The 72,089-nt window shown below is 47.0% G+C and overlaps 1 protein-coding gene across 1 annotated transcript; it reads right to left on the bottom strand.

Annotated features, from left to right (window-relative positions):
- Window positions 1-13,695: 13,695 nt before the first annotated feature.
- On the bottom strand, window positions 13,696-19,383 carry LOC138262208 (glutamine amidotransferase-like class 1 domain-containing protein 3, mitochondrial). Its single transcript, XM_069212052.1, has 4 exons — window positions 18,742-19,383; window positions 16,388-16,559; window positions 15,270-15,471; window positions 13,696-14,369 (listed from the first exon to the last, which is right to left on the bottom strand). Exons 1-4 carry the CDS (start codon window positions 18,847-18,849, stop codon window positions 14,177-14,179), a joined length of 675 nt encoding a protein of 224 aa, XP_069068153.1. The 5' UTR covers window positions 18,850-19,383; the 3' UTR covers window positions 13,696-14,176.
- Window positions 19,384-72,089: the final 52,706 nt, after the last annotated feature.

Genomic DNA, 72,089 nt, shown 5'->3' with positions numbered 1-72,089 from the left:
TGAGTGACCGGTCACCATGATCACTCGGTTCCAGGGTTTCTAAAGAGATCAGGGACTGGGAGACCCCTTGATAACTGTCTCAGGCCCACCCTGGAGAGCTCAGTCACTGGGTCTTCTTATTCCAGGCTTCCCTTGAAAAGGTCAGTCATTGGGTAGCCCGTGGTCAACTTATTCCATTTTCCCAATGAAAAGGTCAGTGACTGAGAGACGTCACGGTGACGCTGTTCCTGGCCACTTCTGGTTAGGTCAGTCACTGGTGTGCCTCCATCATGCGTCCATTCCAGGCCCTACATAGGAGTGAAATAGTGACGCAGCCATCCTGAGGACTAGAACAGAATCTCTTAAAGAGGTCAGTGAAAGGCCTCCATAGCGACCCTCTACAAGGTCTCTCCTAACATACAAGCAATCGGAAGGCCTCACCAATCTCTGCCAAACTGCCTCTTTAAGGAAAACATGGACCCCAAGGAGTCCACAATGACTGTGAGCCAGCCTGTCTAGTATGATCAGGTATTGTAAGGCATCACTTATGACTCTATACCAGCTGCCGCTCCGTTAAGGATGTCACTGATTCGGAGGCCTCCGTGATGACTCTGGACAAGGACATTCCACAAAATCCATTTATTTGGAATTTGCCAACCACGACCGTACACCAGCTCCTTCGCACCATTGTATTAGGCGGCTCAGAGGTACAGAGGCCTCTAGACTAACCCACTCCTAGGGATGCTGGTTACTGGTGGCCTGTGATAGTCTTACAAAGCAGGATTATAGATATGGACTTCAACCACCAAAAATGTATCTGTCCCTTTAATGCAAATGAAGAGGGGCCTGCAGAAACAAAGCGCCTCAGTCATGGAATCCTATTTAGGGCAGCCAGGGCTAGAAATTGCCATGCCTGGATTGTCCTTTGGAACCTTGGCACTGACCTTGCTGCCCAGGGTCTGAAGGGCATTAAGGTTAGTGGCACAAGCAACAAAATGCACACAGGGCTCCAAGAAGCTCACTGCCTGCATTTTCAACGGAATGCCTTGGTCCTGCTCCCTTGGCAGCAAATTTCCTGCTGCTGAGGGCCTTCGTGCTTCATGTGTTGTGCCTGAGCGATCAGTCTCTCTAGACAGTTCCCAGAGTCAGAGTGCCGGATGGGTGGTTGTTCCTTTTCCTATTTGGGCCCCAAGCTGTGGAACTCCCTTCCTGAGCGTCTGAGGAGTTGCTCCTCCCTGATCATCTTTCGCAAGAACCTGAAAACCTGGCTGTGCTACTCTGCTATTGGACTGCACCGCCCTACCTGCTGGGTACCTATTTGGGTAGCTAAGCACTTTACAAGATTTTTTAATACCAATAATGTAATAAAGGTGGGGAAGAAATGAATCTTGTGATGTCATCTGGTCTCAACTGATGCACAGTGTTATTTCTGCTGGGGCTGGAATTTTTGTGACTCAACGTCAATGTGCTCTGTCCATGTCCTGACCTTCACCCCCAGGTAGAAAACATACTGGTAGGTAATTCAGAGTGCCCACCATCTGACAAAATGTAACCAGGTATTTCCTTGTTACCTTCTCACCAGCATTGATTAACTGTGAATTATGGGAAATTCCTTGCTGTGGTCAGTGCCAGGACAACAGTCGATGGAGGAGGACCACAGGGCCAAGGATGGCTCAAGTGCTTTGGCTCCTGTGCTTCTTGGGAGCTTGAGTTAACATCCCTGTGTGGCATCCTCTCTGGCCCCCTAAATGTTTGGTCTCAGCTGGCCCATCCCCATTCAAGTGACCATAGTCAACTCTTTCTTTTTTATATTTCTTCTTCCTTCTTCCTTTGATTACATTCCTTTGTAGGAAGAGTCCTGTCAGCGCCAATTGTTATCTATACTGCTTCTCTTGACGCAGAAAGGCTTTTTGATTTTTTTTTATAACTGTTGACTCCTGACCTCACTGATGGGTCTGCTCCAAATTTGGCATTCACTTGAAGTAGTCAGCTAAGGTCTGGCATGCCAGTTTTCTTGGAGATGCTGCAGAAGAAAGAGTTTAAAAGGTGGGGATTAAAAAACATATGGTTTCACATTTTATCTCTCATGGCGAATTTAGCTGTCACCTGCTGTCAAAACTGCTGAACAGATTCACAGCAACCTTGGCATTGTAGTATAACTTTACTCAGAAACCCTGCTTTCCTTTATTTGCTGCAATTCCATGCAGTATTTTTATTTTAGATATAAGCATTTTAAATAGATGATAGATGCGTTTCAAAGGGTCAAACCTTTTTTTTTAAATATCTGCCATTTAAAAATGATAATTCAGTGGTTCTCAACCTTTCAATCACATTTGCATTTTATCCAAATTGCGATTGGCTGAACAATTTGTTTCTGCCATCCTGAAAATCATGAATCAGTTCTGATGTTTGTGCTGTGGAAATGAGGGGGGTCCTGGGGGAGACCCCGAGGCATGGAAATCACAAGGACCACATCAGTCCAAACAAGCATTGCCAAAGTCGATAAGTTTCACCTGTGAGAGGGCTATTGACTTTGTCAGTTTCTTTTGTCCATGTTGTACAGTAGTGTGGGTGCTGTGCAGCATGGTTAAAAGTTAGAAAAAAGCGCTATGATGCAGCCATCTCTTATCACGAGGCACAGTGATCCGTTGTTTTAGGATGGGAGTACTCTCTGCCTTCACACAAAAACTGCTTAGTTACCGTATGTCCGAGCAGATGTTCGCCGTGATGTCCCGCAGGAAGACACCCCAAAAGCTTAAAGGGAGGTGAAAGTGACTTGAGGTTTTGGGGTGGGCAGAGGTACAGGGTGGCAAGGGTGATGAGAGCTCAGGGGTGGGTGCAGGTAAAGGGAGGTGAGAGTGACTTTATGGGTCGGGTGGGTAGAGGTAAGGGGATGTGAGGGTGACTTGAGGCCTCAGCGATAGGTAGAGGTAAAGGGAGGTGAGGGTGACTTTTGGGCCCGGGGGTGGGTAGAGGGAAAGGGAGGTGAGAGTAGCTTGAGGGTTATGGGTTGGGTAGAGGTAAGGGGGTGAGGGTGACTTTTGGGCCCGAGGATGGGTAGAGATAAAGGGAGGTGATGGTGACGAGGGGTCAGGGATGATTAGAGGTAAGGGGGTGAGGGTGACTTTTGGGCCCGAGGATGGGTAGAGGTAAAGGGAGGTGATGGTGAGGAGGGCTCAGGGATGAGTAGAGGTAAGGGAGGTGAGGGTGACTTGAGGGTTATGTATTGGGGATAGGGAAAGGGAGGTGAGGGTGACTTTAGGGCTCAGGAGTGGGTGGAGGTAAAGGGAGGTGAGGGTGACTTGAGGACTCAGAAGTTGGTAGAGGGAAAGAGAGGTGAGGGTGACTTTATGGGTCGGTGGGTAGAGGTAAGGGGATGTGAGGGTGACTTGAGGCCTCAGCAATAGGTAGAGGTAAAGGGAGGTGAGGGTGACTTTTGGGCCCGAGGGTGGGTAGAGGGAAAGGGAGGTGAGAGTGACTTGAGGGCTGTGGGTTGGGTAGAGGTAAGGGGGTGAGGGTGACTTTTGGGCCCGAGGATGGCTAGAGGTAAAGGGAGGTGATGGTGACGAGGGGTCAGGGATGAGTAGAGGTAAGGGGAGGTGAGGGTGACTTGAGGGTTATGTGTTGGGGATAGGGAAAGGGAGGTGAGGGTGACTTTAGGGCTCAGGAGTGGGTAGAGGTAAGGGGAGGTGAGGGTGACTTGAGGACTCAGAAGTTGGTAGAGGGAAAGAGAGGTGAGGGTGACGAGAATAATGTTGTGGGTAGAGGTAAAGGAGGGTGAGGATACTTGAGGGCTCTGGTGGATAGAGGTGGAAGGAGGTGAGGGTGACTTTAGGGTTACGGTTGGGTAGAGGTAAAGAGAAGTGAAGGTGACTTGCCCCAAGACTAGCCCACACACAGCCACAAAACCAGCCCACACTGATCTGTCCGACTGACCTACCCGGCAGTCCCGGAGTGCCCTATAGGCCAGTCCGACCCTGCACAAATGCTTGATATAAAGAGATGGATTTACCTATGGCCACAGGTGCCATCCCAGGTGAAGATCACACATTGTAAGGATGCAGGAGATACTGAATAAAAGATGTGAGAGCGAATTAAGGGCCCCTCGCTACAATGTGCATTCTATATATTTCAATCTGCCTGTCTCGGCTCTCTTCTAACCTCCCTGTGTCTCTTCAGTGCTCCTGGCATCCTGCATGTCTCTTGCACCCTTCTGGTAGCCTCAGTCTGTCCCTTGCACCCTGCTTACCCAGTGTTTATCTTCATCCGGTGGGTTCCGATGCGGCCCATTGGCACTGAATTTTGGGAACCAGCACTTATTTTTTCAGATCAGACATTCACAGAGAGCATGGCAGGATAAAGCACACAAAGCAGAAAGAAGGAGGAAGAGGAAGATGGAAAAACCATCACAAAGGTAGAAAGCAGGAAGCTGCCAGGGACAAAGGGGCAGGGAGTGTCTGGTAGTGGACTACAGGGGCACAAAGGGAATTCAAGACTATGAAGCTTTGGTATTCAGTGTGCCAACATTTAATAGCGCCGGCCATGGGCTTCTAAGCAGAGCTTTGGCTTCCTGCACTTATTCTTTTACAAATTAAGCACTGACATCCATTCTGCTGGCCTCTGTCACTCGGTTCACCTTCTGGCTCTCTCTTCCATTCTACTGTCTCAGGTGGTCTCTTGCATTTTGCTTGTTTCCTGTATGTCTGTTTCACTGAAGACAAACTCAAAGGGACTATGGTATTGGCCCACTGGGGGTATGCAAATGTGACCTGAAATGTCTTGTGGTTCAATAGGGTCATATTTTGGGGATCCGGGTGAGCTCACGGGATGTGGAGGAGGCACCTCACATTCTAGAAACCTCAGTGGTTGGAGAAGGTGCTGTGAGTGGGTCATCTTCACGCATGGAGGATTGTTAGACATCAGTAGCACACTCCACAGAGCGAGAAGACACCCGAGTCTGGTCCACTCCAGACCGAGAGCCAAGTGAGACCAGAGCGCAACGCCCACCCATGCTCCTGAGTGAACCATACAAAATGAGGCCCAACCCGGCCCGCAGCCAGAAACTGGCAGAGTATGTGCTCCATGTGCTGAATGGAGCCAGAGGTCGTGCAGGATGCATGTGGTAACTAAAGTGGGGAGTGATGTGGGGAATCACCCGGCCTCTACGTGTAAAGTCGAATGCTACACGCACCCCAAAGGCTGGGAGCGGTTAGAGGTTGAATAAGGGGTGTAGCTGCTCGAGGCATACTCCCATGCTGCACCTATAGTATGATGCATCTTTGTGTGTGGATGTGCTGTTTGTTAATGATAGCTTGTGCAGCCCAAGAGCAAGGTACATGCTCAAGGTCTAATAGGGCTCAGAGGGCAATGCCACCTTTTAACGTCATTGATGATTCTAAGCGAAACACATATAATTGCAAGAATTAAAGGCACAGTACCTCATTTTGTGACTTTGCCAGCCTAAAGCAGTCATCTAACAAATATGCCTAAGTCTCACGGATGTAGCAACTTTGCACTGCAGGAAAGATGTTCTTAAACACCCTGCAAGCCTATGGTCGCGGCTGAGAGGAGGGGCAGTAGCTGAAGAAAAGGTGCAGTCATTGAAGTTTATGGCCCTGAAATAGGGTGCGGACAGGAATAATCCAGAGCCAGGCAGGTGCAAGGGGAGCCATGCCTTGTGATGGCATAATCTGCTGACCTCCAGTGCAGTCTGGTGGTTGTGCCCTTGTGGCTGGGATTGGTCGTGTTGTGGTAGACATGGAAACCAGCGCCATCTTCTCAGGGTAGACTGGGGAGGCGGGCCCAGCATCAAGGGGGACCATGAATGTATTTAGGTGAGATCAAGAGGCAGGAGTCTGGGCTGGCCATATAAGCTTCTCCGAGATGCGGACAGGCTCACAAAATGCACCAGGTTACACTTTCTCGACTCCAGCCTTGTGATCAACTGTTCCTACTCATAGGTGATCATTTTGACATTGGCGGTAAAAACTGCTTACCGCCGCGTTGATGGCTGCCAAAATACCGTCACCCCGGCTACCATTGGTCCACCATATTATGATCACTGCTGAACTTCCACCACAAGAAGGGCAGAAATCCGGCAGTGATCATGCTGGCGGACGGAGGTAATCTGGCGCTGCTACCACCAGCACCGCCACGCCAGTAGAACACAGCAAGCTGTATTTTGACCAGAGATACAGCCTGGCAGTGTTCTGCTGGCGATAGCAGCCCCCCTTCCCGTTCCCTGTCTGGCGACCTCCTTGTGTGTGTGTGTGTCTGAGTGTGTGAGTGCAAGTGTGAATGCGTTTGTGTGTGTTGTGAAGTTTGCGTGGTTGTATGCATGCGAGTAAGAATGGTGAAGTGAGTGTGTGTCTGCAAGTCAGTGTGATTGTGTAAGAATGTGTGTCAGTATGTCTGTAAGTATACCTGGATCCAGTGTGTATATGAATGTGTGTATACAGTCTGTGTATGAATGCGTGTATGGCAGTGTGTGTATTAATGCTTGTATGGCAGTGTTAGTGAATGGGTGTATGTGGTGCTTGTGAGTGTCTGTGTGCGTGTATGCTTGTGTGTGCATGTACGGGGTTGAGGGGGTGTGTTTGTGGATCGGAGGGGGTGGGGGTGAGTTTGGATGGAGGAGGGTTTGGGGGCATCAAGTGAGTGTTGGGGGGTGGGGCGGCCCCCTGCCAGTGACAGGGAAGGATTTCCCTGGCACCGGTAAGGCCTACCGCCATGGTTTTCGTGGCGTTCCTAACACCACAGAAACCATGGCAGTTGGCCGGCTCATAATGCCATGGTCGGTACTCTGTGGGCCGCCGGGATGGAGATAGACATCTCCGGCCCAGTGGCTCATACCGCCATGGCGGTATGAGTGAAGAAAATCTCATTATATGGCGGTATGTATCGCCAGCCTGTTGGCGGTACTACCGCCATATTAACCCCGACAGCCAGGGTCATAATGACCCCCATCATCTTTTCTATATGAAACCTGCCTCCAAAGCATATTTCTTTGCCTATTATTTTCTGACAAAAAGTTTTTTTAGCATCTAGATGGACTTGGGGCCTTATTTCGAGTTTGGTGGACGGGTTACCCCATCACAAACGGGACGGAGATCCCATCCTCCGTATTACAATTTCCGCAGGCTGTAATGGAATTGTAATACTGCGGGCGGGATACCCGCCATGTTTGTGACAGAGTAACCCCCTCCGCTGAAATCTAAATCAGGACTTTTATCATCACATAAGGGAAGCAAATACTTTCCCTTCCTTAATAAGCTCCACCCTCCCAAGGACCAGCGACAGCTTCTCCATCCAGCTGGCCCGAGCGCTATCAATGATTTGTCTCCAGGGAGGGGCAGGTAAGTCCTCGGCAAGTGCTTCTGCGTTGACTGCTTCCATTTATTTTCTAATTCCCCTGTGGCTGAAGGATCAATCTTTTTTTTCTTTTTAAGTCCTTATATCCCCATCAGTTTCAGTAAAGCATAGTAATTTTTCTTGCTTACTTAAATAGGTGTCATATTTCTCTTCCTGATATAACTTAAAGAACTCTAGACAAACAGCAAATTGATGGTGCAATCACTGGACTGTTATTGCATCTTGCCAATCTAACAAACATTGCCAGACTTTACTCAACCTGCCTGGTTTACATTCTACATCTAAGTGGCTAATATATTTTATTGGATTTATCCACTCAGTTCTCAGAGAGGGTCTGGTTGCACCCATTTTGTGTAGATTTCCCTTCTGGCTAGTGTTATTGGATAGAATATTACCTTCTTTTCTGGGGTCTCAAAAACATATTCCATCTGAGGGTACGAACCAAAGATGGTTAAGGATTGGCTTACCTTGAGCTCACCCCTAAGAATTACCGACATGAGTTTGCTTTCTTCACTCCAAAAATGCATCAAAACCGGACACCCTGAAACATATGCTCATCATTCGCTTTCACTTTGAGGCATCTCTTGCAAATGGGTTTTTCTTGAGAGACATGTTTCAGCTTCTCTGGCATCCAGTACATCCTATGAAGGGTGCAAATGTGATTTTTCTTTGAGACACCTGATTTAACCGTGGAGTAAAGTATGCTGAGAGATACTTGCCATGATTCTTCAAGCTCTGGCATCAGCAAGACTCTCTCCCAAAACGTCCATCGCTCCTTCATCTTCTCCTCCGTTTATCAAACCCCCAATGCCAAACAGAGGCTTCTTCTTGATTGTTAATCCATCCCGAATCTTCTTTTCAAAGTCCCAATTATATTCTTCCTTCAATTTTTGGGAGTACCACCATGTAAGCATCTGAATATACTTGAACTTGATAGAGCCCTGATGGTAAATCTAGCATTATTTCCCAGGTAACAAGTTCTAACCCATCTCTGTATCTCTCCTCAGCAGTTAATACTTGATGTCTTTGATGGAAGGCTAAGTTTGTCATCTAAAAAAGATAGATGTCCTCGGCGAGTCCCTAATTGGTGCTAGCTGGGTGTTGCAAAGTATCCCTAGTAATTTCCTAATATGAAGTCATACTTTTAAAGAGGTTTTTAAAACTATAAGACAAACTTTCTTAAAATGTTCTGTGTCCTGACCTTATATATGCATTTTTCCTGGCCATAAATGTTCATCATTGCTGCAAACCTATGACCGCTAAGATTATCAACCGGCTGGGCCATTAACATTCGAAAAATGTTAAACTAAAAAGAGTAGCAATGAAGATAAAAATAAAGGAGGGCCCAAAAACGCTTATTAGTCTTATTTTCAGCTTCTTCCATGAAGTTCTCGCACTTTTAAACGACCAAATAGAACTAGTAATTTTTCCTTGTATTTTTGCTATAATATCTTGAAAATGAGAGAAGAATGGCATTGAACAGAAAGGATAATTTTAGGAGAATTGTCAATATCATTAAGTAAACACTTTTGTATATTTGTGATGGAAAGCTTTCCTATCTTTTTAGCAGACTCTGTATCTCTTTAAAAGATCTCCTTAGATTTACTGCAGTTAGCTCCTCCCAATTATGTGTAATTAAGATATCCGGATATCTAAGTTGAATGTTGATGCTCTGCCTGTGCTTTTATCATAATCTGAGATTTCTCTATAATATTTTGGTAGCCAGAGATTGCCCCAAATTTTCCTGCCAAGTTTTCCAGTTCTGGTATTGATTGAGCTTCCTCAGCTGTTTTGAGTATTAATTATATTGTCATCCTATAGTGTGAATTTCATAGTCAACTTCAAATTCTCAAACTGAATGATATGATTTGTTCAAATCCACTGTGCAGGCGCTATGTAGAAATTAGACAAAATGGGGAGAGCGGACACTCTTGCCTTGTTCCTCTCATCATGTTAAATGTATTTGTTCAAGCCCCATTTAGAAGTATTTTCACTGAAGGGGTATAATACACTGCTATAGTAGTAATAATTATATTCTTTTCTGAGTTTGAAAGTTTAAGAGCTCCCACAAATACACCCAGTTCACGCTATCAGATGCTTTTGCTGCATATAAGGTGCCATTGCTAGTGGCCGCCAAAGGTTTCAGCAATCAGTCAGTGGGTCAAGCCAGTTAGTTGAGTCTCTGGCAAAAAGCTTTTTGGTTGGGGTGTATTATTGAGGGGATGGTATCTACCAGTCTTTTAGCTATGATACCCGGAAAGAGTTCATACTCACAATTTAAAAGTGATATTGGCCTATGAGAATCTGGTTTCCCAGAATCTTCATCAGGCTTCAGTATCAGCGTAATAGTAGCTTCATTCCAGGAGGGAGGCCCCTTTGTAATTCTTAAACAATATCAAATTAAACATTATTTTCTATATTGGTATCAGCTGTTCAGCCAGCTCTCTCTATAGCTCACTAGGGGTCCCATCTGGACCTGGTGCCCTACGGTTCTTTACCTTTCTTAGTTGACTCGCTATCTCTTCCTCCGTGATTTCCTTGTCTAATACTGGATTTTGGGTGGGCGTAAGTCTAGCCATTTCCCTGTTGGACAGCCAGTCTTTAACCTTACTTATATCTGGAGACCTATCTTCCATATATACTTTGCTGAAACTCTTAAGCATCTCCTTTTCTATGTCCTCCATGGCAAAGATGTCCCTTCTTGTGTGATGCTCAATTAAGGGACTTATAAAGTTCTTAGTCGGATCAGATCTAGTTTTCTTTGCTAACAGTGCTTTACATTTCTCCCCATATTCAAAGAGGTGCAGTTTGTTGGCCCTCCATTGGTGGTGCATTTTCTTTTCTGGGCCTGTTTTGGAATCATACTGCAACTTTTCTTGTTAATTGCAATTCTGCCTTTTTACTTGGTGCAGCAGCACTCTCGTTGTATTTCTTGTTTTCAGCTGATATTTGTCCCTCTAGCTTTCTATTCTCCTCTCGAGCTCTCGCGCCATGATTGTATGCTATTTTACTGATAACTCCTCTAACAAATGGCTCGTGTGCGTCTCCTACACCATCACACAGAAGGCACTGTCCAATATATAACTAGGTTTAGTAAAGGTTTTCTCTTTTAACTCCTAGGTGATATTGTATCCAGCAATAATGTTTGATTCAAAGTCCATCTAAGTTGTGTATTAGTTTCCTGAAATTCTAAGCCGGGTATAACTCCACTGTGATCAGACAGATGAGTTGGGACGTGTGTCACATTGTGGCACCTTTCATCAGGGAACAATTGAAGAGAAAGTAATCCAGTCTGGAATGATATTTGTAATTTTTGCCATAGAAGGTGCATCCTATCTTACTCTCAGACTTTTATTCCAGATATCACACAAGCATGTATCTTCCAGATGAGATTTCTGATTGGAGACATACTTATTTTTAGAATATGTGTCTAACTCTTTATCCAAGAATGCACTGAAGTCCCCTACTATGTATGTTGATGGAGCGTCGACTCGTAAACGCCCACACATGTGAAAATAATTCTTCCAAACCTAATTGTCACCAAAAAACATCTCCCCGAGTTATCAGATTTATAGTCAATTGTGCTCATTCCCGTTAATTTTCCTAGTTACTTTTGCTACCCACCTTGTACTGCCCACAAGGTCAGAGCAAATAATGCCTTGAACCCAATTACAACTTCTAAATAGTCTTCTGTGTTCAAATCTTGCTAGGTGGGGTTCTTGTAATGTAATGATTTGTGCTTCAAATCTTTTAAATATTGTGTTACTTAGCATCTCTTATTACTAGAACACAGCCCTTTATATCCCAAGTTATAATCTCAATAACATTCTTCCCATTCTATAACTTTCTCTGAGCTCTCCTTATATGTCAACGTTCTGCTGAGTTCTTTATCACAAACCCTGAGAATTTTTTTTTTACCTTTTCCCTCTATGCTCCCCATCTCATGATTCCCTATGCGCCCCACCCAGTGCAAACAGCACCCCCCAACCGAGGTACCCCCTCTTCATCATCTGCCAACATTATGTTGCCCTTTTGGATTTCTCTGCTGGGGGGCTTAGCTCTAATGTGTCTTTAAAGTACATATTTTATTCAAACCCCCTCCCCCTTCTATATAGCGCAATCTTTAATTCATTACATTCATTTTCACTCTCAAATCGTCAACCCCTCTGATTCCTTGAGATTAAACATTTAATTTTCCACTTGATTTTCAGAGTAGCCGAGAATTTTAATTGAACCTTAGCTCCCAATTTTTCTAATTCATCTGTTCTAGTGCCGAGCAATCCTTTTACCAATATCCAGTCTGATCTGATAAGTGAAATTATCACGTGTTAATGATTTGGATTTTAACGCATTACCTATTATTTTTTCCATACAACGGTAGATATGAAAATTAACCAATATTTTCCTGAGGGTTCTCCACCCAGGGTTATACTTGAAGGGATCTCTGGGAATCCTCGGGACTTCGGCCTCTGGATTATATTCTGAATTATCTCTCATAGCTCCTTCTTGTAATTTCTTATCAGGAATCCCTTCTAGTCATTATTTTCTGCTCACTCTGGTATATTCAAAACCCTCAAACTATTGTGCAGGGAGTGGTTCATACGCAACACATTGTACATGTATTGTTATACATGGATTATTTTGTTTGATTAATAAAATATTGTTTTTTTCACAGTGATATAATGTGGCCTGAATATAAGTGTTAGATCAATGTGATTGTTTTGTTGACCTATTTGGGCGCTTTTTTTATCAGAACTACATAACATTCAACGTGATATAATCTGATTCTATTGTTTTAATTTTCATTTTACGATTTAATGTTGTTTCTCTCCCGTTATGTTATTTAAACGCAGCGTAAACCTGCACTGACACACTTTACAGATAATGAATAATGCAATACATAGAATTAGCTTTAATGGCCAGATACTGACGACCTGGCCCAAAGGCTGCTTCTGAGAGAGACCCAAGGGACAGACTCGGGAACCAAAAGCAGCCTCGATAACAAAGGTCCAAACCAGACCTGCTCCCTTTCTAACCTCGCTTTCACTTTTCATCTATCTTTCCTCCCTTTTGTACATCCCTCACTTCTCCCTCACAGATCTCCTCCTCTCTCTCCCCATCCCTCTCTCCCTCTCCCCCTCTTCTCTCTCCCCATCCCTCTCTCCCTCTCCTCCTCTCTCCCTCTCCTCCTCTCTCTCCCCACCCCTCTCTCCCTCTCCCCCTCTCTCTCCCCATCCCTCTCTCCCTCTCCTCCTCTCTCTCCCCACCCCTCTCTCCCTCCCTCGAAGCCCCCCTATGCCAGCTGCAGTTTAACTCTGGGAACTGGAGAAGGAGGCAGGTTCGTCAGCAGTGGCCTCCACCTTCAGAACAACTCCAGCCACCTGGGAAATGCCCTGTTGACGAATATGTCAGCCTGGCCTTTATTGGCGTTAATGGCCCTGCAGGCTTGCCGCCCCTTGCTTATCCGGAAGAGATGAATGAACAGAAAAAGAAGGAATGAACGGGGGCGGATGGGGGATGAAGATCTCTGAGAACGTGGAAAGGGAACAAGAGTACAAATTAAATTCATTATAAGTGTCCCTGGGCAGAGGACACAGATTACATAGATGCTAGTGGGTAGGTTTATTGGTTACAGTGCTGGAGGGGCTACACTACCTCGTAGTGGTTTTAATTATAACAAGCATTGGCAAGTTCAATAGGTTCAGCTTCTGAAAGCACTGTCAAGCCAGACCTAAAAATCCATGTAGGTTAATGGCTGCCCTCCTTCCATCTGTGCTGCTGCCGGAGAAAAACTCCATAAATGATCTAGTCATATATGACACTAGCATCGCATCTAAGACACTAGCATTACATCTGTGACACTAGCATTACATCTGTGACTCTAGCATTACATCAACTTACTCTAGCATTACATCTGTGACACTAGCATTACATCTGTGACACTAGCATTACATCTGTGACTCTAGCATTACATCTGTGACTCTAGCATTACATCTGTGACACTAGCATTATATCTGTGACACTAGCATTACATCTCTGACACTAGCATTACATCTAAGACACTAGCATTACATCTGTGACACTAGCATTACATCTAAGACACTAGCATTACAATGCCATAAGTGCGCCCCTGAAAGATGAAGCTTAGGCGGCTGGATAAGTAACACAATCACAGGTGTGTGGGGGGCAAGCACACAGCTTCTGCCCCTTCAGAGCATGTACTCCTGGCTCCCACCTGTGAACAGAACCAGAGCCCCTCTCCTGGTGATTCTCACACATTTGTCTGGCGACAGCTGCACTGTTATGGCACAGCATAATAACAAAATAGAAATCCATTCTTATGTGTATAATTTAAATACAGTAATTTTATTCAATATAAAAATACATTTCAGTGCGGGATTCAGCAGTGTTTTGGTCTACACCAATGAAATTAGTATTTTATAGTTCTAGTCGTGAGTACTGGGTGTGGCGGAAGAAGGAACTCTGTTGTCCATGTTCTATGTTGCTGTGGAGGCGGCCCTGGTCTTCATGTTGCATGTGTGGTGGTAGAAGGCCTCCATATTGGGTGTGGCACTGTGATATCAGTCTCGTTCTAGTGTTTGACAGTTCACGATTCATTGGGACTTGGGGCTCCATGTTGGGTGCAGCTGCAGAGACTCCTGGGGTGCTGCTGTCTGTATGCAGGTTTGGTGGCACATGCACGTTTTTCCTCTGTTGAATTTGGGAACAGATGTAAGTCTGGTTTGTGCAATGGGTCTGGTGGTCTGGGGGTCTCTCCATTGGATGTGGCAGCCATCAAGAGCCTTTGAAATGTTGCACGTCATCCTCAGGCCAGCTTCAGAAGCTCATGCACCATTGCACCAACGCCGTCGAAGACCTTATGGAAGGGGGCGTTGCACATGAAGGCGCTGGTCGTCACCAGCTTGTTCTTGGCGTCCACGTGCGCCTCGTGCACATGCTTGTTCACGTGCTTGCAGCCCATGCTCTTAATGCCTTGCGCCGTCTGGGCAAATGGCCACCTGAGGATGAGAAGAGACACCAGTCAGTGACCACTGCCAAGTGTGGAAAGGTGCAGGCTCGGGCTAACAGGTCACTGGCTCTAATCAGATCTTTCTGTAGAAGTTAGACACACCCAGAAATAAAGGTTACAACACAGGAGGAGGCGGGAAATATTTAATATCTGTGTCTTATGGAGGGAGTTACCAGCTGGGGCCATATCATGAATGTGTGCTGCGGAAAGTCACAGCCGGGCCTCGGTTTTATGCGATTCCACTGCCTAAAGCGCATACATTTAACTTGCAATTTTTCAGAATTATTGCATGAGCTGCAGGCAACAGAGGCTGGAATCAGGGAGAGGCAGCCACTGCTTGCAGTTACCAAGCTACGCTGGCTGCAGCTCACGCACTAACGCGGAGACTCTCCGAGTTTAATGTAGGCGCTATAGGCGGCGCGGGTGCCGAAAACAGAGGCTTTCCTCTGCTCCGAGCCAGTCATTAACAGGCCATTGGTCCTACCTGGAGGATACTGCCTGCAAAAAGTGTGCAGTAGGGAGAATAACAACCTCAAAATAAGTGGCAACCCCCTCATTCACATTATTCCCCATGTTTTCAATCATGTGGAGCGCCCAGCCAACAGCGGCAACGCCATCCTTGGAGGCTGTTTGCACCTGTTATCACCGCCCACTTCAGAGTGATGTGTTATTATTTAAAAGACGGTAGAGCAGGGTGGGTGTATGACCGTGTATTATAAGGAATAACACACCCCGTACTGTACATCATTAGGATACCGGAAGTAGCTCTGTGATCTCTTAAAGGACCTTGGTCCTTCCCATGGAACTTCCAACAGCCATATAATGTATGGTTCCGGTACATAGTGCCTTACAACATCCGTGTGAGTCTAGGGCCACGCCCATCACTTACTCCGCACACTCGGTGTCCTGGCCCACGGTGACCTCGCAGCCCGGCAGGATCTTGGCTGCCAGCACCGGGGAGATGCAGCACAGGCCGATGGGCTTCTTGGCCGCGTGGAAGGCCCTGACGGTGTCCTCCACCGCCTGGTTGACAGTGCAGTCCTTTCCCTTCACGGCCCACGAGCACAGGTTCTTCGCCACCCCGAAGCCACCTGCAAGCACAAGCTCTGTTAGAATGACCTGGTGGCTGGGACAGGATGGAGTGGGAAACAGGAAATACATCAACTCTCATCAGCATCAGCGCCCAGCATCCCATAACTGAGTCTGAGACCTCCAGTGTGAGAAGGATACTGACTGGGAGATGAAAAGACCCTCCTTCCTCTGGATTCCCCCCTTGCAGAACCAACTCTCAGATCACCTTAAAAATGCCCCCACACTCAAAGGTGACCTTTCACCCGCCCTCCTCGCAGACTGCTAAAACCACAGATGACACACACCAGACAGTTTCCACACTGGCCATCTGCCCTGAACTCTTTACGCATTCCTGAGCTGGCTGAATCAAGCAACCCTTTCCACAGCCCTTAAGGTAGACCACATATCCCAGAATTCCTTTCTACTGTCAGGATCAAGGCATCCCTTTACACATACCACCATCTCCTGGGTGATTCCTTAACCATCAGGATCAACGCATCCCTTTACACATACCACTATCTCCTGTGTGATCCTTCCCCTATCATGGTCAAGGCATCCCTTTACACATACCACCATCTCCTGTGTGATCCTTCCCCTATGAGGGTCAAGGCATCCCTTTACACATACCACCATTTCCTGTGTGATCCCTCACCCATCAGGATCAACGCATCCCTTTACACATACCACCATCTCCTGGGTGATCCCTCACCCATCAGGATCAACGCATCCCTTTACACATACCACCATCTCCTGTGTGATCCTTCCCCTATCAGGATCAAGGCATCCCTTTACTCATACCACCATCCCCGGGTGATCCCTCACCCATCAGGATCAACGCATCCCTTTACACATACCACCACCCCCTAGGACACCCCTCACTCATCAGGATCAAGGCATCCCTTCACAGACACCACCGTCCCCTGGGCGACCCCTCACCTGGCACAATCAGCGCATCCAGGTCGCTGACCCTCAGCAGGGCGAGGTCTTTGACGTTGCCTCTGGCGATGCGTCCGCTCTCCACCAGCACATTACGCGTCTCTGACGTGGGCTGCCCCGTCACGTGGTCCACCACATGCATCTGTTCAATGTTGGGGGCGTATAGTTCTGCCTGGGGAGCAGGGGTCACAGAGAAGCGGGAAGATTAGCGGCCACGCACGCTTTTGTCTATATATATATATATATATATATATATATATATATATATATATATATATTAATTCATTAAATGTATTTATTTACATACGTATGTACATGATATATATATATATATATATATATATATATATATATATATATATATATATATATATCTTTTAGAATGCGATCATGACCACGAGGATGGTAAGGGGCTTTGCGCTGCATGTTTACGGATTTACACCTGCCCAAGGAAGGTGACAAGTACATACCACGACATTTCGGGTCACGCGACAATCAACAATGGCGCAGACAGCGCAGTGCACGAACGTGAAAGTGCTCATAAGTGTACAACATGATACACGGTCATTGGTGCCCCCCCCCCCCCCCCACACACAGCAGGTCAAGCCCGATATACGTCTTGGATATTCCAATAATTCGAGTAGGGCCGCCCCTGCGATACTGCTGACGTTTCGGCACAAACATTGCATGACAAGGACCGCCTCAGGACACCTAACACATAACCTCCTTCATGTATGTAATCCTGGCCCATTAACGGGGGCGGACTTGTGATTCTAGGTTGCACCCCCCTTAGTGAATAATTGCTAAATATCCTTATCTGAACAGTGGGCACCAAGGATGTGGACCGCGGTGCAAGCCAGGAAAATGCCACCTTTGAGTGCTGGTGTGGTTGTGAAATGCACCAATTGTCAGGGCTCAGTGGGCCCTCGCGGATATGTGTCCCGGTGTACTGCACCTGCTGCACCGACAGTAGGTATGCGCCTGGATCCAAACTAGACTGACAGATTCAGCAGTGGTCTCGCCGAGGAACACGTAACGAGTCGTGTTCTCAAGAAGTTCGTGCTAACACGTGCAACAGACCTGCTTTAGACCTGAAAGGGCGCTGACTATTGTGTATACGTAGTGTGTGCACACAACATGGCAGTGAACTCGCCTCCAGGGCGCCTCGAGACCCTCACGCGCTCTATAAATGTTTGATTGAGTGATTGATTGATCTGACTGTTGACGGGCGCGTCCCCGTCCCTGGCATCGATGCCACTCTCGAGTCTGGTCTCAGTGCCACAGAGAGCCGTGCCACAATATGCCGCCTGAGCGTGTCACTTCTCAGTGCGAGACACGCACCGTCGATGGTGGGGATGAAACAGTTCTTGATGGGCGCTACATACCCCGACAATGATGTTAGTGTCTCTGGCACCGATGCCACAGACAGGGCAGCGACCTTGCAGAGCCTGGCACTAATATCACGGCCCCTGGCACTGGTGATACCCTGGGAGTGACCTTGGAGACCATTACAGTGACCTCACAGGCCTTTGCAAAGCCGTGACAGTATTAAGAATGACATCACAGGCTCTGGTACTCATACTCGTCTAAGGGAGTAATGGCAGAATACCTGGTGCTGACGTCACTGTCCCTACCAGTGATGCCACAGCTCCTGGGAGTGACCTCACAGTCTTATGTGATGACAGCACGGTACCTAGTTGTGATTTCAAAGCGTCAGCAGCAGTCTCAGAGACCCGGCAGTGATGTCACAGAACGCGGAAGTGACGTCACGGTACTTAACAGTGGCAATACAGCACCTGTTGGGGATGTCACTGCCCCAGGCGGTTACGTTCTTACCAGACAGTCATATGACATCCCGGGTTCTGATATGTTAGTCAGAGCCTCCTTAAATAAAAGTTGTCCTAACTGTATATTAGCAACTCAAAGAATCCACAGCTACCATTAGCCAGTGAGAAGAACTAGCAAGGGTGGACGACAGATTCAGGATGACTCCGAAGATAAACCCAGCGGCACAGAGTGGGGACCAGCACGGCTTAATTTGTAAATAAAGAAGTGCCGGTGCCCAAAGCTCTCCTGCAATTAAATGTGCGAGCACCGAATACTGGGGCAGCGGTTAACCCTGAAGCTATCCTCGGCCTCTTTAATCTTTTTACAGCCACTCCCTGCCCCTTCGGCTCACTCCTGTAGCTTTCTGCTTTTCCCCTTTGTGGCGCTTTTTCGCTTTTCTCTTCCTCCGTCTTTCCCATATGTGTCTTTTGCTCGCAGTAAATGCTTGAGGCAGAAAAATAAGTGTCAGTGCCCCCCAACGGAAACCACCGGCTCAAATGAAGCACTGGGGACCGGACACGCCTTACCTGAGCCCCGGCTCTGCTGAGATGGACCAGCACCGCCGATGCCTCGTGGACCTCACTGCCGTCGTACACGCCGCAGCCGGCCAGGATGACGGCCACCTTCTTCCCCATGGTCCGAGTGCAGGCAGAGAGGGGGGGTGCAGAGCAGGCACAGAGAGGGGTGCAGGCAGACACGCAGCTGGCACAGAGAGGGGGGAAGGCAGACTCACAGCTGGCACAGAGAGGGGTGCAGAGCAGGCACAGAGAGGGGTGCAGGCAGACACACAGCTGGCACAGAGAGGGAGACAGGCAGACACAGAGAGGGGTGCAGGCAGGCACAGAGAGGGGTGCAGGCAGACACACAGCTGGCAGAGAGGGGTGCAGGCAGACACACAGCAGGCACAGAGAGGGGTGCAGGCAGCCACACAGCAGGCACAGAGAGGTGCAGGCAGACACACAGCAGGCACAGAGAGGGGTGCAGGCAGACACACAGCTGGCACAGAGAGGGGTTCAGAGCAGGCACAGAGAGGGGTGCAGGCAGACACACAGCAGGCACAGAGAGGTGTGCAGGCAGTGACAGGCACAGGGCGCACAAGGGCTCCAGGCAGGGACAGGCAGGCTCCGGTGAGGCGAGCTCCGGCTGATGTCTGCTGATGTTTCAGGCGCCTTCGCTCCTCTTATAGGCTCAGAAGTGACTGGGAGGGGGTGGAGGAGGAATTGATGGGCTGGGCAGACTGGAACTGCTCATAAACCACCACAGCGTGTGCACACAAGCTGGCACTTGTGCCAACAGGGAGTTCCCCTAGCGTTGAGCTCACCCCAGCTGCTGAGTCACCCAGGCTTTGCGGAAATGCGAAGAAGCAGGTATCTCGAGTCTGCCTGTAACAGGGGCAGGTGTATGCAACACAGCAACACACTTCCGCCTGCACACAGCCCTGCCCGAGGCAGCCCCCTGACTGTACACAGACCGTCCTGTCCAAGGCAACCTTCTGTGTGCACCCCCTCTCTGCCCAAACCAACCCTCTGTGTGCGCGCTCCTCCCTGCCCGAGGCAGCCCCCTGTCTGTACACAGACTGTCCTGTCCAAGGCAACCTTCTGTGTGCACCACATCTCTGCCCAAACCAACCCTCTGTGTGCGCGCTCCTCCCTGCCCGAGGCAGCCCCCTGTCTGTACACAGACCGTCCTCTCCAAGGCATCCTTCTGTGTGCACCCCCTCTCTCTGCCCAAAACAACCCTCTGTGTGCGCACTCCTCCCTGCCCGAGGCAACCCCCTGTCTGTACACAGACCGTCCTGTCCAAGGGGGTTCTTTATGTGCACACACAACCTTCTCTGTGCACGCCACTCAGTCCCCGTTGGCCTTCTTTGTCTGCACGTACCTCCTGTTCGAAGCAGCTGTAGCATTCCTCGTGCACACCGAAGGGTCGCCTGCTGCGCCCTCTATGTGCGTGCACACATTCCTAACCAAAGAAACCTCCAGGGTGAGCACACAGCACGGTCTAAGGCATCAGTACTCGCAAACATTTTCCCAGGGGCCAAAAAGTTTGGGCTGTGACATGCCTGGGGGACCTTTGATACCAGGGCGGTGGCGGTCGGGTGGGCTGGCTGGGGGTATTGGTGGCAAAGTAGGTGTAGGAGAAGCAAATTCATACATCTAGTGGCTGAAATAAACAATGGGAAACCAGAAAACCTGGAACTAATCCCGGCTTACCCACTTTTCCAAATTGTGTGATCCTAGGCAATTGTTTAGTCTCACTTTCCCTCCTTTTTCTGCATTATCACATTTAAGATGACCTCGAAATACATGATTCGTGGTGTGTGCTGCTCAAAACCTGCTTCTATGTTTGATTTATTAAAGTGTAATGTTGTTCATGTATGATAGGAACCAAGGCCACCCATAAAGCGCACATACCAAGTGACTTGTCTCTTTAATTTACTATTGGTAGTGTTCTCAGGGTAAGGGAAATAATTAATGTTTCCAAATTTATGTTTGAAAACTATCACTTTTAAATGGATACATCTCAATGCACTGATAAAATAAATTGTACTAAGGCGAAAAGGTTTTGCATGTTAACTAAATACACTTTTTTAATTTTGAAGAGGCTGTCTTAGTTCTACACTTGTGTTGCAAGATGTCTTTAAAAATGAAGGCGTTTCTAAAGTTAAGTGCAGGAGTCCTTAATTACTTCCTTTCATTAACACCAATTGAGCTTGAAATGATTGTGCGTGTATTCCATATTTTTATTGTTAGCGCAGAGTCAGCAAACAGCTGCCCAATGCTCCTGTTGCTCGAAGGACCGCATGTAAAGGTACAGAGGGGCCGCATGAGGCCCGCGGGCCGTACTTTGAGTACCCATGGTCTAAGGCAACCCTAAGTGTGTGTGTGGACACACATTGCAACACCATACAGAGGCAGACCTAAGTGTGTGTGTATTTGGGGGGGAGGAGGGACACACTGCGACACCACCCAGAGGCAGCTCTATATGTGTGTGTGTGTGAATGCTGTATGGGGGCAGCGTTCGGCATGCCCACACCTCATCCTGCCCAAAGTGTCCCCCTGGGCACATACCAATGCATCTTTCTAAAGCATCCCTGTGCCCTTGGCCAAAGGAGCCGAGATGCGTGCGCACATCATGCAGCCCAAAGCACAACATTGTGCTGAACTCGTGCTAACTAAAGCATCGCTCTCTGTGTGCACCACAGGTGGCCTGTATCTTTACAGACAGGTGCTGCACTGGGCCCGAGATAGCACACTGCCTGGAGAGAGCATGCATTCAAAGTATTTTCTAAGAGGTTGATAGCTGTCTAGAACATAGGCCCTCATTATGACATTGGCGGTCTTTTTCCAAGACCACCAATGCCGCGGGCACCGGAAGACCATCAGTGCTGGCGGTCTTCCGTACGCCATATTATGGGTACTGTGGGACTTCCGGCACCACCTGCACCACCCCGCCAGTAGGACACAGCCCGCCATATTCTGGGCCATGAAATGGCCTGGCGGTATCCTGCCTGAGGGACGCTGCTGGCGGTAGCAGCGCCCCTTCCCTGCCAGATGACCTCCCCTGAGCAGGTAAGGTGATCGTCCGACAGGGGAGAAGGGGTGTTGTGCATGTGTGTGGGGTGTCTGTGTGTGAGTGCGTTTGTAAATGTATCTTTGTGTGTTGTGTTGTTTGCGTGGTTGTATGCGTGTGAGTGAATGCGTGTAAGAATGGGGAAGTGAGTGCGTGTCTGCATGTCAGTGTGAACGTGTGAACGAATTAGTGTGTATGTCTGGAAGTATGCATGTATGAATGCATGTATGCCAGTGTGTGTGTGAATGTGTGTAAGGATGAGTGTTAGTGAATGGGTGTATGCATGGTGCATGTGGGTGTCTGTGTGCGTGTAGGGGGCTGTGTGAATGAATCGGAGGGGGTGAGGGCTGTGTGATTGTATCGGAGGGGGTGGGGGGTTGTGTGAATGAACCGAAGGGGGTGTGGGGCTGTGTGATTGTATCGGAGGGGGTGGGGCTGTGTGAAAGAATCGGAGTGGGTTGGGGGAATTTATTTGAATGTCGGAGGGGTGGGGGGTGTGTGTATGGGGGGCAGGTGGGGGTTGTATCTGAATGTCAGGGGTGTGGAGGGTGTGTGTTTGGATCAGGGGTGGGTGTGGGGATGTGTTGAATGTCAGGGGTGGGGGTGTGCATGTATGGGGTGGGTGGGAGGTGTATCTGAATGTCAGGGGGGTGGGAGTGTATGTGTTTAGATCGGGGCTGGGTGGGGGGTGTATTTGAATGTCGGGTGGGGGGTTGTGCGTGTATGGGGGGCTGGGTGGGGGACTGAGTTTGGATGGAGGGAGGGTGGGGGGGTGTCAGGTGAGTGTTGGGGGAGCCGTGTACCGGTGTCAGGGAAGGAATTCCCTGTCACTGATATGGCCTACTGCCATGATTGTCATGGAATTGCTAACGCCACGGAAACCATGGTGGTAGGCTGGCTCATAATGCCAGGGGCGGTACTATGTTGGCCGCCGGGCTGGGGATTCACTTCCCAGCCAACCCGCCAATCTCAGAATTTGGCTGTCTTCACCACTAGCCCATCTGCGGTGAGGCTGCCACAAAGACGGTAAAAATACCGCCAGGGTCGTAATGAGGGCCATAGTTACTTAGGCTGTGGCTGCTTCAAATAACATTGACCTATGCTTTAATAGCTGCTTCTCAATACATGGAACACCAAAGAATCTACACAAACAAGCAGGTCTTTAACTGACAGCGCAGCACTTTCAGGGCGCTGCTCCGGAATAGCACCTGCAAAGGAATGGCATCAGAGCTTACATATTCAGTAATTCATCCACCAATTCATTCATCTCAGTGACCTAAGCACCCACTCCACAGCTGTCTGTGACCTATGTGACACTCATGCCTTATCTGTATATGTTTTGTGAGAGAGGGAAGCTTGCATTGTTACTGCCATACTGTCCCTGCTCTGTGAGGCGGTAAAGCTTGTACTGCCGCTGCCTGAATTGTAACCATTCTGTGAGGGGGACGGTTTGTGCCGATGCTACCCCGGCTGTACTTGCCCCCTGAAGTTAGGAAGCTTGCACTGTTTCTCCCCAGGGTGCACCTGTTCTATGAAGAAGGATGTTCCCAATGCTGCTGCTCTGTCCTTTAAAAATAGAAAGGATATTTTGAATTTTGAATGCACTTGCATAGCGTGCCCAGGGCGGCCTGAAGCTTCGTTTGGATCCAGTGAAACACTAGGTGCTGAGCCCTGATCCACTCTGGTTCCAATCACAGTGTAGTAATCTTCACACAAGTAATTGCTAATTACAATCGTCTTTATTTCTACTGGAGCAGCAACCCCCAGATAGCCCACAGCTTTGCTAACTTCCAGCCACCAGGATGCTCCACACTCCTACATTCCACATTACGTCATGAAGAGGAAACAAAACTTTCCTACTTATCTTCCCCTCATTCAAACATTAAAAGGACATCAATAAAAATGTCTAAGATATAATACATTCTACAGCTAAGGAAGCACATTAAATTTTTCTAAGATATTATACATCATATGGTTAATAATTGTCAACAATAAAATATGCTACATCTCTTCCTAATTTTAACTGGAGTTATATGTGCTTCATGACATAACATCTCCAGTGCTTAATTTGCGCTTGTTGTTTTCAGCGCGGAGCGCGGAGCACCAGCACCAGCACTTATTTTTCTGTCTCAAGCATTTACTGCGAGCAAAAGACATGCATGGGAAAGACGGAGGAAGAGAAAAACAAAAAAGCATCACAAAGGGAGAAAGCAGAAAGCTGCAAGAGTGAGCTGAAGGGGCAGGGAGTGGCTGTAAATGAATTGAAGAGGCCCGAGATGGCTTCAGGATTACGCTGCCTCAGTATTCAATGTTTGCACATTTAGTTGCAGCAGCCACATGTTTAGGAGGAGGGCTTTGGGTACCGACACATTTTTATTTACAAATTAAGCACTGACCATCTATTATACATTTCTCATTACTCATCTGGCCCGACCACCCTACTTAAGCTCCCAAAATTTCTATCCTTTCCATCATCCAGCACAAACACCTTTTTTTTACTCTGATTATTCTCAGAGGGAGAGAATATTTGCTCTCTCCCTTTCTTAGCAGGTAAGCTTTTTTGTCTCCACCTAGTCTCCACAATGCCATTCTATTCGTTTTACACCTTTCTTGTTATTATAAGCCTGTTCATTCACTTTCTGTCTTTCACCCACTCTTTTTTCATGGCTTCCCACTCCACCCATACTTGTCTTCTACCTTGTAACCACATCAGAGATTCTTTAGTGACCGGTTCTCTCCCCCTAAGACCAAGGCAATACTCCTGTCATTGAATTTGGTGTAATTCTGTAGGGTCATTCCATCTTATTCAACTCTTCTCTCCAACGTAATCCATTTGCTATCGAGAGCTGGATGTTCTCCACTATAATTCGCTTTACCCTTTCCACCAGACCATTCGCCTGCAGTCTGAACAATGGTACTCCTTCATGCTTAATACCCAGTTGTCTTAAAAAATCCAACATCATAGATGAGATAAACTGTACTCCATGGTCCATAGTAATCACTTTAGAAATTCCTTCCTTCATGAACACCTCTTTTAAGAATTTCACCACACATTCTGTGCTTATTTGTTCCATACCTTTTACAACAAACCACTTACTGTGATAATCCACAATGACAACCAAAAACCTATCTCGCCTGCAAAGTCTTTTAACTGGACCAATAAAAACCATTGTCAGTCGTTCCCAGGGTTTTTCTGGCAATTCTCTTCAACTTAAACATGGTTCTCTCCTACCTTTGCTCTTATTACTATTTACACATGCACTACAGTTCCTCACGTTCTCCTCCACCTCTCGGTCCAATCCTGGCCACTAGAACAACAGCTTCTGCCTAAATGTCCTTCATGTCCCATCTTAATCAACGCCACTCTCAAATTACTTGGTGGAATCACTTAATCACATCTCAGAACCTTAAATACATGAATCCTCAACTCCTCCTTCTCCTCCTCATCCTTTCACTTTCTCCACTGTCCTGACTCCAACCACCAGTTGTAAGACACTTTATTCCTTATATGTCTCATCCTGCTCCATCGCATCTTTCCACTCTTCCTCTGTTAACTCAACTTCACTCACATCACAAATGTTGACATTCCTCCTTTCTGCTTTTTCCTCAGCATATGTGTTGTCATCCAGTGGCAGTCATGACAAGCAATCAGCCACAACATTTCTTCTACCTTTCATGCATTCCATTACAAAATTGAAGTCCGTCACTGTTAATAACCATTGTGTTATTCTTGGAGTTGCACTCCCTTCAAATCCCTTGCCACAGTTACATATATGCAGCAACGGCTTGTGGTCAGTTCGGACAGTAAGGGGTAAACCCCACAAGTAAAATCTGAAATGGTTTATCCCCCAACAACATGCCAACGCTTCCTCCTCTACAGTGGAATAGGATCTTTCTGCTCCTTGCAATCTTCGGAATACAAAATCTATAATTCTCTCTTACCCATCCACCCTTTGAGATAACATAGCTCCTAAACCAATTTTGCTAGCATCAGCTGTAACCGTAGTCTTGTTATTCACTTTGAAATGACACAGTGATGGAGATTTAATGATAGACTTTAATTTCAAAGCATGTATTTTCACATTCCACTCCCCCAATCAAGCAAGCAGTTATTCTTCATTAAAACTCTCATGGGGTTCAACATTTTCTGTAAAATTGCATATATATTTGGTACAGTATTCTGCTAGTCCAAGAAAATATTTCAACTGTTCCCTATTCTGATGTCTAGGCACATCAGCCAATGGTTTGATAATATCCTTCTTTGTCTTCTTTCCTGTTGCTGAAATTTCATGGCCTAGATAACCCACTTAATTTTTTCTCAGCTGACACTTTTCTTTTGTTTTATAGTCAGTCCACGTTTCTCAGTTCTTGATAAAACGTCCATCAACACCTTATCATACTCCTTGCCAGATTCACCCACCACCAAAACATCATCTTTAAAACATAGGACCTTCTTCATACCATTAAAAATACTCAGCATTTTTCTTTGAAAAACAGCTGAGGTGGATGCAAGACCAAATGGCATCCTCTGATATAGAAAGGTACCCAAAGATGTAACAAATGAGGTCCATGACCTTAAGCCTTCATGTAGATTTACCTGGTGATATGCTGCCAACATATCAGGTACACAGAACCACTTTCCTCCACACATCATATTTGGCATTCAGAGATATTAGGTAATGTCCACCCATATATTTATATTCAGCTCCCACAAATCATTGTATAAGCAAATCTTGCCACCATCCTTTGGAGCCACCGTCGAGGGAGAGAGCCACTCAGATGACTCAATTGGTTCTATAATTCCCTCTGCAAGTAACTTATATGCCTCTTTTTGTAGTGGTTTTCTCATTAAGTGTGGCTCAGGTCTTAATTTATGCACAACCATACAGCGTTTTCGTTCATGATTATTTTATGGGTGAAACCTTTCAGCAGCCCTAGTTTCTCAGAAAAAAACTTGAGAAAACCTTTTCACTACTTCCTCATGTACATTATAATCTTCAGTTCCAACACCCTCCTGTCTATTGACTGCATTTATTATCATTACATGCTCATTAGCGTTTGGGTCCAGGGCAATGTTCATATCCTTCTGATGACACCATCCTAAAACATCTGAACCCTCCTTAGTAATATGCACTCTTCCTTGTACTTCACTCTGTTTGAATACAATATTAATCAACTTCTTTTCTATGATCTATATCCTCTTACCACCGTAGCCTACTGCTCTCATGTCAGACATTTACAACTCTTCTAGTTTTCTTCTGAACTGTTTTTCATAAGTGTTCTTCCCAATGAGGGTGAATAAACTTCCTGAATAACTAAGACTCATATCATCACTCCATCCATAGTCACTTCACAATGCAGCCTCTCCAACTTGCCTGTACTTTCCATTTCACCCCATCATCTTTTATCTTCTCAGTAACACTCCTTCCATGCACTACCTCCCCTGTATGTTCCACTGTCAACACCACTTCCTTGATATCTTCACACACATCATCCAGCAGCTTAATTCATTGTGACTTACTCTTACCCTTCATTCTACACACTTTGGCTACATGACCTCTCTTGCCACAAATTCTATAAATCATATTTTTAGCCCAGCACATTGTGCTTGAACTAATATGTCCTGGACTTCCACACCTATAACAAATATTGGCTCTTTGTTCATTCCCCAGACTTTGCTTGCTCCTGCATTTACTCCGCCTTTTGTTTCAACCTTAGTCTGATTCTCTTGTCCCATTCCCTTCACCTCAATCACATCTTCCTCTCTGACTTCCTTTACTCTATGACTACTTGCATCCATCCCTTTTAGCCACATTGCGGCATCCTCCCTACTACTTGCAATTTGGATTGCCTCTTCCAAATTCGAATCTCTTGCTAGTAACTTGTCTTTGACCTGTTTATTGTTTGTACAGCCTACGATTTGGTCTGTAATCTGACTATCTGTTAAATCCTGAAATTGACAAGAAGGGGCCAATGCTCTTAATGCAGCTACATAAGTCAACAAATCCTCATCCTCTCTTTCAACTCAAGAAAATAACTTGTGCCTTTCAAAAACAATGTTCACAATGGGAATAACACATTTACCAAGCACTAGTAGTGACATGTCATACACATTTGCAGATTGGCCATCTCTGAAACCCAATGGCACTTCAGGAAGATCATCATACATTCTTTTTCCTACTGCCCCCAAGCGATGAAGAAGAATCTCCTGCTTTCTTATTGGTCCGCACGTGTCACCTCCAGTTGCCAACATATAAGTAATGAACATATTTTTCCACCTTTTCCATGTAATTGCAGGTTCACCAGGTTTTGGAAAAAAGGTGGGTGGTGCCATCATACTTTGCTCAGCCATCTCGTTAAATAATATTAATACAAAAACTAAAATAATTAGCTAAAATAAGTATTTAACACAATAAGTCAAAATAATTAACTAACATAATATTCTAAAATAGGAAGGCTCTCGAAGAGGACTAAATCTTTGTTTCTTTTGTCTTTGAATTGAGTTTGTAGTGTTGCGCCTGTGACGTAACCGCGTCACAACCACTACCATGTAAGTTCAGGACATGAGGGGTGTTTTCACAGTCTACCCACGCTGTTTGTCTCAATGTGGTAATTCGTTAATAAGCTGGGCGCGGCCGACGGGCGTGGTCAGGAATGGCTCTGCACGGCGATACAGGAGCATGCCCGATCAGCTGGGACCCGTAGTTTGCCATGCCCGGTGTCTGAGCCTTTTATCATGCACCCGCGTGCGCAGTGAATGTGAACAAGGCCCCCCATGTGTCCGAAGACACCACACTGGTGATGAGAGTGGCTCAACGTGTGCTTCCACGATGCGGCGGCCGTTTGCCTCACCTCGTGGCTCACGGTGCTCGTTCCCGTCCCTGAAGCCGACCAGCTGACTGCAGGCCGCCCTGTATAGCTCACTGCCAGTACTGGCGTCCCCATTGCTTCCGCTGCACAGGGGAATCAACCTGGCCTCCAGAGAGCAACGTGTTCAACAGAAAGGGCCGGTGAGTGGGAGCAGGCCATGCCCTCTGTCCCTAAAGCTTCTTAAAGCTACAGCATCCAGAAAAACAGGTGCTGCCTTCGTACTCCACTATGGTCCCCTGCAGCGAAGCAAGGTGTCACCAGTCCACCCAGGATCTAAAAAAAAAATCAAAAAGAGAGAGGGAAATGTAAATAAAGAGACATTTACATAGAGTGTGAGGACATTAGACATGTACCTCAGAACGCAATAGATAGAGTGGGGTCATCCACAAGACATCTTGCACCTGCAAAATAAACACCATACCCCCGATGGAGCTGTTTATAGTGGAGGACGCCCCGTCTGCACAAGCCTCCAGGTGGAAGGACTGGACAGAGAGAGTGATGTTATTCTTTGAAGCCATGAAAATCGAAGATGCACAGAAGAGGGCCATGTTACTGCACCTAGGAGGGAAAGACATACATCGTATATCTAAAACGATAATCGAGGCAGGTCCAAGGACACTCTTAACTCTCATTGCAGCCCTCAAAACCCATTTTGAACCCATGGTCAACGTTGACTATGAGCGGTTGTAGGAGGCTGGACTGGCTTGTAGTGAGTACCAAGGGGTACTTGCACCTTGCACCAGGCCCAGTTATCCCTTATTAGTGTATAGGGTGTCTAGCAGCTTAGGCTGATAGATAATGGTAGCTTAGCAGAGCAGCTCAGGCTGAACTAGGAGACGTGTGAAGCTACTACAGTACCACTTAGTGTCATATGCACAATATCATAAGAAAACACAATACACAGTTATACTAAAAATAAAGGTACTTTATTTTTATGACAATATGCCAAAGTATCTTAGAGTGTACCCTCAGTGAGAGGATAGGAAATATACACAAGATATATATACACAATAGCAAAAATATGCAGTATAGTCTTAGAAAACAGTGCAAACAATGTATAGTTACAATAGGATGCAATGGGGAAACATAGGGATAGGGGCAACACAAACCATATACTCCAGAAGTGGAATGCGAACCACGAATGGACCCCAAACCTATGTGACCTTGTAGAGGGTCGCTGGGACTATTAGAAAATAGTGAGAGTTAGAAAAATAACCCTCCCCAAGACCCTGAAAAGTGAGTGCAAAGTGCACTAAAGTTCCCCTAAGGACAAAATAGTCGTGTTAGAGGGAAAATGCAAGGAAAACACAAATCAGCAATGCAACAACGATGGATTCCTGACTGAGGGTACCTGTGGAACAAGGGGACCAAGTCCAAAAGTCACAAGCAGCTCGGAGGTGGGCAGATGCCCAAGAAATGCCAGCGGTTGGTGCAAAGAAGCTCTTACTAGGCTGAAGAACTGTGAATACTGCAGGAACGACAAGGGCTAGAGACTTCCCCTTTGGAGGATGGATCCCCCACGCCTTGGAGAGTTGTGCAGAAGTGTTTTCCCGCCGGATGGACGCCAACAAGCCTTGCTACACGCAAATCGTGCGTTTGGCGTTTTTGGACGCTGCTGGGGCCCAGGAGGGACCAGGAGGTCGCAAATTGGACCTGCAGAGAGAGGGGATGTCGAGCAAGACAAAGAGCCCTCACTGAAGCAGGTAGCACCCGGAGAAGTGCCAGAAACAGGCACTACGAGGATGCGTGAAACGGTGCTCGCCGAAGTTGCACAAAGGAGTCCCACGTCGCCGGAGACCAACTTAGAAAGTCGTGCAATGCAGGTTAGAGTGCTGTGGACCCAGGCTTGGCTGTGCACGAAGGATTTCCGCCGGAACTGCACAGGGGCCGGATTAGCTTGCAAAGTCGTGGTTCCCAGCAATGCAGCCCAGCGAGGTGAGGCAAGGACTTACCTCCACCAAACTTGGGCTGAAGAGTCACTGGACTGTGGGGGTCACTTGGACGGTGTCGCTGGATTCGAGGGACCTCGCTCGTCGTGCTGAGAGGAGACCCAAGGGACCGGTAATGCAGCTTTTTGGTGCCTGCGGTTGCAGGGGGAAGATTCCGTCGACCCACGGGAGATTTCTTCGGAGCTTCTGGTGCAGAGAGGAGGCAGACTACCCCCACAGCATGCACAAGCAGGAAAACAGTCGAGAAGGCGGCAGGATCAGCGTTACAGAGTTGCAGTAGTCGTCTTTGCTACTATGTTGCAGGTTTGCAGGCTTCCAGCGCGGTCAGCGGTCGATTCCTTATCAGAAGGTGAAGAGGGAGATGCAGAGGAACTCGGCTGAGCTCATGCATTCGTTATCTAAAGTTTCCCCAGAGACAGAGACCCTAAATAGCCAGAAAAGAGGGTTTGGCTACCTAGGAGAGAGGAAAGGCTACTAACACCTGAAGGAGCCTATCACAAGGAGTCTCTGACGTCACCTGGTGGCACTGGCCACTCAGAGCAGTCCAGTGTGCCAGCAGCACCTCTGTTTCCAAGATGGCAGAGGTCTGGAGCACACTGGAGGAGCTCTGGACACCTCCCAGGGGAGGTGCAGGTCAGGGGAGTGGTCACTCCCCTTTCCTTTGTCCAGTTTCGCGCCAGAGCAGGGGCTAAGGGGTCCCTGAACCGGTGTAGACTGGCTTATGCAGAATTGGGCACATCTGTGCCCAACAAAGCATTTCCAGAGGCTGGGGGAGGCTACTCCTCCCCTGCCTTCACACCATTTTCCAAAGGGAGAGGGTGTCACACCCTCTCTCAGAGGAAGTTCTTTGTTCTGCCATCCTGGGCCAGGCCTGGCTGGACCCCAGGAGGGCAGCTGCCTGTCTGAGGGGTTGGCAGCAGCAGCAGCTGCAGAGAAACCCCAGGAAGGGCAGTCTGGCAGTACCAGGGTCTGTGCTACAGACCACTGGGATCATGGAATTGTACCAACAATGCCAGGATGGCATAGAGGGGGCAATTCCATGATCATAGACATGTTACATGGCCATATTCGGAGTTACCATGGTGAAGCTACATATAGGTAGTGACCTATATGTAGTGCACGCGTGTAATGGTGTCCCCGCACTCACAAAGTTCAGTGAATTGGCTCTGAACAATGTGGGGGCACCTTGGCTAGTGCCAGGGTGCCCTCACACTAAGTAACTTTGCACCTAACCTTTACCAGGTAAAGGTTAGACATATAGGTGACTTATAAGTTACTTAAGTGCAGTGTAAAATGGCTGTGAAATAACGTGGACGTTATTTCACTCAGGCTGCAGTGGCAGGCCTGTGTAAGAATTGTCAGAGCTCCCTATGGGTGGCAAAAGAAATGCTGCAGCCCATAGGGATCTCCTGGAACCCCAATACCCTGGGTACCTCAGTACCATATACTAGGGAATTATAAGGGTGTTCCAGTAAGCCAATGTAAATTGGTAAAAATGGTCACTAGCCTGTCAGTGACAATTTGGAAAGAAATGAGAGAGCATAACCACTGAGGTTCTGATTAGCAGAGCCTCAGTGAGACAGTTAGGCCCATATTTATACTTTTTGACGCTAAACTGCGCTAACGCAGTTTAGCGTCAAAAGATTTTGCGCCGTCTAACGCCATTCTGAAGCGCCATGCGGGCGCCGTATTTATGGAATGGCGTTAGCCGGCGCAAGCGGACCGGCGCTGCCTGGTGTGCGTGGAAAAAAAACACGTACACCAGACAGCGCCGGCGTAGGGGGAAAATGGCGTATGGGCGTCTTAAAATGGGGCAAGTCAGGTTACGTCGAAAAAATCGTCGTAACCCGACTTGCGCCATGTTTTTTCGACGCCCATCCCCCATCAACATGACTCCTATCATTGTAAAGATAGGAGTCATGCCCCCTTGCCCAATGGCCATGCCCAGGGGACTTCTGTCCCCTGGGCATGGTCATTGGGCATAGTGGCATGTAGGGGGGCACAAATCAGGCCCCCCTATGCCACAAAAATAAAAATAAAAATACTTACCTGAACTTACCTTAATGTCCATGGGATGGGTCCCTCCATCCTTGGGTGTCCTCCTGGGGTGGGCAAGGGTGGCAGGGGGGGTCCCTGGGGGCAGGGGAGGGCACTCTGGGCTCATTTTGAGCCCACTTGTCCCTTAACGCCATGCCTGACCCAGGCGTTAAAAAGCGGCGCAAAAGCGCCGTTTTTGGCCACGCCCACTCCCGGGCGTCATTTTTGCCCGGGAGTATAAATACCACGTAAAGGCCTGGGAGTCATTTTTTAAGACGGGAACGCCTCCCTTGCATATCATTAACGCAAGGAAGGGGTTCACGCTAAAAAATGACGCACTCTCCGGGCACTTTGGCGCCCGAAGCGTCTAACGCCATAGTATAAATATGGCGTTAGTTGGCGTTAGTTTAGCGTCGAATTTGCGTCGAAAAAAACGACGCAAATTCGGCGCAAACGGAGTATAAATACGGGCCTTAGTCACTACACAGGTAACACATTCAGGCACACTTATGAGCACTGGGGCCCTGGGTTACCAGGGTCCCAGTGACACATACAACTAAAACAACATATATACAGTGAAAAATGGGGGTAACATGCCAGGCAAGATGGTACTTTCCTACACAACCCCCCCCCAAACGAAGGACAATAAGACTAGCCATTACCTGATGAGTCTTCATTGTCTAAGTGGAAATATCTGGAGAGTCCATCTGCATTGGAGTGGCTACTCCCAGGTCTATGTTCCACTGTATAGTCCATTCCCTGTAGGGATATGGACCACCTCAACAATTTAGGATTTTCACCTTTCATTTGTTTTAGCCAAAGTAGAGGTTTGTGGTCTGTCTGAACAATGAAGTGAGTGCCAAACAGGTATGGCCTCAACTTCTTCAGAGCCCAGACCACAGCAAAGGCCTCCCTCTCAATGGCAGACCAACGCTTTTCTCTAGGGGTCAACCTTCTACTAATAAAAGCAACAGGTTGATCCTGGCCCTCAGAATTAAGTTGTGATAGGACTGCCCCTACTCCTAATTCAGATGCATCAGTTTGGACATAGAATTTTTTAGAGTAACAAGGGCTTTTCAGGACAGGTGCAGAGCACATGGCCTGCTTCAGCTCCTCAAAAGCTTTCTGACAGCTTGCTGTCCATAATACCTTTTTAGGCATTTTCTTGGATGTGAGGTCATTAAGAGGGGCTGCAATGGAGCCATAGTTCTTAATGAACCTCCTGTAATACCCAGTGAGGCCTAGGAAGGCTCTCACCTGAGTCTGAGTGGTAGGGGGAACCCAATCAATAATAGTTTGGATTTTCCCCTGAAGTGGTGCAATCTGTTCCCCACCAACAAGGTGTCCCAGATAAACCACCTTACCCTGCCCTATCTGGCACTTTGAAGCCTTGATAGTGAGGCCTGCCTTTTGCAGGGCCTCCAGAACTTTCCAAAGGTGGACCAGGTGATCATCCCAGCTGGAGCTAAAGACAGCTATATCATCCAAATATGCTGCACTGAAAGCTTCCAGCCCTTGCAGGACTGTGTTCACCAACCTCTGAAAAGTGGCAGGTGCATTTTTCAAACCAAAAGGCATTACAGTAAACTGGTAATGTCCTCCAATGGTCGAAAATGCAGTCTTAGGTTTAGCATCTTCTGACAATTTGATCTGCCAATACCCTGCAGTCAAATCAAAAGTGCTTAGATACTTGGCAGATGCCAGTGTATCTATAAGCTCATCTGCCCTGGGTATAGGGTGAGCATCAGTTTTGGTTACCAAGTTGAGACCTCTATAGTCTACACAAAACCTCATTTCCTTCTTCCCATCTTTAGAATTGGGTTTTGGTACCAGTACCACAGGAGAAGCCCATGGACTGTCAGAGTGCTCAACCACTCCTAGTTCCAACATCTTCTGAACTTCTTGCTTTATGCAGTCCCTGACATGGTCAGGCTGCCTATAGATCTTACTTTTGACAGGTAAACTGTCTCCAGTATCTATAGTGTGCTCACACCAAGAAGTGGTGCCTGGCACAATGGAGAAGAGTTCTGAAAATTGTCCTAGGAGATTTATGCAATTATCTTTCTGCTCAGCAGTAAGACAATCAGCCAAAACTACACCTTCCACAAGAGCATCTTGTTCTGTGGAAGAGAAGAGATCAGGTAGAGGATCACTGTCTTCTTCCTGTCCCTCATCTGTTGCCATGAGCAGGGTGAGATCAGCCCTGTCATAGTAGGGTTTCAGGCGGTTGACATGGAGCACCCTAAGGGGACTCCTGGCAGTGCCTAAGTCAACCAAGTAGGTGACTTCACCCTTCTTTTCAACAATTGTGTGTGGACCACTCCATTTATCTTGGAGTGCTCTTGGGGCCACAGGCTCCAAGACCCACACTTTCTGCCCTGGTTGGTACTGAACCAAAACAGCCTTCTGATCATGCCATTGCTTCTGGAGCTCTTGGCTGGCCTGAAGGTTTTTACTGGCCTTTTTCATGTACTCAGCCATCCTTGATCTGAGGCCAAGTACATAGTCCACAATATCCTGCTTAGGAGCTTTTAAAGGTTGTTCCCAACCCTCCTTTACAAGTGTGAGTGGACCCCTAACAGGGTGTCCAAAAAGAAGTTCAAAGGGGCTGAAGCCCACTCCTTTCTGGGGTACCTCCCTGTAGGCAAAAAGGAGGCATGGTAGAAGGATATCCCATCTCCTGCGGAGTTTTTCAGGGAGTCCCATAATCATGCCTTTGAGAGTTTTATTAAATCTCTCCACCAGTCCATTTGTTTGTGGATGATAGGGTGTTGTGAACTTGTAAGTTACACCACACTCCTTCCACATGGCCTTTAAGTATGCAGACATGAAATTGCTTCCTCTGTCTGATACTACTTCCTTTGGGAAGCCCACCCTGGAAAATATTCCCAGGAGGGCCTTTGCCACTGCAGGAGCTGTAGTGGTCCTTAAAGGAATTGCTTCAGGATATCTTGTGGCATGGTCCACTACCACTAAGATAAACCTATTGCCTGAAGCAGTAGGAGGGTCAAGGGGGCCAACTATGTCAACCCCTACCCTTTCAAAGGGAACCCCAACCACAGGCAGTGGGATAAGGGGTGCCTTTGGAGTGCCACCTGTCTTGCCACTGGCTTGACAGGTTTCACAGGACTTACAAAATTCTTTTGTGTCCTCAGACATCCTAGGCCAATGAAACAATGGTACCAATCTGTCCCAAGTTTTCATTTGACCCAGGTGCCCAGCTAAGGGAATGTCATGTGCCAGTGTTAGGAGGAACTTTCTGTACTCCTGAGGAATCACTAATCTCCTGGCAGCTCCAGGTTTAGGATCCCTATGCTCAGTGTACAAGAGGTTGTCCTCCCAGTAAACTCTGTGAGAGTCACTGACATCCCCATTAGCCTGTTTGACAGCTTGCTGTCTGAGACCCTCTAATGTGGGACAGGTTTGCTGTGCCACACTCAGCTCCTCCCTGGCAGGCCCCCCTTCACCCAAAAGCTCAGCAGTGTCTGCTTCCAGCTCCTCTGGTGTAGGTTCTGCACAGGGAGGGAATTCTTCTTCCTCAGAAGTAGAATTCACTGTAGAGGGAGGGATAGTAGGAAGTGGTTTGCTTCTACTAGCCCTAGCTTTAGGGAGCACTTGGTCCATTGTTCCAGGATCCAAGCTTCCCTGTCCTTTTTGCTTTTTGGCCTGAGCCCTTGTCAAAGCAAAAATATGCTCTGGGATGCCCAGCATTGCTGCATGGGCCTCCAACTCCACATCTGACCAAGCTGATGTCTCCAAATCATTCCCTAATAGACAGTCTACAGGTAAATCTGAAGCTACCACAACTTTCTTTGGACCAGATACCCCCCCCCAGTTGAGATTTACAACAGCCATGGGGTGGCTTTGTGTTATGTTGTGAGCATCGGTTACTTGGTACTGGTGTCCAAGTATGTGTTGTTCAGGGTGCACCAGTTTCTCAATCACCATTGTGACACTGGCACCTGTGTCCCTGTAGGCCTGGACCTCAACACCATTTATTAGGGTTAGTTGCTTGTACTTCTCCAAGTTATGGGGGCAAGCAACCAAAGTGGCTAAATCAATAGCCCCTTCAGAGACTAAAGTAGCCTCTGTGGTCTCCCTAATTAAACCAACCCCAACTAAATTACCAAAAGTGAGCCCAGCTACTCCCTTGGATTGGCTATTAGTAGGTTTGCTCCCACCACCACTGCTATTAGTAGGGACACTAGGTGTAGCAGTAGGGGTTGTAGTGGTAGGAGCTGTGGTGCCTTTCTTTGGACAACTGGGATCTGTTGTCCAATGGCCTTTTATTTTACATAAATAGCACCATGGTTTCTTTTCCTTGTTCTGATTAAAGGAGGATTTGGACCCCCCACCCCCACCAGAGTGTTTTTGTGGGCCTGATGAAGACTCATTTTTAGATTTGTCCCCACCCTTGTCAGAAGACTTACCATCCTTCTTTTTGTTGCCATCTTTGTCACCCCCTGTATGAACTTTTCTGTTCACTCTTGTTCTGACCCATTTGTCTGCCTTCTTTCCCAATTCTTGGGGAGAGGTCAGATCAGAGTCCACCAAGTATTGGTGCAACAAATCAGACACACAATTATTAAGAATATGCTCTCTCAGGATCAAGTTATACAGGCTGTCATAATCAGTAACTTTACTGCCATGTAACCACCCCTCCAAGGCCTTCACTGCCTGGTCAATGAAATCAACCCAGTCTTGTGAAGACTCCTTTTTGGTATCTCTGAACTTTATCCTGTACTGTTCAGTGGTTAAGCCATAACCATCCAGGAGTGCATTCTTAAGAACTTGGAAATTATTGGCATCATTTTCTTTCACTGTAAGGAGCCTATCCCTACCTTTTCCACTAAATGATAGCCATAGGATAGCAGCCCACTGCTTTTGAGGGACATCCTGTACAGCACAGGCCCTCTCAAGTGCAGCAAACCACTTGTTAATGTCCTCCCCCTCCTTATAAGGGGGAACTATCTTGTGCAGATTCCTGGAATCATGCTCTTTTGCAGGATGACTATGGGGAATACTGCTGCTGCCACCATGGGTATCTAAACCCATCTTCTGTCTTTCCCTCTCTATTTCTAAAGACTGTCTATCCAAATCCATCTGTTGCTTCTTGAGCTTCAGTCTGGTTTGCTCCACTCTCAATCTATTGAGCTCCCTTTCTAACAATCTGTCATCAGGGTGGGTGGGAGGGACATTTCTAGATACAGAGGTATGATGGGAATGAACAGAAGGAGACCTGTCCCTTACAGAGGGCACCCTAACAGCTTGGCTACCAGCATAATGTGAGAGCACATCATCAGTATGATGTGATTCAACCTCTGTACCAACTATGCTAGACTGTCTAGTAATGGGCAGGCTGAGAAGTTTCTTTCCTGAACCTTTTCCTGGGGGAGTCCCTGGATCAGATTGAGAACCATTAGCTACTTTTTCTACAGATTGGGCACTTATGGCCTTATCCTGTACTCTAAGCATATTAATTAACAGTTCTAAAGAAGGATTCTTCCCTACACTCAAACCTCTCTCTTTGCAGAGACTCCTTGCTCCTTTCCAGCTAAGGTGATCATATGCAAGTTTGGACAGTTCAACAATTTTTCCTGTACCAGACATTTTCAGAGAGAGTTAAAGTGATAGAAAAAGAGAAAAAAAGTTTTCAGAACTTTTTGGAAAGACAGAAAAACTTTTTAAACTTTTAAGAATTTTTTGAAAGTTTAGAAGTACTTTTCAGCACTTAGAAAAGAGTGAAAAGAGGAAATGCAAAACTTTTTGGCTATGTGTATATACACTGACCTTGTTTTGTATATTTTTCTCTTATGAAAAGTACAATGACAAGAGTGGTAAGTAGTCTCAAGCACTTATCCCACCACTGCACAACCAATGTAGGAGGCTGGACTGGCTTGTAGTGAGTACCAAGGGGTACTTGCACCTTGCACCAGGCCCAGTTATCCCTTATTAGTGTATAGGGTGTCTAGCAGCTTAGGCTGATAGATAATGGTAGCTTAGCAGAGCAGCTCAGGCTGAACTAGGAGACGTGTGAAGCTACTACAGTACCACTTAGTGTCATATGCACAATATCATAAGAAAACACAATACACAGTTATACTAAAAATAAAGGTACTTTATTTTTATGACAATATGCCAAAGTATCTTAGAGTGTACCCTAAGTGAGAGGATAGGAAATATACACAAGATATATATACACAATAGCAAAAATATGCAGTATAGTCTTAGAAAACAGTGCAAACAATGTATAGTTACAATAGGATGCAATGGGGAAACATAGGGATAGGGGCAACACAAACCATATACTCCAGAAGTGGAATGCGAACCACGAATGGACCCCAAACCTATGTGACCTTGTAGAGGGTCGCTGGGACTATTAGAAAATAGTGAGAGTTAGAAAAATAACCCTCCCCAAGACCCTGAAAAGTGAGTGCAAAGTGCACTAAAGTTCCCCTAAGGACAAAATAGTCGTGTTAGAGGGAAAATGCAAGGAAAACACAAATCAGCAATGCAACAACGATGGATTCCTGACTGAGGGTACCTGTGGAACAAGGGGACCAAGTCCAAAAGTCACAAGCAGCTCGGAGGTGGGCAGATGCCCAAGAAATGCCAGCGGTTGGTGCAAAGAAGCTCTTACTAGGCTGAAGAACTGTGAATACTGCAGGAACGACAAGGGCTAGAGACTTTCCCTTTGGAGGATGGATCCCCCACGCCTTGAAAAGTCGTGCAGAAGTGTTTTCCCGCCGGATGGACGCCAACAAGCCTTGCTACACGCAAATCGTGCGTTTGGCGTTTTTGGACGCTGCTGGGGCCCAGGAGGGACCAGGAGGTCGCAAATTGGACCTGCAGAGAGAGGGGACGTCAAGCAAGACAAAGAGCCCTCACTGAAGCAGGTAGCACCCGGAGAAGTGCCAGAAACAGGCACTACGAGGATGCGTGAAACGGTGCTCGCCAAAGTTGCACAAAGGAGTCCCACGTCGCCGGAGACCAACTTAGAAAGTCGTGCAATGCAGGTTAGAGTGCCGTGGACCCAGGCTTGGCTGTGCACGAAGGATTTTCGCCGGAAGTGCACAGGGGCCGGAGTAGCTTGCAAAGTCGTGGTTCCCAGCAATGCAGCCCAGCGAGGTGAGGCAAGGACTTACCTCCACCAAACTTGGGCTGAAGAGTCACTGGACTGTGGGGGTCACTTGGACGGTGTCGCTGGATTCGAGGGACCTCGCTCGTCGTGCTGAGAGGAGACCCAAGGGACCGGTAATGCAGCTTTTTGGTGCCTGCGGTTGCAGGGGGAAGATTCCGTCGACCCACGGGAGATTTCTTCGGAGCTTCTGGTGCAGAGAGGAGGCAGACTACCCCCACAGCATGCACAAGCAGGAAAACAGTCGAGAAGGCGGCAGGATCAACGTTACAGAGTTGCAGTAGTCGTCTTTGCTACTATGTTGCAGGTTTGCAGGCTTCCAGCGCGGTCAGCGGTCGATTCCTTATCAGAAGGTGAAGAGGGAGATGCAGAGGAACTCGGCTGAGCTCATGCATTCGTTATCTAAAGTTTCCCCAGAGACAGAGACCCTAAATAGCCAGAAAAGAGGGTTTGGCTACCTAGGAGAGAGGAAAGGCTACTAACACCTGAAGGAGCCTATCACAAGGAGTCTCTGACATCACCTGGTGGCACTGGCCACTCAGAGCAGTCCAGTGTGCCAGCAGCACCTCTGTTTCCAAGATGGCAGAGGTCTGGAGCACACTGGAGGAGCTCTGGACACCTCCCAGGGGAGGTGCAGGTCAGGGGAGTGGTCACTCCCCTTTCCTTTGTCCAGTTTCGCGCCAGAGCAGGGGCTAAGGGGTCCCTGAACCGGTGTAGACTGGCTTATGCAGAATTGGGCACATCTGTGCCCAACAAAGCATTTCCAGAGGCTGGGGGAGGCTACTCCTCCCCTGCCTTCACACCATTTTCCAAAGGGAGAGGGTGTCACACCCTCTCTCAGAGGAAGTTCTTTGTTCTGCCATCCTGGGCCAGGCCTGGCTGGACCCCAGGAGGGCAGCTGCCTGTCTGAGGGGTTGGCAGCAGCAGCAGCTGCAGAGAAACCCCAGGAAGGGCAGTCTGGCAGTACCAGGGTCTGTGCTACAGACCACTGGGATCATGGAATTGTACCAACAATGCCAGGATGGCATAGAGGGGGCAATTCCATGATCATAGACATGTTACATGGCCATATTCGGAGTTACCATGGTGAAGCTACATATAGGTAGTGACCTATATGTGGTGCACGCGTGTAATGGTGTCCCCGCACTCACAAAGTTCAGTGAATTGGCTCTGAACAATGTGGGGGCACCTTGGCTAGTGCCAGGGTGCCCTCACACTAAGTAACTTTGCACCTAACCTTTACCAGGTAAAGGTTAGACATATAGGTGACTTATAAGTTACTTAAGTGCAGTGTAAAATGGCTGTGAAATAACGTGGACGTTATTTCACTCAGGCTGCAGTGGCAGGCCTGTGTAAGAATTGTCAGAGCTCCCTATGGGTGGCAAAAGAAATGCTGCAGCCCATAGGGATCTCCTGGAACCCCAATACCCTGGGTACCTCAGTACCACATACTAGGGAATTATAAGGGTGTTCCAGTAAGCCAATGTAAATTGGTAAAAATGGTCACTAGCCTGTCAGTGACAATTTGGAAAGAAATGAGAGAGCATAACCACTGAGGTTCTGATTAGCAGAGCCTCAGTGAGACAGTTAGTCACTACACAGGTAACACATTCAGGCACACTTATGAGCACTGGGGCCCTGGGTTACCAGGGTCCCAGTGACACATACAACTAAAACAACATATATACAGTGAAAAATGGGGGTAACATGCCAGGCAAGATGGTACTTTCCTACAGCGGTTCATATTCAGGCAAGCCTGGCAAACCCTGAAGAGTCCATTGACATGGTCTATATGAGGCTTAAAGAATTAGCTAACACATGCAATTTCCACAATGAAAACAACAAAATCAGGAGGAAGATTATTCAAGGGTGTGCCTCATCCAAGCTACGGGAACGCATCCTGGAAGAGTCGGGACGGTCCCTAGCGGACATTCTGACAATGGGAAGAACAAAGGAGCTCTCAAACACGAGAGCCTCCCACATGGAGGAAGCGCTCCAGAGACATCCAAAGCCTGCCACCCCCACCGAAGAAGATGAGACTAAAAAAACAGAGGAGTATGTGAGGTGTGTGATAGAGAGATCCCGACCTCTGCCTATCTCTCTAGAAGCTATCCGACAAGCAACCACCGAGGATGAAAACCTACATGGGTCATGTGAGCGATGGAGACCCAGACATGGCACACAATGTAGAAGCAGTGGCATCATCTCACCCCAGAGGCACAGAGGACCATGGAAGGGCTGAACCGAGTCTGTCAAGAATTGATCATCAGTGGCGACGGATGCCTCCTCCGAGGACACCGACTAGTGATCCCAGCCACCCTCACCGACAGAGCTGTCCAATTAGCTCATGCTGGCCACCATGGCATGGTGAAAACCAAGAGTAGACTGAGGAGCAAAGTATGGTTCCCAATGATGGATACAAAAGTAGAGGAGCTAGTAGGCTCCTGCCATTGGTGTCAAGTGACTGGAGATCCAAGCATGCCAGTCATCATAGAAACTGAAAAACGGCCTCCAAAACCCTGGATTTCAGCCAGCCTTGATTTTGGGAGCCTGTCCGGTGTCACACATATGATGGAACTGATTGATGATTTTTCACGCTATCCAGAAGTGGAAATCGTCCAGTCTCTAACAGCGACAGAAGTAATACTGAAGCTGGAAAAAATATTTGCCACCCATAGAATGCTCACAGAGATTAAAACGGACAACGGTCCCCCTTTTCAAGGAAGGGAGTTTGCAGAATACATAAACTCTCTTGGCATAAGACACCGAAAGATCACACCACAATGGGCGCAAGCCAATGGAGAGGTAGAACGATTTATGCGGCTAAATAAAGTAGTTTGAATTGCCTCTGCGAGAAAGGACATGCCCGAGTTGGCGGTGTATTCGTTCCTTTGAGATTACCGTCAGACCCCGCACTCCGCGATGGGAGTTGCCCCAAGTCACCTCTCCATGGGTCGAGTCGTCAAAGATGTTATTCCGCATCATGAATCCTGGACTCCTGCGCTCGTGAATGAAAATGAAGAATACTTCAAAAGAAAGCGATCCAATGACAGAATGAGTGCTCACCGGCGTTCACGCCCTTCGGACTTGCAGGTGGGGGATCGTGTCCTCCTCAAAAATAGGTTAACAGGGAGCAAGTTCCGATTACCATTTGAGGGTCGCCCCTGGGTCATAGCTCGACGCCAGTGATCCCTGGTAGTCACACAGAGAGGCTCAGAACAAGTTTCCCGCAACATCTCATGGTTCAAAAGGTTCCATCTCCCAGCATCCGCGCCCGACGTGGTCTCCTCAGATAACTCCCTCCAGGTGGATGATGACGATGCATTGGATGATGGCCGGTTGGAAGAACCCTTGCTGAGAGGTAGCACTGCTGATGGTGATCCAGGGCCACCCGCTCCTGGGAGCAGTCCCGGTGCCAGCCCTGGTAAGCCCAGGTTTCCTGTCAGACGAGCCGCCAGCTGTCGGTACGAGTTACGGAGTAACCCAGCATCCTCCACTCGATTGCATACCACCTGGTATGACTGAGTGGTAACCAACCCATGAACACTATGAGTAAGGTTAATAACGGCGTTGCGTTCAGTGATATTTGTTTTGTGTTTTGTATTGTATTGTAATTGTATTGTAATCGTATTTATATAGCGCTTACTACCCCTGACGAGGCATCAAAGCGCTTTTCGATGAGTAGCACGCTACTCCGGAACCCAACAAGAATTAGTGATGGATTAGTATTGTTTAATAATGAGTACAGTTTTAGTATTATTATGAGTTAATTTGAGCCGCGGATATGAGAGTTTGTTAGTTAGATTGACTGGAGTAATGGAGGGGTGGAGGAGGAAAGAAATCCAGAAGTGTTAATTGGGAGTATATCCTTCATTTACTCAACCCAAAGGCTTGGGATGAATAAAGGGGGGCGGAGGGGGAAGAGTATGTGGAATGGTTAGGGAGAGCATAGTAGCAGGGTGAGATGAATGCAGGAGAATTTAGTAGGGTTGTGTGGGAGGTCACAGAGGTCGAGTGAGGTTTGGGGAGTTAGATGTGGAGGTGGAGGGAAGAGCTTAGACAGAGATATTTAGGAGGTGAAAATGGTAGAAGGTATTTGGGATGAGTCAGAGTGAGAATGGAGGATAGTTTGATAGAGACATGACATAAGAGTGATGAGTAGATAAGTGTGATAAGATGAGAGCAGGAATTCATAGATATCTAGTATAACAACCCAAAACCAGGAGCCATGCAATAATCCACGAACATGCCAAGCACAGAAACAACATATACACATACATACACATATAAATATATATATACACACACACATGAATACACACACATATGCACATACAATACATAATTAGAATCATAGGTAAAAAATACTTAGTCAGACAGGTTTAAAGAGTGTGTGTGTATTTTATTGTTATGACAGTAGCAATACATATTTTCCAAAGAGACTATAAATAAATCGAAATATACATATAATCTGAAAAAAATATTTATCCACATAGGCATATGCAGTTCATAGTTGTTTGAAAAAAGGTGGTTATGAAGGAAAGAGCCAACTCTTGAGTAGTTTTCTGAAGACAAGAAAGTTATCTGTGGCTCTTATAGTTGGGGGTAATGAATTCCATAGTTTGGCTGCTTGGACGGAGAAGGATGTACCACCTATAGTCTTTTTCTTGTATGGTGGTGTTCTAAGGCGGGGTGCCAGTCTTGAGCGGAGGGTTCTTTGTTGGATGTATTTGGTAATTTTCTTTCTGATAAAAAGCAGTCCTGTTCCATGTATAGCGTTGTGGGTGATACAAAGCAGCTTGAAAGTGCATCTTCTGGCAACGGGTAACCAGTGTAGTGCTCTCAAGGCAGGGGAGATGTGGCTTGCGGCTTTACATGTAGTAGTAGCCTGGATGCGGAATTCTGGATACGTTGTAGTTTTTTCATAACAGATAGAGATGATCCATGGTAGAGGCTATTGGCATAATTCAGTTTGGATAGTACAAGCGAGATAGTAGCTTGCACCTTGTGTGGAAATCGGAGGTGGGGGAAGATGCGTGGTAAAGTCTTTAAGGTGATGAAGCTTGTGCGTGCTAATTTGTCTACTTGGGCATTCATAGTTAACTTGGAAGCCATGGTGATTCCTAGGTTTTTAACTTCCTTGGATAATTGAGGAGGTGGTCCAAGATCGTCAGGCCAGACGCACAGAGGGTCATAATTTTTCCAGTCACCACATATGAGTATTTCTGTTTTGGAGGTATTTAGTTTGAGATGGCTCCAGGTCATCCACTGATCAACGGCTCTGAGGCAACTGAAGATTTGGGAGTTTTCAATGTTTTTGGGGTCTTCTAATTTAAGTAGTATTTGTGTGTCATCTGCATAATTGTAGAATGTGAGATGGAAATCATTGATCAGTTCTGGTAAAGATATCATGTAGATGTTGAAAAGCAAAGGTGAGATGATTGACCCTTGGGGGACCCCTGCTTTAGTGAGGTAGGGTTTGGACGAGAAGGGGGGCGAGTGGATGATATTCGCTCTTTTTTGGAGATAGGAAGTAATCCAGTCGAGAGCAATCCCTTGTATGCTGGCTTCGTGGAGTCTTTGAGTTAGGGTGTCATGGTCAACCGTATCAAAGGCAGCTGAGAGGTCCAAGAGAAGCAGTGCAGCAACTCCATTTCGGTAGACTGTGTTTTTAAGATCGTCCCAGATTGCCATGAGTGCCGATTCAGTGCTTCTTCCTGGGCGGAATCCAGTTTGGAAGTCTGAAAGTATAGAATTGTCTTCAATGAATTGTGACAACTGGGTGAATGCTGCTCTTTCTATCAATTTGCCCAGGAAAGGTCCATTTGTGATTGGTCTGTAGTTGTTGGGGTCTTGCGGGTCTAGGTTTGTTTTCTTTAATAATGGTTGTATGTATGCCTTTTTCAGGTCTGCAGGAAAAGTTCCTGAAGTTAAAGAGTTGTTGATGATTCTTCTTACAGGTGTGGCAGCAGAAGTAGATAGCAGGATGTTCTTGAAGATTTGTGGTGGGCAAGGGTCAGAAGGGCAACCAGAAGGTCTGCTTGCTTTGACCAAATCCATAAATTCATCCTGGGATATTTGTTTGAAGGACTGTAGAGGTTGGGATGGTTTATTCTTAAAGGGTATTTTAGTAAAGGGGTTGGTGCTGATGGTTTTCTTCTGTTTTAAATAGGAGTCCAATGTGTCTGCCTTGGTTGTGTAGTGAGTTGCCAATTTGTTTCTGAAATCTTGAGTGGTGGGATGACTTCCTTCCATGCATGTAGGTTTTCGAAATTCATTGAGAATTTTATAAAATTCCTTGGTTGTAGATTGAGCATTTTGAATTTTGTCTGAGTAGTATCTTTTTTTAGCTTTTTTGATTGATGATTTGTATATCCTGTTAAGTTTGTGTAGCTGCAGTTTGTCTTGACTGTTGTTTGTTTTGAGCCATGTCCGCTGCAACTTTCTGATTTGTTGCTTTATCTTTTTAAGTTCTGTGTTTCTCCAAGGTGTTGGTTTTCTTTTGTCGTGTTTAGCTTTTCTGAGTGGTATTAGGACATCAAAAGCTTCCTGTAGCCACTCATAAAGTTTTGGTACAGAATTAATTGTATCTAGATCTGTGTTTGCTGTTAGTTGTGTTTCTAAGTGATCCAAATTGAGTTTGCTCCATGGTCGATAGGTGTATGTATGTAAATAGTTGTGGGGTGTGTTGATTTGTGGAGTTGTATGTCGGAAAGTTATCATATGGTGGTCTGACCAGGTGGTTGGTGTGATGCTATGAATAGTAACAAGTTCAGGCTTAGCAAAAATTACATCTAGGATGTGACCAGCGATGTGTGTGGGATTGTGTACAATCTGATGTAGGTTGAATGCGAGTAGGCCAGTGGTGATAGCTGTTGGATGGGGCATATTGGGTTTGTCAAACCAAATGTTTAGATCCCGAAGAATGCATAGATTGGAGTATAGTGTAATAAGGTTTGAGACTGTGTCAAGAAAAGTATCAGGGAAAGTGGAGTTGTTAAGTTGAGGTCTGTAAAGGAGGAGAAAGTTACAGGAGGAAGTTGGAGTAGGGTGGCATCTGGTAAGGAGGGCTTCACAACCTTGTATGGAGATGTTGTCTGTTTTACTGAGGTTTATTGCCTGTTTGAATATAATAGCTAGTCCACCTCCTCTCTTGCCTATACGGTTTTGTGTGATGGCTTGATAGCCCGGAGAAAGGGCTTCGTGCAACACTGGTGCCATGTCATCTCCCAACCAGGATTCAGTAATGAATAGTAAGTCAGGTTGTGTGTCTGTGAGCAGGTCGTAGATGTGGTGCTTGTGTTTTTAGACTGATCGAGCATTTATGAGCTGGCAGTTCAAGATGTGTTAGTGGTAATGTTGTTTTGTTTAGTAGAAGTGTAAGTAGTGTAATGTGAGCTTGAAGCAGGAGTGTTGCTAGTTGTGATAACTGTTTGAGGCTCACAATAGTCTTGCTTTTCAATATAGTGTTCCTGTTCCAGCAGGTTAAGGAGGCATTTTGTTGGGTCTGTGTGTGTGGGTGGTGGACTTGGTGGCTGAGAGAGCCATGAGGAGTGTAGTGTTTTTTGTAGGGTAGTTTTATTATGTAACAGACAAGGGGATGCGAGGTTGCTATGAGTGGCATGTTTTTTATTTTGTTTGCGATTGTTTAGTGTGGATGGAGTATGGGTTAGGGGTGGTGGGGGAACATGTGGGTCATGATGTAAGGCTCTAAATTGTGCAATGGAGGAGAGGCAAGTGAATAAAAGTTGCTGGGTTGGGGTGCTTGAGGTAGGTGTTTGTGAAGAGTGGGGGGGTAGGGGTGGAGATAGGATGGAATTTGTATCCTTTGTGTAGTCCTGGGGGTGGGAGTGGGATTGACGATGAGTGAAATGTAAGTTTGTGTTGCTTTGATGTGCTGATGTTTGTGGTCTGTATTGTTTTTGTGGGATAGTGAGAGGGGATATTGGTGTAGTTGTTTTTGGTGAGGGATTTGTATGTGAGTTAGTGCTGCTAAGTGGAATTTGAGTGTTAGATGGGGTGTTGATGTGTATTGGAGATGAATGTATGAGGTGTGTAAGAGGTGATGGATGTGTGTCAGGGAAGTAAGTATTAGTTGTGATGACCGGAAGAGGTAATATGTGTGGTGGAGTGAAATGTGGATGTGAATGTAAAGGAAGTAAGGGAAGTAGGGCTGGGAAGTGGAATTGTTGGGGTGATAAAGATGGAGGGGTGGTGCCTGTAGGCAATGGGCATTTATTAGCTACAAGGGAGGAGCCTCAGTTGATGAGGTTGGGCATTAAAGACCATAAGGCAGGGGGAGAAAGCTAGGGAATTGGGACACACATGCAAATGTAATGTCTATGGTGCAAGATATATGGACATGCAGGAAGAGTGGGATCTATGCAAACTGTATGCACGAGGTACCAATTTTACATATCCAGTGCTCCATACAGGACAATTTATTAATGTGGCCATCACAGAGCATACTCCCAGCTCTGCTCACAGGAGAGCTGTATATTATTTCTATAAATGCCAATGGCTTCATACTAAAGGAACAACAATATGTGGAGGACAAAGAGAAGTCTTCTGCAGTTATGGTTCTTATATTTCTCTTAGAGAAAGCTGTGACAGTATATGTCACTGAACTGTGGAATGAAAGAGAAGGGATTGTTATAAAGGTGAATACTCAGATAATAAACTGTTTGTACCTGTGATCTTAAGCCACGAGGCCTTTCTTTACAAAATTGAACAAAGTTTTATCTGAAATTATCAAACTTCGGATTGCCATGAAATTACTTGGGTGGTAGGAGTGAACTAAAACTTTGTAATAGACAGGTTTTTGGACAGAACAGGAGACTCAAAATTTCAGGCAAGAGGGAACAGGGACATTTGGAGCAAGGTTAGGTGGTTCATGCATATTGTATTGCTGGAGGATTGATAACAACCAAAATGTGTTCACAGTGCCAGAGATGAAAGAGTTATAGTTGAATGCTGCTTTAATAAGTCCAACAGTTTTAGTCGGTACACAAATAGAAGAAATTCTTCAAGATCATGCTAATATCACTCTAGACAATATTTTAGCTGAACTTTCCAATTTCCCTATTTGTTACGGATTTATTGCATTTCTTCATTTGCTAATGCTAATTTTAATTCAATTTTGAGCAAAGAAAAAAAATATATTATCCAGGTCCTTTGTCCTAAGTTTGCTGCATTCATGCACTCTGAAAACTTTTGCCGGAGAAAAGGGTTTTTAAATCCAATTTTTAAACTGTAACTAGTTAACTATGCCTGTATTAACAGTGGCGGCAGACACAATTTAAAAGTAGTGGGGCAGGTAGCGAGGGTACGGGATGAGTGTGTAGGGGAAACATACAGGATGGGTGTGGGGGAGTTTTAATAATAAATAAATAAATATAATTTGTGAGGGATGTAGTGTCGCGCCTGTGACATAATGGTGTCGCGACCACTACCATGTAAGTTCAGGACAAGAGGGGTGTTTTCACAGTCTACCCATGATGTTTGTCTCATTGTGGTGACCCATGGGTCACATTGTCCTGCCGGAGGCGCGCCAGAGGCAAGCCCGTCTGCGCCCGTCCGCGCCTGGCCCGCACCCAGCGCCACGACCCCTGGTCCCCATCTCTACCAAGCCCCACTGACCCGCTACGACCCCACCACCCTCCACGCCCTCAACCCAGGGCGCTCCAACACCTGCTTCCAAGCTCACCCCAAACGCACCCATGGACCCTTCGCCTGCAACTCCTGCAAACGCATCTTCCACCACGCAACTACCACGACCACAAGCCCACGCGCCATCAACCACCTCAAGTTTATCCTGGTCAACGCTCGCTCCGTCCACAAACACACCGTTGAACTCTGGGACCTCCTGGACTCCACAGCACCGGACGTCGCCTTCATCACGGAGACCTGGATGAACGCCTCCTCTGCTCCAGACATCGCCACCGCCATCCCCGAAGGCTACAAGATCTCCAGATAAGACCGCACCAACCAAGTAGCAGGAGGTATCGCCATCGTCTTCAAAGACTCCATCAGCGTCACCACCTCCACCGAAGACACCCCTCTCGCCGCTGAACACCTGCATTTTCAGATTCGCACCGACCCGAGGACCACCCTCAGAGGATCCCTCGTCTACCGTCCTCCCGGACCGCGCCCCCCTTTCAGCGACGCCATCGCCGACTTCATCTCCCTGCACGCCCTCGCCTCACCGGACTACATCGTCCTAGGCGACCTCAACTTCCATCTGGAACAAAACAATGACCCCAACACCACCACCCTGCTCGACAACCTCGCCAACCTCGGCCTCAAACAACTGGTGAACACCGCCACCCACATCGCCGGACACACGCTCGACCCTATCTTCTCCGCCAGCAAACACGTCTTCTTCAGCCACACCTCCGCTCTACACTGGACCGACCACAGCTGTGTCCACTTCACATTCCGACGCGAGACCCGCCACCTCCGCACTTAACCCATCCCTCGTCGACAGTGGAACAAGATCCCCGAAGAGCAACTCTTCTCCGCACTCGCCGCCAACCAACCCACCCTCACCACCGACCCCAACGACGCAGCCCTCAACCTCACAAACTGGATCTCCAACTGTGCAGACAACCTTGCTCCCCTCAAACGCACGCATCGACAGACCAACACCAAAAAACCTCTCTGGTTCTCTGACACCCTCAAAGAATCAAAGAAAACTTGTCGCGCCCTTCAGAAGGCCTGGCGCAAGGACCACACCGCGAACACCACCACCTGATCCGCGCTGCCAAAAGGAACTTTCTGACCGACAGACTGGACAAAAACAGCCACAACAGCAGAGAACTCTTCAGCATCGTCAAGGAGTTCTCCAACCCCAACGCCAACGCCGTCACGCCCTCACAGGATTTGTGCGAATCCCTCGCCACTTTCTTCCATCGCAAGATCAGCGACCTCCACGACAGCTTCGGACACCAGACCCAACTAAACAGCACCGAACCCGCACCCCCGGCCATCACCCTCAACAACTGGACCCACATCAACACTGAAGAAACCAACTCCATCATGAACTCTATCCACTCCGGCGCCCCTTCGGACCCCTGCCCTCACTTCATCTTTAACAAAGCCGACGACATCATCGCCCCGCACCTCCAGACCGTCATCAACTCTTCTTTTTCTTCTGCTACCTTCCCCGAATGCTGGAAACACGCCGAAGTCAACGCCCTACTAAAGAAACCTACGGCCGACCCGAGCGACCTGAAAAACGTCCGTCCCATCTCTCTTCTGCCTTTCCCAGCCAAGGTAATAGAGAAGACCGTCAACAAACAGCTGACCACCTACCTGGAAAACAACAACCTGCTCGACCCTTCACAAACCGGATTCCGAACCAACCACAGCACAGAAACCGCCCTCATCTCAGTCACAGACGACATCAGAACCCTGATGGACAACGGTGAAACAGTCGCCCTCATTCTCCTCGACCTCTCGGCTGCCTTCGACACCGTCTGTCACCGCACCCTAATCACCTGCCTCCGCTCCACCGGGATCCAAGGCCAGGCCCTGGACTGGATCGCCGCCTTCCTTTCAAATCGTTCCCAAAGAGTTTACCTCCCTCCGTTTCGCTCAGAACCCACCGAGATCATCTGCGGCGTATCTCAAGGCTCATCGCTCAGCCCGACACTCTTCAATGTCTACATGAGCCCCCTCGCCAACATCGTACACAAGCACGACATCATCATCACCTCCTACGCCGACGACACCCAACTTATACTCTCCCTCACCAAGGACCCCGCCAGCGCCAAGACCAACCTAAAAGAGGGTATGAAGGACGTCGCAGATTGGATGAGGCTCAGCCGCCTAAAGCTGAACTCTGAAAAAACGGAAGTCCTCATCCTCGGCAACACCCCGTCCGCCTGGGACGACTCCTGGTGGCCCAAGGCCCTCGGCACCGCACCGACCCCCACAGACCACGCCCGCAACCTCGGCCTCATCTTGGACCCTCTTCTCACCATGACCAAGCAAGTCAACGCCGTGTCCTCCGCCTGCTTCCTCACCCTCCGCATGCTCCGCAAGATCTTCCGCTGGATCCCCGCCGACACCAGAAAAACCGTGACCCACGCCCTCGTCACGAGCCGCCTGGACTACGGCAACACCCTCTACGCCGGGACCACAGCCAAACTCCAAAATCGCCTGCAACGCATTCAAAACGCCTCGGCCCGCCTCATCCTCGACGTACCCTGCAACAGCCACATTTCCGCACACCTGAGACACCTGCATTGGCTCCCAGTCAGCAAAAGGATCACCTTCTGCCTTCTCACCCACGCACACAAAGCCCTCCACAACAAGGGACCGGAATACCTCAACCGACGCCTCAGCTTTTACGTCCCCACCCGCCTCCTCCGTTCCTCTGGCCTCGCGCTCGCTGCCGTCCCTCGCATCCGCCGCTCCACGGCGGGTGGGAGATCTTTCTTCTTCCTGGCGGCCAAGACCTAGAACTCCCTCCCCACCAGCCTCAGGACCACCCAGGACCACTCCGCTTTCCGGAGACTCCTAAAAACCTGGCTATTCGAGCAGCAGTAACCCCCCCTTTCCCCTAGCGCCTTGAGACCCGCACGGGTGAGTAGCGCGCTTTATAAATGTTAATGATTTGATTGTAATTTGCTAATAAATTGGGCGCGGCCGATGGGCGTGGTCAGGTATGTCCATCAGCTGGGACCAGTAGTTTGCCACGCCCTGTGTCCGAGTCTTATCATGCCTCCGCGTGCGCAGTAAATGTGAACGAGGCCCCACATGTGTCCGAAAACACCACAAAGTATTCATGAGGGACGTCCATTGTTTCTTTATCCAGCTGCTGAGATTCCTTCTTTAGTGTTTAGCTTTCCTTTTTTATCCTGAAGGAACCCATGAAAAGAGTTCACTGCATCACACCTATTGGTAAGCTCGTTAATTAATGTAAACAGTTTCTGTGCAAGTCTCATATCTCGAGCTTTGGATTCGAACCTTCCTGCTCGAGCCGTATCTTCAGCCTCACAACAGTGGCCTAACAAAGGCCCCCGCAATCCCTGCGGTGCTGTGGGGAGGTGGGGGGTCCCCGAGCTGCAGGGGACGCTGTGCAGGGGAGACAGGCCCCTGGTGGAGTCCAGGGAGGAGGGGGTGCCCTCCAGATACATTAGGGGGGTGTCAAGTTTGCTTACGCCACTGCCTCACAACCTCGTAAGTTATTATTTTTTTGTTTAATTAGATTTGGGGTTTTAAGTATATACTAAGAGCGCATACAGTCAAAGTCATAAAGCCTCATTAACCTTATTTATGCCACTTAAACGGTCAATAACAACTGTTTCGCACCCTACAGCAAAAGAACCAATTCCAAATTGTGCCCAAAGTTAATTAAATTACTACAAGTTCGGAGCGTACACGCGGCGGCTTCGGTCCCTCCCTGCAGCCTTTTCTAAGTGAAAAATAAACCACTTACAGTTTACTTCAGTTCACTTAGGCTCCAGTTCCTCATATGTGTTTTCCAGGGGTGGAGGTCACTGGGGAAGGTGTCCGTCCCCTACTCCGCTTCTCGCCGCCAAAATATGTAGTAATCTTCACACAAGTAACTTGTAATTAGAGTCGTCTTTATTTCTTCTGAAGCAGGACCCCCAGCTAGCCCACAGCTTATCTGTCAGCCACAAGACTTCTCCCCACTCCTACATTCCACATTACATCATGAAGAAGAAACTTTACTACACACATCTACTCAGCTTCTCCAAATTGTGTGATCTTGGGCAATTACTTTGCTTTTATAAAAAATAGATAGGAGCCAGCGAAAGCCCTGCCTATGGGGAGGGAGAGGGAGACCTTTCAATAAAGTAGCCCAAGGGATACACTCTCCCTAATACCGTAACATACATGCACAACTTAGGGTATCCCTTGCCTGTCAAGTGTAGCTCCTTTACTATGTGCACACCTGGTCAGTTTTCAATGGATAAAAAGAAATCTCTTTCTATTTTCATTATGACCCTTGCCCACTTGTGGCATGTTTCATCAGTGGGTCCACACTGACCCCTAAAAGCCAGGATGGGCTCAACCCTATTCCGGGAAGCTCTCTTGATACTGTTGCTACCAGAGAGACTACAAGAATAAAAATATCTCAGACAGACCAAGGTGTCCCTTTATTAGTTTTCTATGTGGGTATGGATTAGGAATCAACTCAGTGGGGGTCTCTAGAATACAATGGTCCTACGAGCCTAGACTAACCGCCAACATGTTTCAGCCCTTATCTTATGGCCTCCCTGGTCCTGGGCCTTCTTCAGGACGTAATGAAACTGGTTGCTCTGTGTAAAGTGCATTCACACCTAGTCAAACAAACGTGAGGCATGTAATACTAGCTCTGCATGCAAGGAGAGTAAAACCCCTCGCCTTTTGGCAGGATCGTAGTTTCCCTATTGGGATATTGGCCTTACCACTCAGGGGACGGGGGCGCATGCCCCTGCAGTCACACAGTCCTTAAGGGCCAAGGCTTGACAAGCCGAGAGAGAACTGACACAGACATAGGTGCTGAGTCTAGGGCCGCCAGTGTATGCATGCATGCCCTGACAAAGGCCATAGGAGGGAGCCGCTGTGCGAGGGCCTCAAAGCGAGGGTCCCACTCAGAACACCCAAGTCTGTCCCTTTTGTGGTTTGAGATTACATCTCAGGACGCACATTATTCCAAGAAAAAACTAACAATATCTCATTCCTGTTATTCATTCGAAAAACGCATTGTTAAAACCCAATGTGCAGACATGTTACTTTATATACAGGTGCAGTAACTAGAATCATGACTGACCTTTCACACAGGTCTCCCTGTTGCGCATCCTCCAGCGCACTGGTTGAAGCCGAGGAGGGCGGGACTCAGCTCCTCTTCGGAGGGGCAAGATTGGCTCAGATGCCACCTGAATGACCTTCCAGAGGTGGCCCTGTTGTGACCTCCTGACACTCTTCTGAGAGATGCGCGTGGGCAACTAGGCAAGATCCTGGCAAAAGCCCGTCTTCCAACGCCCATGGACATGAGATGACGCAGCCAGGAACGGCTTGGACACCCGGCCAGGCCCCCGGCACTAGAGCAGCTCCAAAGCTCAAATCTGGGGCAGTGAGAGCCATTTCTGAACTTAATTTGACGCAGAAGGCCTGAGTCCAGGCCAAGAATGTGTCTTCCCTGCCAACCACCCTCATAATACGCCACCAATAAAACTCTCCGACGAGAATGACTGTTACTCAAAGCATGACAGGTAAACACCATGGGACTTTTAGGGTTGGTAGGTGGTAAAAAGGCAAGCCAATCCCCTCATAAGGCGTGGCCTGGCTAGAAGTGGCTGCAGACCAACGAGGCGGAAGAGGCCTCTTCACCCCTGACCTGAGAGTTTAAAGCCAGTGCCCACCCCAGCTGCCTCTCCAGTACACTGGCACCATTCTTCCGACTGAAGCCACCATTCCCGTGGATTCCCTGGCCCCTCGCCCAGCCAGTGCTGAGATGCCTCCCGAGCCAACATGTCCGTCATGAGCAGCGCTGTAGGCACCTGCCCACTCATGCGTCATTATATATGTTCCCATACACCTGCTCCCATACACCCGCCCACTCAAGCGTCATTATATGCTCCCATACATCTGCCCCCTCATGCGTCATATGTTCCCATACACCTTCCCGCTCACGCGTCGTTATATGTTCCCATACACCTACCCACTCACGCGTCATTATATGTTCCCATACACCTGCCCACTCATGGGTCGTTTTATGTTCCAATACACCTGCCCGCTCACGCGTCGTTATATGTTCCCATACACCTGGTCACTCATGCGTCGTTATATGTTCCTGTATGCCTGCCCACTCATGCGTTGTTATATATTTCCATACGCCTGCCCACTCATGCGTCGTTATATGTTCCCATACACCTCCCCACTCACACGTCGTTATATGTTCTCATACACCTGCCCACTCGTGTGTCGTTATATGTTCCCATACCCCTGCCCACTCATGCACCGTTATATGTTCCCATACACCTGCTCACTCATGCGTCGTTATATGTTCCCATACTCCTACCCACTCATGTGTCGTTATATGTTCCCATACACCTGCCCGCTCACTTGTCGTTATATGTTCCCATACACCTCCCCACTCACACGTCATAATATGTTCTCATACACCTGCCCACTCGTGCGTCGTTATATGTTCCCATACACCTGCCCACTCATGCACCGTTATATGTTCCCATACACCTGCCCACTCTTGCGTCGTTATATGTTACCATACACCGGCCTGCTCACGTGTTGGTATATGTTCCCATACACCTGCCTGCTTACGTGTTGTTATATGTTCCCATACACCTGGTCACTCATGCGTTGTTATATGTTCTCATACATCTGCCCACTCGTGTGTCCTTACATGTTCCCATGCACCTGCCACTCATGCGTCGTTATATGTTCCCATACATCTGCTCGCTCATGCCTCATTATATGTTCCCATACACCTGCCTGCTCACACGTCGTTATATGTTCCCATACACCTGCCCCCTCATGCGTCATATGTTCCCATACACCTGCCCGCTCATGCGTCGTTATATATTCTCATACACCTGCCCACTCACACGTCGTTACATGTTCCCATACATCTGCTCACTCATGCGTCGTTATATGTCCCCACACACCTGCCCACTCACGCGTTGATATATGTTCCCATACACCTGCCCACTCATGCGTTGTTACATGTTCCCATACACCTGCCTACTCATGAGTTGTTACATGTTCCCATACACCTGCTCACTCACGCGTCGTTAGATGTTCTCATACACCTGCCCACTCATGCGTCGTTATATGTTCCCATACACCTCCCACTCGCGTCTCGTTATATGTTCCCATACATCTGCTCGCTCATGCCTCATTATATGTTCCCATACACCTGCCTGCTCACACGTCGTTATATGTTCCCATACACCTGCCCCCTCATGCGTCATATGTTCCCATACACCTGCCCGCTCATGCGTCGTTATATGTTCTCATACACCTGCCCACTCACACGTCGTTACATGTTCCCATACATCTGCTCACTCATGCGTCGTTATATGTCCCCACACACCTGCCCACTCACGCGTTGATATATGTTCCCATACACCTGCCCACTCATGCGTTGTTACATGTTCCCATACACCTGCCTACTCATGAGTTGTTACATGTTCCCATACACCTGCTCACTCACGCGTCGTTAGATGTTCCCATACACCTGCCCACTCTTGCGTCGTTATATGTTACCATACACCGGCCTGCTCACGTGTTGGTATATGTTCCCATACACCTGCCTGCTTACGTGTTGTTATATGTTCCCATACACCTGGTCACTCATGCGTTGTTATATGTTCTCATACATCTGCCCACTCGTGTGTCCTTACATGTTCCCATGCACCTGCCACTCATGCGTCGTTATATGTTCCCATACATCTGCTCGCTCATGCCTCATTATATGTTCCCATACACCTGCCTGCTCACACGTCGTTATATGTTCCCATACACCTGCCCCCTCATGCGTCATATGTTCCCATACACCTGCCCGCTCATGCGTCGTTATATATTCTCATACACCTGCCCACTCACACGTCGTTACATGTTCCCATACATCTGCTCACTCATGCGTCGTTATATGTCCCCACACACCTGCCCACTCACGCGTTGATATATGTTCCCATACACCTGCCCACTCATGCGTTGTTACATGTTCCCATACACCTGCCTACTCATGAGTTGTTACATGTTCCCATACACCTGCTCACTCACGCGTCGTTAGATGTTCTCATACACCTGCCCACTCATGCGTCGTTATATGTTCCCATACACCTCCCACTCGCGTCTCGTTATATGTTCCCATACATCTGCTCGCTCATGCCTCATTATATGTTCCCATACACCTGCCTGCTCACACGTCGTTATATGTTCCCATACACCTGCCCCCTCATGCGTCATATGTTCCCATACACCTGCCCGCTCATGCGTCGTTATATGTTCTCATACACCTGCCCACTCACACGTCGTTACATGTTCCCATACATCTGCTCACTCATGCGTCGTTATATGTCCCCACACACCTGCCCACTCACGCGTTGATATATGTTCCCATACACCTGCCCACTCATGCGTTGTTACATGTTCCCATACACCTGCCTACTCATGAGTTGTTACATGTTCCCATACACCTGCTCACTCACGCGTCGTTAGATGTTCCCATACACCTGCCCACTCTTGCGTCGTTATATGTTACCATACACCGGCCTGCTCACGTGTTGGTATATGTTCCCATACACCTGCCTGCTTACGTGTTGTTATATGTTCCCATACACCTGGTCACTCATGCGTTGTTATATGTTCTCATACATCTGCCCACTCGTGTGTCCTTACATGTTCCCATGCACCTGCCACTCATGCGTCGTTATATGTACCCATACACCTCCCACTCGCGTCTCGTTATATGTTCCCATACATCTGCTCGCTCATGCCTCATTATATGTTCCCATACACCTGCCTGCTCACACGTCGTTATATGTTCCCATACACCTGCCCCCACATGCATCATATGTTCCCATACACCTGCCCGCTCATGCGTCGTTATATGTTCTCATACACCTGCCCACTCACACGTCGTTACATGTTCCCATACATCTGCTCACTCATGCGTCGTTATATGTCCCCACACACCTGCCCACTCACGCGTTGATATATGTTCCCATACACCTGCCCACTCATGCGTTGTTACATGTTCCCATACACCTGCCTACTCATGAGTTGTTACATGTTCCCATACACCTGCTCACTCACGCGTCGTTAGATGTTCTCATACACCTGCCCACTCATGCGTCGTTATATGTTCCCATACACCTGTCTGCTCAAGTGTCGTTATATGTTCCCATACACCTCCCCGCTCACACATCATAATATGTTCCCATACACCTGCCCACTCATGCGTCGTTATATGTTCCCATACACCGGTCCGCTCACGTGTCGTTATATGTTCCCATACACTTGCCTGCTCACGTGTTGTTATATGTTCCCATACACCTGGTCACTCATGCGTCGTTATATGTTCCCATACACCGGCCCACTCGTGCGTCGTTATATGTTCCCATGCACCTGCCACTCATGTGTTGGTATATGTACCCATACACCTGCCCACTCGTGCTTCGTTATATGTCCCCATACACCTGCCCACTTGTGCATTGTTATATGTTCCCATACACCTGCCCACTCATGCCTTGTTATATGTTCCTATACACCTGCCTGCTCATGCGTCGTAATATGTTCCCATACACCTGCCCACTCGTGCGTCGTTATATGTTCCCATACACCTACCCGTTCACGCGTCGTTATATTTTCCCATACACCTGCCCGCTTGTGTGTCGTTATATGTTCCCATACACCTGTCCGCTCACGTGTCGTTATATGTTCTCACACAGCTGCCCGCTCACGTGTCGTTATATGTTCCCATACACTTGCCCGCTCACGCGTCGGTATATGTTCCCATACTCTGGTCTCCACCATGGGAGCTTCTCTGCGTGCACAAACATTACATGAAAAAACTGTGGGGCCGATCTTCACAAAGAGAGTGTTTTGTTGTGTGTGTGCGCACGTGCTCTCTTTCTCTCTCTCTCTCTGTTTCTTTCTCTCTCTTTAGCTTTCTTTCTCTCCCTATCTCTTTTTAGCTCTCCCTCTCTCTCTGCCCCTTTCCCATCTTTTTTCTCACCCTCTCTCTTTCTCTCTCTGTCTCTCTGTCGCTGCCTGTCACTTTCTTTCTCTGCGTCTCTCTCCTTTTAACTCGCCCATGCACTCTCTCCTCTCTCTCTCAGATTCTCTCTCTCTTTCTCTCTCCGTCTCTCTCTCTCTCTCTCTCTACCACTGTCTCTCTCTCTCTTTTTCTCTGTGTCTCTCCCTCTCTCTTTAGCTTGCACTTCCTATCTCTCTCCTCTCTCTCAGTCTGCCTCTCTCTGTCTGTCTCTCTGTCTGCCTTTCTCTCTTTAGCTCGCCCTCCCTCTCTCTTTCTCTGTCTCTCTTTCTTTCTATCGCCCTTTCTTTCTCTCTCCCTGTCTCATATTCTCAGTCTTTCTCTCTCTGTCTCTCTCTGTCTGTCTCTCTCTCTCTTCTATCTGTCTCTCTGTCTTCCTCTCTCTCTTTAGCTTGTCCGCCCTCTCTCTATCTGTCTCTCTTTCTTTCTCTCTGCCTTTCTTTCTCTCTCTCTCCCCCTGTCTCTCTCTCTGAATGTCTTTCTCTCTCTGTCTCTTTCTCTCTCTCTCTTGCTATGTCTCTCCCTCTCTCTCTCTCTCTCTCTCTCTCTCTCTCTGTCTTTCTCTGTATGTCTCTCTTTCTCTCACTTTCTGTCTGCCTCTCTCTGTCTCTCTCTCTCTCTTTCTGTCTGTCTGTCTGCCTGTCTCTCTGTCTCTCTCTCTCTTTCTGTCTATCTGTCTCTCTCTCTCTCTATATGTCTTTCTCTGTTTGTCTTTCTGTCTGTGTGTGTCTCTCTCGCTCTCTATGTCTTTCTCTGTCTGACTCTTTCTCTTTCTTTCTGTCTCTCTCTCTCTATGTCTTTCTCTGTCTGTCTCTTTTTCTCTCTTTTTCTGTCTGTCTGTCTCTGTGTCTTTCTCTGTCTGTCTCTCTGTCTGTCTCTCTCTCTCTCTATGTCTTTCTCCCTCTGTCTCTCTCTCTATATGTCTATCTCTGTCTATCTCTCTTTCTCGCTCTTTCTGTCTCTCTCTCTCTCTCTCTCTGTCTTTCTCTGTCTGTCTCTCTTTCTCTCTCTTTGGCTTTCTTTCTTCCCCTGTCTATCTCTCTTTAGTTCTCTCTCTCATTCCCTCCCTCTCTCTCTCTCCTCACCCTCTTTTTTCTCCCCCTCTCTCTTTCTCTCTCTGTCTCTCTCTGTCGCTGTCTGTCTCTCTTTCTCTGCGTCTCTCTCTTTAGCTAGCCTTCCCACTCTCTCTCCTATCTCTCTCAATATCTCTCTCTTTCTCTGTCTTTCTCTCTCTGTCTGTCTGTCTCTCTTTCTCTCTCCGTCTCTCTCTCTCTTTCTGTCTGTCTCTCTGTCTGCCTCTCTCTCTTTAGCTTGCCCTCCCTCTCTCTATCTCTCAGTCTCTCTTTTGTTCTCTCTGCCTTTCTTTCTCTCTCCTTGTCTCATTCTCTATGTCTCTCTCTCTCTCCCTCTCTATGTCTTTGTCTGCATCTCTTTCTCTCTCTTTCTGTCTCTATGTCTCTCTCTATGTCTTTCTCTGTCTGTCTCTCTTTCTTTCTGTCTGTCTCTCTCTCTATGTCTCTCTCTCTCTCTCCCTGTCTCTTTCAATTGGTCTTTCTCTGTCTATCTCTCTTTCTGTTTCTGTCTGTGTGTCTGTCTGTGTGTCTGTCTGTCCCTCTCTCTCTCTCTCTCTCTCTTTGTATGTCTTGTCTTTCTCCCTCTGTCTCTGTCTCTCTCTCTCTCTCTCTCTCTCTGTCTCACTCTCTCTGTCTCTCTTTCTCTCTCTCTCTCTCTCTCTCTCTTTCTGTCGGACTGTCTGTCTGTCTGTCTCTCTCTCTCTCTCTGTCTTTCTCCCTCTGTCTCTCTCTCTCTTTCTGTGTGTCTCTCTCTCTCTCTGTCACTGTCTGTCTCTCTTTCTCTGCGTCTCTCTCTTTAGCTAGCCTTCCTGCTCTCTCTCCTATCTCTCTCAATATCTCTCTCTCTTTCTCTGTCTTTCTCTGTCTCTCTCTCTTTCTCTCTCCGTCTCTCTCTCTCTCTCTCTTTCTGTCTGTTTCTTGGTCTGCCTCTCTCTCTTTAGCTCGCCCTCCCTCTCTCTATCTCTCCCTCTCTCTTTAGCTTGCACTTCCTATCTCTCTCCTCTCTCTCAGTCTGCCTCTCTCTGTCTGTCTCTCTGTCTGCCTTTCTCTCTTTAGCTCGCCCTCCCTCTCTCTTTCTCTGTCTCTCTTTCTTTCTATCGCCCTTTCTTTCTCTCTCCCTGTCTCATATTCTCAGTCTTTCTCTCTCTGTCTCTCTCTGTCTGTCTCTCTCTCTCTTCTATCTGTCTCTCTGTCTTCCTCTCTCTCTTTAGCTTGTCCGCCCTCTCTCTATCTGTCTCTCTTTCTTTCTCTCTGCCTTTCTTTCTCTCTCTCTCCCCCTGTCTCTCTCTCTGAATGTCTTTCTCTCTCTGTCTCTTTCTCTCTCTCTCTTGCTATGTCTCTCCCTCTCTCTCTCTCTCTCTCTCTCTCTCTCTCTGTCTTTCTCTGTATGTCTCTCTTTCTCTCACTTTCTGTCTGCCTCTCTCTGTCTCTCTCTCTCTCTTTCTGTCTGTCTGTCTGCCTGTCTCTCTGTCTCTCTCTCTCTTTCTGTCTATCTGTCTCTCTCTCTCTCTATATGTCTTTCTCTGTTTGTCTTTCTGTCTGTGTGTGTCTCTCTCGCTCTCTATGTCTTTCTCTGTCTGACTCTTTCTCTTTCTTTCTGTCTCTCTCTCTCTATGTCTTTCTCTGTCTGTCTCTTTTTCTCTCTTTTTCTGTCTGTCTGTCTCTGTGTCTTTCTCTGTCTGTCTCTCTGTCTGTCTCTCTCTCTCTCTATGTCTTTCTCCCTCTGTCTCTCTCTCTATATGTCTATCTCTGTCTATCTCTCTTTCTCGCTCTTTCTGTCTCTCTCTCTCTCTCTCTCTGTCTTTCTCTGTCTGTCTCTCTTTCTCTCTCTTTGGCTTTCTTTCTTCCCCTGTCTATCTCTCTTTAGTTCTCTCTCTCATTACCTCCCTCTCTCTCTCTCCTCACCCTCTTTTTTCTCCCCCTCTCTCTTTCTCTCTCTGTCTCTCTCTGTCGCTGTCTGTCTCTCTTTCTCTGCGTCTCTCTCTTTAGCTAGCCTTCCCACTCTCTCTCCTATCTCTCTCAATATCTCTCTCTTTCTCTGTCTTTCTCTCTCTGTCTGTCTGTCTCTCTTTCTCTCTCCGTCTCTCTCTCTCTTTCTGTCTGTCTCTCTGTCTGCCTCTCTCTCTTTAGCTTGCCCTCCCTCTCTCTATCTCTCAGTCTCTCTTTTGTTCTCTCTGCCTTTCTTTCTCTCTCCTTGTCTCATTCTCTATGTCTCTCTCTCTCTCCCTCTCTATGTCTTTGTCTGCATCTCTTTCTCTCTCTTTCTGTCTCTATGTCTCTCTCTATGTCTTTCTCTGTCTGTCTCTCTTTCTTTCTGTCTGTCTCTCTCTCTATGTCTCTCTCTCTCTCTCCCTGTCTCTTTCAATTGGTCTTTCTCTGTCTATCTCTCTTTCTGTTTCTGTCTGTGTGTCTGTCTGTGTGTCTGTCTGTCCCTCTCTCTCTCTCTCTCTCTCTTTGTATGTCTTGTCTTTCTCCCTCTGTCTCTGTCTCTCTCTCTCTCTCTCTCTCTCTGTCTCACTCTCTCTGTCTCTCTTTCTCTCTCTCTCTCTCTCTCTTTCTGTCGGACTGTCTGTCTGTCTGTCTCTCTCTCTCTCTCTGTCTTTCTCCCTCTGTCTCTCTCTCTCTTTCTGTGTGTCTCTCTCTCTCTCTGTCACTGTCTGTCTCTCTTTCTCTGCGTCTCTCTCTTTAGCTAGCCTTCCTGCTCTCTCTCCTATCTCTCTCAATATCTCTCTCTCTTTCTCTGTCTTTCTCTGTCTCTCTCTCTTTCTCTCTCCGTCTCTCTCTCTCTCTCTCTTTCTGTCTGTTTCTTGGTCTGCCTCTCTCTCTTTAGCTCGCCCTCCCTCTCTCTATCTCTCAGTCTCTCTTTCTTTCGTTCTGCCTTTCTTTCTCTCTCCTTGTCTCATTCTCTATGTCTCCCTCTTTATCCCTCTCTATGTCTTTGTCTGCATCTCTTTCTCTCTCTTTCTGTCTGTCTCTCTGTCTCTCTCTATGTCTTTCACTGTCTGTCTCTCTTTCTGTCTGTCTCTCTCTCCCTGTCTCTTTTTATTGGTCTTTCTCTGTCTATCTCTCTTTGTCTGTCTGTCTGTCTGTCTGTCTGTCTGTCTGTCTCTCTCTCTCTATCTATGTCTTTCTCCCTCTAACTCTGTCTCTCTCTCTGTCTCACTCACTCTCTCTGTCTGTCTCTCTTTCTCTCTCTTTCTGTCTGTCTGTCTGTCTGTCTCTCTCTCTCCGGGTCTTTTTCTGTCTCTCTTTCTGTTGGCCTCTCCCTCTATGTCTTTCTCTCTCTGTCTCTCGCTCCCTGTCTCTCTCCCTATGTCTTTCTCTGTCTGTCTCTCTTTCTCTCTCCTTCTGTCTCTCTCTCAAGGTCTATCTCTGTCACTCTCTCTCTCTCTATGTCTTTCTCTCTCTGTCCCTCCCTGTCTCTCTCTCTCTATCTCTCTCTCAATGTCTGTATTTGTCTGTCTCTCTTTCTCTCTCTTTGGCTTTCTTTCTCCCCCTTCCTATCTCTCTTTAGCTCTTCCTCTCTCTCTCATTCACTCCCTCTCTCTCTCCTCTTTTTTCTCACCCTCTCTCTTTCTCTCTCTGTCTCTCTGTCACTGTGTCTCTCTTTCTCTCCATCTCTTTCTCTTTAGCTAGCCCTCCTGCTCTCTTTCCTCTCTCTCTCCATATCTCTCTCTCTTTCTCTGTCTTTCTCTCTCTGTCTGTCTCTCTTTCTTTCTCTGTCTCTCTCTCTCTCTCTCACTTTCTGTCTGTCTCTGCCTGCCTCTCTCTCTTTAGCTCGCTCTCCCTCAGTCTCTCTGCCTTTCTTTATCTCTCCTTGTCTCATTCTCTATGTCTCTCTCTCTCTGTCTCTCAATGTCTCTCTCTCTGTCTGTCTCTCTCTCTCTCTCTCTCTCTCTCTATGTCTTTCTCTGTCTGTCTGTCTGTCTGTCTGTCTGTCTGTCTGTCTGTCTCTCTCGCTCTATGTCTCTCTCTCCCTGTCTCTCTCTATTGGGCTTTCTCTGTCTATCTCTCCTTCTCTCTTTCTGTCTGTCTCTCTGTCTCTCTATATGTCTTTCTCTGTCTCTCTGTCAGTCTGTCTGTCTCTCTCTCTCTCTCTCTCTCTCTCTTTCTCTCTCTCTGTCTCTTTCAATTGGTCTTTCTCTGTCTATCTCTCTTTCTCTTTCTGTCTGTCTGTCTGTCTCTCTCTCTCTCTCTCTATGTCTTTTTCCATCTATCTCTGTCTCTCTCTCTCAGTCTCTCTGTCAGTCTTTCTTTCTCTCTCTTTCTGTCTGTCTGTCTGTCTCTCTCTCTGGGTCTTTTTCTGTCTCTCTTTCTGTTGGCCTCTCTCTCTATGTCTTTCTCTCTCTGTCTCTCTTTCTGTCTCTCTCTCAATGTCTATCTCTGTCTCTCTCTCTCTCTCTCTCTCTCTCTCTCTCTCTCTCTCTCTATCTCTCTCTCGCTATGTCTGTCTCTTTCTGTCTCTCTTTCCCTCTCTCTGTCTCTCTCCCTGTCTCTCTCTGTCTTTCTCTCTCTTTCTGGCTGTCTCTCTCTATGTCTTTCTCCCTCTGTCTCTCTCTATGTCTCTGTGTGTCTCTCTCTCTCTATATATATATATATATTTCTCTGTCTGTCTGTCTCTCTCTCTCTATGTCTTTCTCTCTTTGTTTCTCTCTCTCTATGTCTTTCTCTGTCTCTCTTTCTGTCTGTCTCAATCTCTTTCTCTCTCTGTCTCTCTCTATGTCTCTCTCTCTCTCTCTCTCTATGTCTTTCTCTGTCTGTCGCTCTCTCTCTTGCTCTCTATGTCTTTCTCCGTCTGTCTCTCTTTCTCTCTCTCTCGATCCCTATAGGTGTATAACCTTGGTGCTTTGTGGGCTTGTGCCCTCTGATTCTGAACTTAGTATTCTCCTCTGTTGCTTCTAACATACATAATGCTCCTGGTGGGGAGGAGGCACCTACTTGCCCAAAATTAACACGTGACAATTACACATCCCGTAAATTCTAGACCAGGAGTAGAGTTAGATATCAGTTGGGAAGGGGCTGCAAACATTGGCCCGACTCCTGGAATTTGTTTACATTTACTCCTGCCTTATTATTACACTCCAGGAGTAAGTCACATGAAATTCAGTAGTAATACAGGAGTACTGCAAAGGTACCACCTACTCATAGCAGAATCTTTGAATCGGACTCATTATGTTGTATCATCTAACAGACCCCCCATCTCACATGATGCCACAGTGTGCCACATAATATCGGCTCTGCCAACCTGGTCTCCTGGTAAACAGCCAACATCACACCGTGGAAGGCAGGTGAGCTGGAAACTACACACAGAATGGGTTTATAGCTCCTTGGGGAGGTGTTGCAATGTTGATGTCCATTAGGGTGTTGCTACCTCCCCAGGATTTCAAAGGCAGCCTCAGAAGTTTTCGTAAGAGTTTTTCGGGAAGAATAGGAAAGCGTTGTCAAGTCATCCTGCGCTTGAAACCCCATCCATTCCACTTACTACCACCCTCTATGGGTGGAAGGGCAGTGATGAGCTCAGAGCCGTGCTTCCTGCTCCCTCACCAGACCCCAAACTTCTCTTCCCCCTCCCTCAAGCTGAAGATGTTTTGATGATTGGCAGGTTTGCATCCAACAGACTATGGGTCTGATTTAGATCTCAGCGGATCGAATACTTACAAACTTGACGGATATCCCGTCCACCACATTACGATCTCCATAGGATATCATGCAATCATAATAATAAGGATGGGATATTCGTCACATTTGTGATGGATAATTCCCCTCCGCCAAGATCTAAATAAGGCCGTCAGTGATCAAAGCAAAGATTCTAGGTTCTTCCCAAAACAATCATAAAGGCTGTTCCAAAGCACACGATTGTTGGGGGATCAGCGGCCTCTGTCATCTGTGTGATATACCGCAAATACCTCAAAAATGAGAACCACCTTAGGAGTCAATTAAGCAAGGTGTCATCAAGCTGAGAGTTCTCTGGCAGGCGACAGTGATTAGCAGATATCGTGGTTGTATCTTCTGGCAGTGGGTGAAACATTCCAGCAGAACAAGAAACATGAATTTCAGCCATTGACACATTTTGCTCACAGAAAGGATTCACCACATTTTTGCAATTGTGTTCTGCAGTGTGGAGTTCTGTGGATGGTTTTGTGGAATTTTACAAGTTTTTGAAGTCGATGCCAACTGGTATGAGAGAAAAGGACTTGGAAGTAATGGCCAAACCGGGTTCCTCCTTTACTATCATCACCAAAAACTCTTTTGATTGTAAGCTTCAAGGATGTCAGAAGAACGGGGAAACAGTGATCTGAAGCCAGTTACATTTGATGCCAAAACAAACTACTAGATAGGGTAGTTTGCTGATGAGGCAAGTTTTAAGGACAGAATGGCCGGGATAAAAATGGTGTGTCCCCAAATATCCATTGAATAGCATCGATGGGACACAATATTGAGGACAATAAATCAAACATAAAGTACAGACAGATAAGTTTAGATTTTTTTATACCTCAATCCACATGTATGTACCTACCTGGTACATATGTCACTAATGTATGTGGATGTGGAGTTAGGAATAGTAAATCTGTACTTCACTGTATGCACTCGCCTTTCAATATCTTGGCCCTCGATAGTCTGTCATCGATGTTAGTATGCCACAATATTGTTGGTGTCAATATTCAGTAGAGCAATCATCAAAGTATATGTTGAGGAAAATGGGTCCGTATTCTTGGATGGAGAGACCAACGCAGGCTGGGGATGCTTCTCAACCCACGTTACCCAGAACAAATGTTGGCCATTGACCTGCACCAGGATACACTCCCGGGTGATAGTGTGCTCCACAAATCTGCATAGCATAGCATAGCCCAGCATAGCATAGCCCAGCATAGCACAGGATAACATAGCATAGCACAGCATAGCTCAGGATAACATAGCATAACAAAACAGAACATAACAGCACATAATAGCATATAACAGCACATAACATAATGGTACATAACAGAACATAACATAACATCACATAACACAAAATATCAGAACATAACATAACATCACACAACAGCATATAACAACACATAGCATAACAGCACATAACTTAACACCACACCACGATCCCAAAGAAGATCTAAGTCTGATCATCGAAGTGAAGTTTGGTGAAATGTTTTCAGCAGTATTAGGACAGTTGCTTGGCCATCAATATAGGATTATTCTTGAAAGTGACACCCTCCCAGTCAAACAGAGGTTAAGGGGGAGTACCATTTAGTTTAAGAAATAATTGTACTAGATACTTGAGAGGATGCGTAGGGCGGATGTAATAGAGGTAGCCCAGTCCTCAGAAGAGGTTTCAAGAGGTGGTAGGTTGTGATTGTTGAGGATCCAAAAGCCTTGAATAATTTCATTGTTGTAGACAGAAACCCGTTGCCTGAGATCAGAGGAATTATTTCTATGCTCCATGGGCTGCTGTGATCTACACTTGAAGCCGCACATGATCACTTGGAGTTGGCTCCTGAAGCAAACTACTCATCACCTTCATAACATCATTTGTTTGTTATGTTTTAGAAGAATGCCACTTGGGCTGGCTCCAGCAACCTCTGCATTACAGGGGCCATGGTCAGTATTTTCGAGGGTTTTGATTCCTTAGTTAGCATCTACCAGGATGACCTGCTAATTTGTTCTAAAACAAAGATCATCATTTTGGAATTTCGAAGGAGGTGTGTTCCAAGGTGCTTAATAATGGACTTATTTGGAGTTTTGAGGGATGTTCTGTATTGCAAGACAAGGCAAACTACTTAGGGCATCTTATTTCGAAAGCGAGAATAGTGCTCAAAGTCAGCCTGATAGAAGCCATTAGGGAAGTCCTTGCCTAGATACCAAGGAGAGCCTCCTCTCATTGCTGGATTATGGAAGTAATACAGTAGATTTGCCATGAGGTCTGATGAAATAATGTAGCCTCTTAGGGTGTCATTGTATGAATCACCACCTTCTGAAAAACAATGGAAAACATTTAAAGTTGTAAAAACATCAATTTTGACTGCATTTCTCCCAAGCCTTTAGATTATGTTAAAACATGCAATCCCTGTGGATGCTGCTATGTACAGACTGGGGACGGTACTCTCCCAATGCTCTAACACCTCAAAGTGTAATGTACCCTTTGTATTCATTGAATTCTCAATATCACTGAATGTAAGTACACAGTGATCAAGAGAGAAGTTTTTACTTGCCTCTGGGCTAATGACCACTTCTGGTACTATGTGTTGCGGAACGGATTCAGTCTTAGATCTGACCCCAAGCCACTAGTTCATATTCTATCACCTGGAGGGGGAAAGTCTCTGGTTAGGCCAGCAGGGCACTGGTCTAAGTTACAAGAGGACTGTTTTGAGGTACATTTTGTACTTGGCAAATAGAATGTAACTGAAGAATACCTCTCACGCCTTTGTTTAGAACTATTCTCCTCCTTTGGCAAGGATTACTCTGAAAGTGATGAAGTATCCACCTTATAAGAAAGAGTAAACCAGCCATCCTTGGGCTACAGATAGAGACTGGGAGGCTGTGGGTCTGAAGTATGAGGCTTTCAAACTGACCACAAATTATATTATTGAAGGTTGGCCATTGCCCAGGTCACTACACAGTAGTTTGAGGTCTTGTAAACAAGTAGCAACAGAACTAGTGTTTAAAGTTCACTTAGTTTTGAAAAATGTGAAGTGTATAACTTTTGAAAGAGTTAGGCAAAATACGCTTGGCCATGGACACTAGGGTCACATGCGAAAGTCAGCTCTCACAAACCTATTTAAATCTCGTTTTTGGTCTCCTTGTTTGGATTTTTAAGCAGATAAGAGGGTGTAATATTGAGAGATCTGCGCTGATACAGATAAATCTGCTAAAAAGTGCACATTACCTTTGGCTCCTGACAGATGTGTCACTTCTGCCTGGCAAAAATTCACCTTTGCCAATATTGACCCTATTAAAGTTTTGCTCACGCCACTTAAGTATGCCTTTGTCCTAGTGGTCTACCACTTACAGGCCTGATTTACAAAAGTAAACTTACATATGTGTATAAGTTTACTCTTTTCAGTATTCACAATGCTACAATTTAATAGTAACTTTACAACTGCGGAGACTCCACAGTCGGCGGAAGGACTCCACACATAAGAAGGTAGATCGTACATATAGTTATGCTGTCAAGCAGACCAAACAAACCAAACAAACAAAGTCGATATTTGTGGTGGCTCTTTTTCTACCTTTCCAAGGACCTGATGTCAATAACAATGGAAATTGACCAAAGCAGTACAGAAGGAAAGTTTGCTTATGAACAAGTCTAAGAACATCACAATGAAACTAACAGAGCAAGCCACAGACATGGTTGGTTGGGCTTTTTTAGGTCTGGGCTACTGACAGCTTTAGATGTCTGTTTGCTAGACCTATTGCTTTTAATATGCATATGAGGGCTTTGGGTCAGCACCTTGCTTATGATTAGATGGCTTTGTCTGGATCCCTAGTCCCCTTCTGATTCGATAGCCTTTTCTCTGCTCATGTACGTATCACGCCCAAGAGCATTTTGGTCTCACAATGTTTTGATTGGTTGACTTTTGTCCTTCCAAGGTGGTCCTTAATTGATTCCAAGACTGCTTTTAAGGAAGCACTTGAAGGGAGTTTAATTTTTGCTTTCTCTCCCTTGTGCTGCAATCCTCTTCCACTTCCCCATCTCCCCTCACTCTCCATGTTGGTTTCTTCAGCCACTCCCCAGCCTGCTCATTGTTTTCTTCATTAGAAAACCCTATCCAAAATATAATGTGTGCATGTGAGTCTTCAAGCACTCACATGCAAGAGTTTGCAAACACATTTCAGCAAAACCAATAGCTCTGCATGTTGGAGTAGAGACCTGGACCAGGGTGATTCAGAACATACCGCTTCCCCATTCCTTCACATATGAGCAGCAAATATCATGTAGGAGGATTTTCCATTTTAAAAATAAATAAAAGTTTGTACAATATTTCCCCTTTTCTCAAGGTGGAGATGAGATGCACAACTTGGACTCCAATTGCATCACATCAGCTTCTGGCACTACCTTAACCTGTCGCGGTAGCACTTTTGGGTGTGGTAATAGTAGGCTGTGCGCTGCGAAAATACCGGACTGAGTTCTGAGTCAATGTGAGATTGCAGATAGTGGGATTTCAACACATCTCTATAGGCACCTCTGCAATTCCTGAAAACACTGAATTGCCAGAGGGAAGGGATGAGCACTTTGTGGTGTTGTGATCGATGATGTTCTGGTTTTCAGATGGGTTTGCTGTGCTATTTAGTTCCTCTAAATATTCCCCAGCCCTTCCCTGCACATTGTTTCTATGAAAACCACTGTTGTGATAAACTAGTGAATCAGTGGCCTAATGTTTGGAGCCCAAGCCACGAACCAACAAATGAAAATTCCACTTTGTTAGAGGCTGGTTACTGGTCGAGGTATGTGAAAGCCTAAATAATGTTCTAAAATGTATTTCAGTGATTAATAAAAAAGAATTAACATGCAGTAGGCAAATGGAGTGAAAGTTGAGAGCTGGTAAAAGGTGCCCACCATAGGTGGTAGCCATCCCGTGTATAATCACTAATGAAAATAAACATTTATAGAAATTGACATGCACGTTTAGAACTGAATGCATTTTGATTCATGTTACTAAAGATTAATGACATGTTTTACTTATAATTATTAACAGGATTAAATGACTGTGAAATAAGGGCCTACTCCAGAAGGCCTCATGTCAAGCTTTGGGCATTAGAGAAATATTAGTAAATGTTTTTTCCTCTGTCCCAGAAGAATTTTACATTGTTCACACAGTGCTGGCCTAACTTACAAAATTTGCAATGATTTATTCTTCGAGCTTCCTGTGAGAATCATGTGCTGTAGTACCGTGTTCTACTCATTGTTACAATTATCTTCTGACCATGTGGAGTTGACGTTCACGGGACATGACAATGGGCCTACTGAATTGTACTATAGCTTGCAACAAACTTGACACTGGATGGAACTGCCGTGGAGAACAAGGAAAGAGGACCCAATCACAAATGTGCAAAAGACTGATGAACTTTATCACAGATGGAGAGTTTGAACCTGTTGGCTCTGATATGATCACCCTATAGGACTGACCAATGGAAATTTCACAAGTAGCTTTTAGGGGTTGAATATATCAAGACTGACATTTCGAAGGAGAGCTCAGAGCTTGTGTGACTGGATGCCGTTGCTGTTGTCCTCAGCCTATGTCCCTGCTTGATTGGTTTGGTTGGCTTATGCCCATCAGTGGCTGAACCAGTTCTCCTCACTGTCCCCCATCGGATGAAGACCTGGAAGTGTCCAACTGACGAAGACGACTCTGCTGCTGATCCATTTAGGAGAGGTATATCAAAATGAATGTGTCTTTATTGTGGATTTTTGTCCCTTTCTTTTTAGGTTCCAACTGCAAAATGTTTCCTTAGACCTCTAGTCAGATGTTTTTGTCCACATTAGATT

Source organism: Pleurodeles waltl, chromosome 10, assembly GCF_031143425.1.
Source record: "Pleurodeles waltl isolate 20211129_DDA chromosome 10, aPleWal1.hap1.20221129, whole genome shotgun sequence".
Lineage (NCBI taxonomy): Eukaryota > Metazoa > Chordata > Amphibia > Caudata > Salamandridae > Pleurodeles > Pleurodeles waltl.
Note: the sequence above shows the minus strand (reverse complement) of the source record. Positions and strands in the feature narration are given on the sequence as shown.

Excerpts from the sequence above, each read along its gene's own strand:
- LOC138262208 (XM_069212052.1), bottom strand. The coding sequence starts at position 18,849 with ATGGGGAAGAAGGTGGCCGTCATCCTGGCCGGCTGCGGCGTGTACGAC. Across the intron at positions 16,560-18,741 it reads TCAGCAGAGCCGGGGCTCAG|GCAGAACTATACGCCCCCAA; the intron begins GTAAGGCGTGTC and ends CCTGCTCCCCAG. Across the intron at positions 15,472-16,387 it reads GGATGCGCTGATTGTGCCAG|GTGGCTTCGGGGTGGCGAAG; the intron begins GTGAGGGGTCGC and ends TTGTGCTTGCAG.